The 72,089-nt window shown below is 40.3% G+C and overlaps 1 protein-coding gene and 1 long non-coding RNA gene across 5 annotated transcripts; both read right to left on the reverse strand.

The window, feature by feature from the left end:
- Positions 1–14,742: 14,742 nt before the first annotated feature.
- Positions 14,743–37,709, reverse strand: LOC122556925 (uncharacterized). 4 transcript variants are annotated; one of them, XR_015759781.1, is made up of 4 exons: positions 31,165–37,709; positions 26,202–26,427; positions 15,460–15,764; positions 14,743–14,907 (listed from the first exon to the last, which is right to left on the reverse strand). It is a non-coding gene; the product is annotated as an uncharacterized LOC122556925 (long non-coding RNA). The 4 variants fall into 4 exon arrangements; XR_015759782.1 differs by lacking the exon at positions 31,165–37,709 and adding an exon at positions 21,277–21,427 and having other exon boundaries at positions 26,202–28,731; XR_015759780.1 differs by lacking the exon at positions 31,165–37,709 and having other exon boundaries at positions 26,202–28,731.
- Positions 37,710–54,024: 16,315 nt separating this feature from the next.
- LOC122556927 (trypsin inhibitor ClTI-1-like) lies at positions 54,025–56,334 on the reverse strand. Its single transcript, XM_043704172.2, has 4 exons — positions 56,223–56,334; positions 55,541–55,581; positions 55,342–55,451; positions 54,025–54,161 (listed from the first exon to the last, which is right to left on the reverse strand). Exons 1-4 carry the CDS (start codon positions 56,275–56,277, stop codon positions 54,110–54,112), a joined length of 258 nt encoding a protein of 85 aa, XP_043560107.1. The 5' UTR covers positions 56,278–56,334; the 3' UTR covers positions 54,025–54,109.
- Between the last annotated feature and the right edge of the window lie 15,755 nt (positions 56,335–72,089).

Raw genomic sequence — 72,089 nt, forward strand, 5'->3', positions numbered from 1 at the left:
AAAGATGTTGCCAGAGTTAGAGGATTTCAGCTCCTTGTCAGTTCTTCTCCAAGCCAGCCCTGATCCTGACTTTAAAAAAATCACCATTCCTTCAGTGTCTCTGCACCAAGGTTCTTGAACTCCCTCCCTCATGGCATTGTGGGTCTACCTCCAGCATATGGACTACATTGGTTCAGGAACGTGGCTCAACACAACCTTCTCAAGGGCAATTAAGGATGGGAAATAAAATGCTGGCTCAGCCAGCGATGCTCACATCCCAAGAGTGAATAAATAAAAGCCACCTTTTGATATCAGTTTGGTTCTTGGACAACCTTAACTCCTGGATTTGTTTGCACCTGACGAACTAGCTGTCCACACAAAACCTGCAGAAATTGACTGCTAGACAGATTCAGACAGTTCAAAATTGTACGACCAAATGCCATCTACTGTATCACTGTAAGTCACAGAGTGGAGGAAGGGCATGTGAGACTATTCCCTCATTAGGGTTAAGGCTACGGTTTGCCCATATTAATGAATCAGTGGGTTCACATGGCCACTTATAAAGGGCCCAGTGAGTATCAATGTGGATAGCATTAGGACATGATTTGGAGATGCCGGTGGTGGACTGGGGTGTACAAAGTTAAAAATCACTCAACACTAGGTTATAGTCCAACAGGTTATACCTACTAATTAAACCTGTTGGACTATAACCTGGTGTTGTGTGATTTTTAGCATTAGGACAGCTACTTTAACATTACAACAGCCATTCCTGCAAGATACAAGGGAATTTAATGCTTTCCAGAATGTTCATAACTGTAGCTACAAAAAGAATATAATACCTATTGATCAGAAAGAATGTTGAAACTGGATTCCAAAGTTAGCAAACATCAAATTAGCCTTAGCGTCTGGCTAGAAAGCTCTCTTCTCTTAAATGATCTTACATTTCCAGTATTAGCTCATTTGCTAATCTAATAGCTGAATGGAAGGTGCAACAACATCTATATTACCTTTTAAACAGCAATACACATTATAAACAACAGCATAAATCAATAATCACATTTGGCCATTGGAAGAATATTAAAGTTATGCTATCAACTTAATTGTCTAATTTACTATAGTGAATAACTAAATTGAATTCATTAATTTTAGATATTGTCCAACCAATGATCAATCCTCGTGGAAAGTAAATATCAATTATCAGGAATTATTTATTTTTTTCACAAAAATATTTTATCTCACATTCCTCCATTATGTCTGCCAAGCTGCATTAGATAAACTTCTAATTGTATTTACTGTTAATGGAAAATTGAATGCTATTCTGATAACAATATATTTATAATAATTAATGTAAGAGATCCGGGAGAAATTAACTATTACCTTAATTCTTTTACTTTTACTCAACATTAATTATTTATCTTGGAAAATCATTAGCATTGAATTGAAATAAAGAACACTGAAAATACCATTTAAGAATGATAAACAAGCAAATATGTTTTGTTTTCTATAATTGCTTAAAATCAAGTGTTACTGAGTTTTGGAGATGAAATTTTACTTCGGTGGGCACTTTTTTTGTCATTGGATATACATGGGCAATTTGTCACATTATCAGGTAGATGCACTGTTTTAGCTTCTTTGAATAGCTTCACTAACAAAAGGTCAATTCAGGTACAACAATTCTCAGCCCACCAATGTTTCTTATATCAACATAATGGTTTATGATCTGGAAGTATTTTCAATCACATTTCCTTCTCTATTTGTTTCTCAATATACAAGTGTACCTGACTGATGAATTCACTGCATAAACCAACTACAATGACAATATGTTCCTGCGAGGAAGTTTCAGAGTGACAATGGTAAGAGACGACATCACTGTTGCACCCTATTAATTCTGGGCTGAAAGGGGAGGTAGTCAAACTGACATGGAGGTATGTAGTCATGAGTGTGGTTTGCCTTAGTTATGGCAGATTCTGTTGGAGCAATTGGCAGTATACGTCTTGGAAGACCAAATCTCAACTCACCAGTGTCAGCATAGTTTCATGAAGGGCAAGTCATGCTTGACAAATTTGCTGGAGTTCTTTGAGGATGCAACCAGCAAGGTGGATAATAGAGATCTGGTGGATATGATATTTCTAGATTTACAGAAGGCATTTGGCAAGGTGCTACATAAAAGATTGATTCATAAGGTTAGATCCCAAGGGGTTAAGGGTAGACTATTGGATTGGATAGAGGATTGGCTGACTGACAGAACGCAGAGGGTTGTGATAAATGGGTCCTTCTCTGGATGGCGAACTATAGCAGGTGGGGTACCACAGGGCCCAGTTGTCAGCAAGCAGGGACAGAGTCTAATGTAGCAAAATTCAGAGATGAAACTAAATAGGTGGGAAAGTTGGCTGTGATGCGGAGATAAAAAGTTTACAGATGGATATTGATAGGCTTGGAGATCAGCCTGAATCTGGCAGATGGAATTTAATGTGCACAAGTGCGGGGTTGTCCATTTTGACCAGAAAAATAAAAGTGCAAATCATTATTTAAATGGGAAGCAGATTCAAAGTGCAATAGTACAGAGGGATCTGGGTGTCTTTGTGCATGAATCACAGTAAGTAGGTATGCAGATGCAGCATATAATAAGAAAGGCAAATAGAATCTTGGAATTTATTCCAAAAGGTCTGGATTAAAGAAGTAAATAAGTATCATTACAGTTATATAAGGTGTTGGTGAAACCACATCTTGAGTGTTGTGTCCTACGGCAAGGGCTCAAAGGGCTGAATTGCTACTCCCACTCATAATGCCAATGTTCCTATTTGCCTCTCCCTTTAGCCTTAACTGCTATATCTAACCCTTTCTTGAAATCACACAATGTATAGGTCTTGATTACTTTCTGTGGCAGTGAATTCCATAGACTCACCACTCTCTAGGCGAAGAAACCTGTCCTTAACTCAGTCCTAAATTGTTTAACCCTTTCCTTCAACTCAAGCCCAGATTTCTATCAAAAATTGAAATTGCTGGAAAAGCTCAGCAGATCTGGCAGCATCTGTGAAGAGAAATCAGAGTCAATACTTCAGGTTGAATGATGCTTGCTCAGAAAGGTTCTCAGGAAGGGTCACTCGACCCGAAACATTAACTCTAACTTCTCTCCCACAGATGCTGCCGACCTGCTGAACTTTTCCAGCCATTTCTGTTTTTTGTTCTCTGATTTAGAGCATCCATTTAGAGTTCCTTGGCTTCTATCATTTACAGCGTCCCTTTAACAGGGACACACTAATTTTAAAAACAGAAAGTTGGTTATGATATGTCATTTTTTTTTATAGAGTAGAATCTCAACAATGCGGAAACAGGCCCTTCGGCCCAACAAGTCCAGACTGATCCTCTGAAGAGTAACCCACCCAGACCCATTCCCCCTACCCTTTCATCTGATATTTACCCCTGACTAGTACACCTAACCTACACAACCCTGAACATTATGGGCAATTTATCTTGGCCAATTCACCCAACCTGCACATCTTTGGACTCTGGGAGGAAACCGGAGCACCCGGAGGAAACCCACGCAGACACAGGGAGAATGTGCAAACTCTACACAGATAGTCACCCGAGGTTGGAATCAAACCCGGGTCCCTGGCGCTGTAAGGCATTAGCGAATGCTGCACAGCTCCCTCCTGAGTCAAGGGGCAGCCAACATTGAGGCAGAAGTTCGGCCCTTATTTTGACCTCCGAGGACAATATGATGGAAATAAAGACCCTCTATTCCTGAAGCTGTCACAAAGGTGAAAATTTGTTTTACCATCTGAGTTGCCCAATTTTACCTAACTTTCTCATTCAGGTTACAAGGTTATGCATGCCAGCTTTTCATCATGCAAATGAAAATGACTGTTTATTGCAATGAAACAGTTTTAACCAATGGCAAGAAATGAATATGTATTGCTAATATATAGATCTATAACTCTCGCCTTCTTAATAATTCCCATACACATATAGGCAGACACAAAAAGCTGAAACAGAATTCCAATATTATAATGGGAAGGAACAAAAAAAATCACGTAAGCACAGTTTTGGGATTAGTCTGGATTACAGATGTCGATGAGTTGATTTATTTCACTGGTCTACTATTCCTTCTGCTCTTTGAGCAAACATAAAATTGTGCAAACACTGATTTTCAACCTTTTATTCACTGATTGAAGATTCACCCGTTCAGTGTCTCTGCAACCATGTCCCTTGATTAAAAACAGCATCTTTTCCCTTTGTTTTAGCCAAGAGCCAAAAGAGTTTATACCCTACACTGCAATCGTAGAAATGAGGTTACAGCACCACATTACATGTTGCCTACTTCTTTTGGAGTTGGCATGGGTAGGGCACAAAATGAGAACCCAACACCTGAAGAACAGCTCAAGCTAATCCGTGGTCAATGTTTAGGTGCTGATCTTTTATAATACATTTTCTCCTGCTAAGTTTGAGATGCTGAGTAGATTTGGACTAGCCTCAGCTCTTGCTTGGTTGACATGAATTAGTTTAACTCGGGATAAGGATCAAAGGATCTTCCTCATTCCACTTTCTCAATGACAGACAGCAAATGAATCTACTGTTAGACTTGGAAATTGAGACTCATTTCCTTATTGATGTTATGAACGTAATGCAAAGTAATTCCTGAAAGAATTCAAGATATTTATTCCCACTCAAAGTGAAACAGGTATTTATTTGCCTCAAAGCACTTAGCTGCCAATGAAGATTTTTTTTTTCCCTGTGAGTATTCTGTCTAATTCAGTTAATTTTCCAGGCCTTTGATTATAATTCAGAGTCAAGATTAGAGTGGTGCTGGAAAAGCACAGCAGGTCAGGCAGCATCCGAAGAGCAGGAAAATTGACATTTTGGACAAAAGCCCTTCATCAGGAATGAGGCAGGGAGTCTACAGGGTGGAGAGATAAATGGGAGGAGGTTGGGGCTGGGGAGAAGGTAGCTAAGAATACAATAGGTGGATGGAGATGGGGATGAAGGTGACAGGTCGGAGAGGAGGGTGGAGCGGTTAGGTGAGAAGGAAGATTGGCAGGTAGGACAGGTCATGACGATGGTGCTGAGCTGGCAGGTTGGAACTGGGGTAAGGTGGGGGGAGGGGAAATGAGGGGAAATGGACTTCACCAGTTTCCTCATTTCCCCTCCCCACCACCTTACCTCAGTTTCAACCTGCCAGCTCAGCACCATCGTCATGATATGTCCTATCTGCCAATCTTCCTTCCCATCTATCCGCTCCATCCTCCTCTCTGACCTATCATGACCTCTCTGACCGTCAACCCCACCTCCATCCACCTATTGTACTCTTAGCTTCCTTCTCCCCAGTCCCACTCCCCTCCCATTTATCTCTCCACCCTGAAGACTCCCTGCCTCATTCCTGATGAAGGGCTTTTGCCCAAAATGTCAATTTTCCTGCTGGCCTCGGATGCTGCCTGACCGGCTGTGTTTTTCCAGCACCACTCTAACATTGACTCTGATCTCCAGCATCTGCAGTCCTCATTTTCACCTTTGATTCTAATTGTTAAGTTGAAATAAAGCTCCTTTAACTATATGTACCAGCAATGTTGTAAATAAACTACAATTCAGTGTAGTTGTGTCATTATCTAGTAGGAAGTCATACACACACATTTCCTACATACACGATAACTTCAATGAAATTCCTCATACAAAGGATAATTTGGCATATGTATTTTTATTTTTCTACTTTTTGCTGAGGATTGGAGAAACAGATGCAGATGTTAATTCAGCCAAAATGGAATTAAACTAAAAATTCATCAACCAGACTTTTTTTTCTGAATACTAAATATGTTTCAATTTCCTGTTCATACAGGTTTAAAAATGTAGGTAAAACTGTGTACGGAACAAAATAGACAAATGGTAGGTTTTGCAAATGTGGGTTTCAAGATGACCACAATGACAGAAGTGTCGAAGGACCATGTTTTGAGAGGAAGTATATGTGGTGGAGCTTGTTCATTGAATGTCCTTTTACATTAAGCATTGCTAAGTTCTAGGTTTTTTTTGTCAATATTGGATACTGAAAAAAAAGTCAACTGTAAATAAGTTTTGATTGATTGATCATAAAATTACTTATAGAGGTACCTGCCAATAATAGCAATGAGATTAATTTATATTGATCATAAGTACTTTGACTGGAACATTTAAGTGAAAGTAAATCTGGACAACATTTCTGTATAACTGGCCAAGTAGCTCAGGTTTACAATTTGCGGTGACACCGTGTGGTGCAATAGGCTTGATCATATTTCACATGAGGCTTATAAATAGCCAATCCATATCATCAATTATTTTATCCTTCAGTGGAAACTGCAATCTGGTGAAAGAGCGATGAGATAAACTGATTAACCTCTGAGAATGGAACGAGGATTGAGGTTCTCGATTAACCTGTACCTGTCATTCGTAATGCTGACAGCACGCCAATTTCATAAGGCTTGCTCTATTTAATGGCTACAAAATCCAGCTAGTGACTTCCATGCCATTGATTGGTGGATGCATGAGTAGCTAACATTATTTAAAGCTATCCTGCTCTACTTTGAGCTAGCCTATACCTCTTAAATAAAATGTACTGACTGTCATGTGGAAGTGACTGTAACTTGGGAATGATTGAAGATGGGCATAGAATGGAAGAACATAGGCTCCAAGGTACTTAAATGCTTCACTGGATGTTTTGGTCGAGGAGTTGGGAAAAAAAAACAGATATCTGTATCCACCTGGGAGTGGAAATCCATTCAGGCCTATGTTCAGACGGCGGTTGGAGTAGTTCAAGATGAAGGACAATGCCAGGAATCAAGCCTCAGGAATGTGGATGCAATGACGCAAGGAGCTGAATGACCTCATGCAAGTTGTAAAAGTCAATGCATGTATCTAGAACTGTCATGTCCTCCCAACTGCATCATTAGCCTCCAACACTGCTCAAATCAGCACATTCCTACAACTACCTCCATACAATATCTATCAGGATTCAGGGATACAATACTATAATGATTATTTTACCTGACTAGTAATGTAGAGGTTTGAATTATCAATCTGGATACATTAAACCACATTAACTAGGAATTTCTATTCAGTTAGTTAAAAAATTAGAGAATGAAGAGCTATTCTCATTAATAATAGCCATGAAACTACATGTTGTGATTAAAAATCCATTCTGTTCATTAACATCCATCAATGAAGGCAATCCACTGTCCTGACTCAATCTGGCCTATCTGTGATGCCAAATCCATAGCAATGTGGTTGATTTTTCACTACACTCTGAACTAGCCAACAAGCCACCAAGATGTACCATACCACTATGAAAATTAACAGAATAAAATAAGAGAAACCAAACAAGCCACCAAATTTGAACACAACAGCAGCTGAATAGGTCTGTAAAATCCTTCTCACTAACATCTGGGGAGTTCTGCCAAAATTGGGAGACATACCACGTAGGCCAATCAAGCAACAACCCAACACTCAGACTCAAATGATCAGCTAGTGTTTCAGACTCCTTTGACACCATTCCTGGCTATTTCATTGGCAGACCACCACAGGAGGTGGTTGTACAGTGGTAGGGTTCTGGCCCTGAGCATTCACATTGACACTACATATAATATAGTTTTGCAACACCAGTTCAAACATGGGAAAAGCAAATGTTTATCATCTTACCTCCCTGTCAAAACCAAAGAGTAAGTATTCCCCATACATTTAGAATAGAACAGAATATCTTTTACTGTCATGTGTACTCTAGAACAGAAGTATGAGGTACAGTAAAAAGTTTTTACAATGGCTGTCTCTAATGGTGCCATCTTAGGTACAAGCACCTGGGTACAAATCTTGGATACAAAAGAGGAATAAAAGGAAAAGTATTAGCGCTACTTACACTGTCCAAAAATAAGTTAGAAATAAAATAGTTATAACATAGTTAAAGGATTGATATTACAGTCTGGTAAAGAATTTCAAATAGTAGCAGCTCAGCACGTGGTCTTACTACTCGCACCAGACCCCAGTCCAATACCTGTCCAGCTCTGCTCCAAGCCTCCAGTCTGCCCCCACACCAGCCCTCAGCTGCACCAAAGTAGGTTGTGCTGCTCCAGGACTCACTTCCCCTTGCACTGCTCCAGGACTGGTTCCCCTCGCGCTGCACTAGGACTCATTTCCCCTCACAACTGTTTCCCCTCATGCTTTAGAATTAGATTAGATCACAGTGTGGAAACAGGCCCTTTGGCCCAACAAGTCCACACCGACCCGCCGAAGCGAAACCCACCCATACCCCTACATTTACCCCTTACCTAACACTACAGGCAATTTAGTATGGCCAATTCACCTGACCCTGCACATCTTTGGATGGTGGGAGGAAACCGGAGCACCCGGAGGAAACCCACGGAGACACGGGGAGAACGTGCAAACTCCACACAGTCAGTCGCCTGAGGCGGGAATTGAACCCGGGTCTCTGGCGCTGTGAGGCAGCAGTGCTAACCACTGTGCCACCGTGCCGCCCACAACTGTTCCATGCTGTTCCAGATCTCGTTACCTTTGTGCTGCTTCAGGACTTGCGCCTCTCGTACTGCTCAGGGATTGCTTTCTTGCTCGCTGCTCCAGGACTGCTAGAAAGAAAGAAAAGAAAGAAAATGAACAGGTGGAGCAGAGGAGCTCCGGGTTGAGCATCCAAGAGTGGCTTGGTAGTGTCTTTACTTTGTAAGTTTACTAACTTCTGAAGAGTATATCTGCCAAAATGATCTGTTGGTGGGTGAGTGGAGAATCAGAAAGAGGGTAAAGCCTACTTGACCTTACCTTAACTAATCTATGTATACATCCGTGACAGTATTGATGCTGGACAAAAATTCATTACTGGAGCACCTCACAATTCTTACGGAGACAAGGTTTCATCCTCACAATGAGGGCACCACCCCATCATATTGTATGGCCCATGCAACATGCCTAAAGGAGTAGATAAACAAAACTGCAGCTCAAAACTGGGTATACATGCTTATCAATGGAAGTAGCAAGCAACAAACAGAACTAAGTGATCCCAACACCACAAAAAACAGTTCAGATCATACCTCTGCAGTGTTGCCAGAGGCAGACATGATTGGTGATGGACAATTAAATGGAAGCTGTAGGCTCCTCAAACATCCCTGCTTTCAGTCATGATGGAATACAATTAATGAATGCAAAATACAAAGCTAAAGTATTTGCAACATCTGAAGCCTGAAGTATGGAGTGTGTCATCCATTTTGGTTACCAGATGAGGTTCTCAGCATCATAGATGGCAGTCTTCATCATTTCCATGAACTCTACAGAGTATACATTTGATTTTAATGCAGCCGTAGCAAATAAGGACAGTGCTCCCAATCTAGTTGAATCTTTACCTCAGCTACCCCAGCATAGCCACAAGCGCTACAATAATATCACCCAACACTGTGGAAAATTGCCCAGGTGTAGTTATTTCAGCCACGTTATTGGCACACTCTATGGCAGGTGGGATTATTATTGTGCCACAAGTGCAGATACAGCATATCTTGTCCACTAAAGGCAGAACAAATCTAATCCGGCCAATTGCTCCAATTTGGCCAATTGCTCTAATGACTCCAATTGTAGTTAACTAATGGAAGGAGTCATTGACAGTACCCATCACGTAGCACTTAATCAACAATAACCTGCTTACTACTGCAAAGTTTGGGTTCTACCAACAGTAAACAGCTCTTAACCTCATATAGCCTTCCGCCAAATATGGGTAAAAGAGATGAATGCCAGTGGTGAGGTGAGAATTGTGCCCTTAATAACAAAATGATATTTGATTGTGTGGCATCAAAGAGCCCTAATAAAATTGAAGTGAATGGGCACATGAAGCACAATTATTGTGTTTGGATATAAATCATTTCGGCACCAGGGTATAATTGCAAGAGTTCCTCACAATGTCCTAGACCTTACCTTCAACTGCTTCATCAATGATTTTCTCACAACATAAAGTCAGAAGTGGGGATGAACACAGATATTTGGCATTTTCAGGTCAATTTGCAACTTCTCAGATAATGCAGCAGTATGTAACAATATGCAGCAATATTCGGTCAAAATTTAGTCTTGACTTGATAAGTGACAAATAGCATTAATTTCAGACAAATGTCAAGTAGCTTTCACCTCAAATAAAAGAGAATCTGATCATCTCCCTTTGACATTCAAGATTTCTATCACTGAATCCTGGGCCTGAGTACAGCAAGTCATCGCAATTCAGCAGGAACTTGCTCCCATATTGGATTACCCTGACTGCAAGTGACTGGACACATTATAAGTTTTCTTCAACGGCACCTCACAAATTCTTACCTGAAAGGACAGAACACTTCCAATGCCCTTCCAACTCATACAATGTTTGATTTGGAAATATATTACCCTAGTTTCATTATCACTGGCTCAAAATCCTTTACCCTTCCAAACATTATGGATGTACCTTCAAATTTGGACTGCTATGCATCAGGAAGCCAATTCACTGAAATATTTTCAAGGATAATTAGGGGAGCAAAATGAATGCTTGCCTTGTCAGAAATGTCCACATCCTGTAAATAAATTAAACCTCAATCCAGATATTCATATTTTCCCCTGTGTCCTCACATACTCATATTACTACAAGCCTCCTGCACACACACATACCTGAAAACTTTCACACAATGCCAGCTGTTTAATGATTACAGGAACACCATTCACACAAATTCTAAAGTCCTCACAGATGTATTTCCTTGGGAAGCAAGGATTAGTCAGAGAATGTGAACCGACCTGCGTCTTCTAAGACCTGTGGAACCAATGGTGTTATCAATGATAGCCATTGCTCTTAATATGACCTAGAAAGAGCTAAAACCATCAAGGACAGCAGTAAGCCACTACCTCACCTTTGTTCTCACATCACACTTCAATTCATTTTCTGGTTACGCATTACATGCAAGCAAAGACTGCTCTCAAGCAAAAATCCCCTCTCCAAAGTACGACCTTATCTTTGGCCTTCCTCCTTTCAAATATAAAACCAGAAGACCATAAGACATAGGAGTGGAAGCAAGACCATTCAGCCCATTGAGTCCACTCTGCCATTTATTCATGGTGTTTTAATTCCACTTACCCGGACTCTCCCCGTCGACTTTAATTCCTTGCGAGATCAAGAATTTATCAATCTCTGCCTTGAAGACACTCCACTGTGCTCCGTGGCAATGAATTCCACAGGCCCACCACTCTCTGGCTGAAGAAATGTCTCCTCATTTCCATTCTAAATTGACCCTCTCTAATTTTAAAACTGTGTCCACGGGTCTTAGTCACCCCGCCTAACGAAAACAACCTCCCAGCCTCCGCCCTTTCTAAACAATGCATTATCTTGTAAGTTTCTATTAGATCTCCCCTCAACCTTCTAAACTCTAATGAATACAATCCCAGGATCCTCAGCCAGTCATTGTATGTTAGGCCTACTATTCCAGAGATCATCCATGTGAATCCCGGCTGGACACATTCCAGTACCAGTATCTAGTATGTCCTTCCTGAGGTGTGGGGCCCAAAATTGGACACAGTATTCTAAATGGGGCCTAACTGGAGCTTTATAATGTCTCAGAAGCACGTCGCTGCTTTTATTTTCCCATCCTCTTGAGATAAATTACAGCGTTACATTTGCTTTCTTAATCACGGACTCAACCTGCAAATCAACCTTTAGAGAACCCTGGACCAGCACTCCCAGATCCATTTGTACTTTGGCTTTATGAATTTTCTCACCGTTTAAAAAATAGTCCATGCCTGTATTCTTCTTTCCAAAGTGCAAGACATCGAACTTGCTCACCTTGAATTTCATCAGCCATTTCCTGGACCACTCTCCTAAACTTTCTAAATTTTTCTGCAGCCTCCGACCTCCTCAGTACTACCTGCCTGTCCACCTAACTTTGTATCAGCAGCGAACTTTGCCAGAATGCCCCCAGTCTCTTCATCCAGATCATTGATATATAAAATGGACAGCTGCAGCCCCAACACTGAACCCTGCAGTTCACCGCTTGTCACCATTTGCCTTTCCAAAAAAGAATCTTTTATCCCAACTCTCTGCCTTCTGTCAGACAGCCAATCCCCAAACCATGCCAGTGTCTCACCTCGAACACCATGGCCCTCACCTTACTCAGCAGCCTCCTGTGAAGCACCTTATCAAAGGCCCTTTGGAAGTCTAGATAGATAACATCCACTGGGTTTCCCTGGTTTAACCTACTTGTTACATTTTCAAAGAATTCTAACAGGTTTCTCAGGCATGGCCTATCCTTACTACATACATGCTGACTTGTTCTAATCTGACCCTGCACTTCTTAGAATTTAGAAATCTCATCCTTAATGATGGATTCTAGAATTTTACTTACAACTGAGGTTAGGCTATAATTTTCCATCTTTTGTCTTGACCTTTTCTTGAACAAGGGGGTTACCACAGCGATTTTCCAATCATCTGGGACTTTCCCTGACTCCAGTGATTTTTGAAAGATCACAGTCAGCGCCTCCACTATTTCCTCAGCCACCTCTCTCAGAACTTGAGGATGTAGCCCATCAGGGCCAGGAGATTTATCAATCTTCAGACCTTTTAGCTTTTCTAGCACTTTCTCTTTTGTAATGGCTACCATACTCAACTCTGCCCCCTGACTCTCCTTAATATTTGGGATATTACTCATGTCTTCCACTATGAAGACTGACACAAAGTACTTATTAAGTTCTTCAGCTATTTCCTTATTCCCCAGCACTAGCCTTCCAGCACCAATTTGGAGCAGCCCAATGTCTACTTTTGCCTCTCGTTTGTTTCTTATGTATTGAAAGAAACTTTTACTATCATTTCTAATATTACTGGCTGCCTTACCTTCATATTTGATCCTCTCCTTCTTTATCTCTCTCTTTGTTATCCTCTGTTTGTTTTGTAGTCTTCCCAATCTTCTGATTTCCCAGTGCTCTTGGCCACTTTATAGGTTCTCTCTTTTTCTTTGATGCATTTCCTGACTTTCTTTGTCAGCTATGGCTGTCTAACCCCTCCCCGGATAATCTTTCTTTTCTTTGGGATGAACCACTGTACTGTATCCTCAATTACACCCAGAAACTCCTGCCATTGTTGCTCTACTGTCTTCCCCACTAGGTTCTGCTATCTGATTTTGCCTTTTCTCTTTCAAACTGCAGACTGAACTCTACCATATTATGATCGCTGCCTCCTAGATGTTCCCTTACTTAAAGATCTTTTATAAAGTCTGGCTCACTACATAGAATTAAGTCCAAAATAGCCTGCTCCCTTGTGGGCTGTTCCAAAAAGCCATTCCAAATATCAAAGTTTAACTTGGCGGGGTCGTACAGGAACAGCAAGAAGACAATGATAATGACTCACAATTGTACCTGACACTGCATGTAACTTAGATGAGAACACAAAAGTAGGATTTATTGGAATATTGGATTATTTACAGCCTGCAGACCAAGCAGGAGGCCGAAATTGCAGAGATGCCAGCTCTCTGGCACTAGGATCCTACTGCAGAGGACTCAGATGGGCACGTTGATGAGGCTGCATGTGGAAAAACTCTATGACACATGCCAAAAAGTTTGATTGATTGCAAGTTGTGTCAGAACGCCTGTGGACAATGTAAAGTGACATGGAGACGTTTAGCACCAACTTAGCTTTGTACAGACCTTGGAGCCCATTCTTTACAGCATGGAAGTAAGTGGTTGACATCTCCATTTGGACAATTGACCAACCGATTATGATGCAGTATCTGATGACTGATATCTCATCTACCATTGCAGCACAAGCAACTGCCATCCAATGCCTGTATATTCCAGTAGAAATACAGAACTTTGCCCTCATGGCTGTGGATTGCAATCATCCGAGAGCTTTGTAGGGTATCCCAGCAACCCATCAATTTATTCTTCAATATGCATTAGGATTGTTGAGGTGTCACCCTGGAACATTGCGTCTTGCCTTCAGTGGATAGCCCTTGTCACTCAGCAGCCACCCTTAGTTTGCAATGAAGATTCAAATGAAGTGAACTGACACAGAATAAAGCCATCATAACTATTATTAGGACATTGGGCATTTACCTGCATGATTATTTGCATTTGGTTGCACACCATTAGGATGTTGAGAGAGTGAAAGCCTTTTGGTTCCAGCATAAGTCAGAGTTGATGTGCAACCCTCACACAGTGATGATGTACCTGCTGTCAATGACATGCTGTGCCAATGGGAAGCCTGAATTCACAATGTACATTCTCATTCTGTTTGCTTTTCTTTGGCATTAGATGATGAAATGTAATTAGAATATAGGGCCTCAACAAATCTCTAGCACAACAGTTGATAACAAATCGGAAGGTGTTGCAAATGCTTCCGTTTGAGGTTGGATAAGAGGTAGATACATAAAGGTTCATGTCACATTCACCTTCATAATCACTGATAATCCAGTGCTCACTCTGTTCTGAAGTTGTGGCTGCACCATGATTTCAGTGAGAAATTCCTCATGAAGCACTGACATCTCAAATATTAAAACTTGCTGAAATTCAGATGAAAGAATTACATCCTGAACTCCCAAGGTAGTTATGACTTCCTTTTAATGTACTACAAGTGGAAAGCCTCCTGGCGCACCTATGACCAAGAACTACTGATTTTGGCAAAAGCTTTGAAATTATTGACAACTCTGTCAGCATCTATCACATCATTCCCTGTTGACTTTTACCACTTTAAACAACGCCAGTTCTTGTAGAATTGAAACAACAGCAAGAGGAAATCAACCAGCAACTGATCTGTAAGTAGTTGATGATGCTTAAAAATGGTGAAGCTCCTTTTGGTGTTTTCTCAGATGACTACTCACGGCACATTATGGTATTTGTCACCAATCCTCCTTTGTTTTTGTCTTTATTTTGCCTTGGACACATCTGGTGAATTGTGGAAGAGGATATACAACAACAAGGTCTCTGAAGAAGAGACACAGTTCTCAGAAAGGTTTATAGCATGAAAAAAGTAACTGCAATTATGTTTGGTTAAGCATAATTACTAGGGAACTGATATAAAAATGTAAGCTCTTTCTGAAATCTCAAGCAGAACTCTTTTTCTCTCACAGGTTATGCGGTGATATCAGTAAAACAAGCTCTGCCAATGTAACATGAACATGAACTCCTTCAGAGCCATTGCTTTCTGTGACAGAGAATTTCATGTGCTTTCTGGCAAAGACATTTCTCCTCATCTCTGTCCTAAAAAAATGACCCCTAATTTTTAAACAGTGCTCTCTCTTTCTGGACACACTCACAGGAGGAAATGTCATTTCCACATCCACCCTGATGAGACCTTTCAGGATCTGAAACACTTCAATCAAGTTTATCTCTCACTCTTCTCAACTGCAGTGAAAACAAGCCTAATCCAGCCAACCTTTTCTCATAAGATTATCCATTATACATTGTAGAATATCTGATCCAAGCATTTTTCTACATAGCTAACCTATTACACATTCTAATTATAATTACATTTACCACTATCCATCTTCTCCCAGTCTCTGACTCCACGAATGCAGGAAGACTGGAGTTTTCACACTTTTGTTAGAATGCATCTTCTTAGGACTCAGAAGAATGATAGCTCCCTTGCTTGAGGACTGTTGATCTGGTTCTGATTTGTGGATCACTTCACCACTAGAGAATCTTCCAGATATCCTGCATGGAAGGATTCATTCTTGGTAGTGTTATTGTTGATCCATTACCTTATCTAATGTGTGACCCAAACAGCTGAAACCATGTGGCATTTTCCCAGATAACCACTCCACCTTTGAGGTCTTCTCACACTGCATGTTGAGAAAATGGTGGCAAACAATCAACTTTTTTTTTACACAATTTCTCTCAATGTTGAATACAGAGTTTGCCAAGGTGAAAAGCACTAACATTTTTCAAACCATGATAACTCTATTAATAAAAGTTCTATTTTTACTGATATATAAGATTGAGCAATAAACAGAAAAGACATAATAAACTACGCATTTTCAACTGTGCATTGATTTATTGATACAAGTTTCAAGTTTGATGGAAAAAAATTTCATCGTAGGATTCATTGGGTTATTAAAGTAATGCTGACTGTATTCTTGTGAAAACCTGCGTGCCGCAGCCTTTCAGAAAATGTCAACTTTAGATTCCTTTTATTGTTCAATAGTTATAAACAAAGTATACTGCCTGCTTAAAATTACATTCTGAACTGTTTACAGCTGATATGAAAAATGAAGCTTTCATTTGAAACATTTCTGAATGAACTAAATTTACTTACTAGATCTGCAAAGTGACAGATGGGAAGTTTGTCAAAACATAGATATTGATGTGTTTTAACTATGGTTCATGTTATGAGTAAAATTAGGTCTGAAACAACACATGAAATCAATGTTTATTTAAGGGTAAAGGAATACCTGCCAAGCTGCAATTATCTATCTTTTATATGTATCTTGAGACAGACATTTTAACTGGGTCAGAAAAGATTTACAAGAATGTTGCCAAGTCTAGAGGGTTTCAGTTATGGGGAGAGGCTGATTAGGCTGAGGTGTTTTTTTCATTGGCGTGCCAGAGGCTGAGGGGTCAACTTATAGAAGTTCATAAAATCATGAGGGGCATGGACAGGGTGAATAGCCAAGGTATTTTTTCTAGGATGGGGAGATCCAAAATTAGAGGGCATACGTTTGAGGTGAAAGGAGAAAGATTTAAAAAAGGGCCCGAGGGGTAATGTTTTCACAAGGATGGTGGTGTGTATATGGAGCGAGCTGCCAGAGGAAGCAATGGAGGCTGGTACAATTACAACATTTAAAAGACATCTGGATCAGCATATGAATAGGAGGGGTTTAGAGAGATATGGGCCAAATGCTGGCAAAGAGGACTAGGTCAGATTGGGATGTCTGCTTAGTGTAGATGAAGGGTCAATTTTTCATGCCATATGTTTCTGTATAACTGTCTGTCATGAGATGGCATGGTGGCTCAGTGGTTAGCACTGCTGCCTCACAGTGCCCCCAGGGACCTGGGTTCAATTCCTGTCTCGGGCAACTGTCTGTGTGGAGTTTGTACATTCTGCCCGTGTCTGTGTGGGTTTCCTTTGGATGTTCCAGTTTCCTCCCACAGTCCAAAGATGTGCAGGTTAAGTGAATTGGCCATGCTAAATTGCCTGTAGTGTTTGGTGCATTAGTCAGGGTGGGTTGCTTGTTGGGCTGAAGGGCCTGTTTCCACACTGTAGGTAATCAAAAGTGTCACATTACATTAGCAGTATTTTAATTTCCTTCAAATGCACATGACACTCATATTCTTTTAAATATTGTATATCCCATTCAGGGATGATTTATGACAATATTGATGCAAGCTTCCATTCAGTATGTATTCTGTTTAAACAAAACGTCAGCTGTAGTTTTTATACAGAAGCACATACTGACATAATTTAATGTTATTCAACCTACTTTAGGCAAATATAACAGTGTAGTTATATGAAAAATATTTAGATGATAGGGTTATCCTGTAATGCGATATGAGGTAGTCTTGATTTGTTATTGAAATTTCAGTTGCAGTCTTGGCCTTTCAGAGTATGTCTTTTTTTTGAATAGGAACACAGAGAATATGAGCAGGAGTAGGCCATTTAAGCCTTCGAAAACTTGCTCCTCCATTCAATGGTTGATTATCCAATTCAGCATCCTTTTCCCACTTTCTCCCCATATCTTTTGATTCCTTTAGCTTGAAGAACTGTATTTAATTTCTTCTTCAAAACATTCAGTGTTTTGGTCTCAATTGCTTTCTGTGACAGAGAATTTCATAGGCTCAACACTTTCTGGGTCAGAAAATTTCTCCTCATCTCTATCCTAAAAAAAATTCTTAATTTTTAAACAATGTTCCTTACTTCTGGATGCACTCATTGGAAGAAACATCATTTCCATATCAACTTTGATAAGACTGATCAGCATCTTATACGCTTCAATCAAGTCATCTCTCACTCTTCTCAACTCCAATCAAAACAAGCCCAATCTAGCCAACCTTCTCGCATCAAATTATTCAATCATTGTAGGTATCAACCTCGTAAATCTGCTCAGAGCTGCTTCCAATGCATTCACATCATCCATTAAACTGTAAACACTATTCAAGCTTTGGTCTCACCATTCACCCTGTATAACTGAAGCATAATGTCCTTACTGATATGTTCAATTACTCTTATAATAACAGATAACATTCCATTATCCTTCGTAATTATTTATTGGACCTGCATACTAACTTTTTGTGATGCTTGCATTAGAATCCCTTTGCACTTCAGAAGTCTGTAGTCATTCTCCATTTAGTTAATACTCTACTTTTTCATTCTCCTGCCAAAGTAAACAATTTCACACTTGCCTACATTATACTCGATCTGCCATATTTTTGCCCACTCAGTCAATCTACTTATATTGGTCTGGGATCCTCTTAGGTCATTTTCATAATATTCTTTCCTGCCTACCTTTGTGCTGTCTGCAGCCATGCCTCCACTCCATTTGTCAACGTTACTGATACATATTGCAAAATGTTGAGAACCCTGTTGAGACCACTGCAGGGTCCCACTCATCACATCGTGCCAATTTGAAAGAGTCACATTTATGCATGCTCTCTGTTTTTTCCCAGCCAGCCAGAAAATCTACTATTGATGCTCGTATGTTGCCCCTGCATCACATGTTTATAATGGTTACAATAATTTTAATGTGGCACCTTGTCAAGTGCCTTCTTGAAATCCAAGTTCAGTCCATCAATAAGCTCCCCCTACATCCACAGTGCATGGTACTTCTTCAATGAATTTGACTTAGTTGGTTAAACATTATTTTGGTTTTCACAAAACTAGGTTGTCTCCTGCTGGTTACTTTGGGTTTTTTGAAGTGCCCAGCCACAAATTCCATAACGATCACCTTCCCCATGGCAGAGGTCAGGCTAAGTGGCCTATAGTTCTTGCCTTCCTCCCTTCTTGAATCTGTTACATTTCAGTGTGTTTGGAATTTTCCAGAATCTAGCAAACTTTGGAAAATGTACTTATTCATGGAATGTGTGCATTGTCGGCTGGCTATCATTTATTTTTCATCACTAATTGCCCAGAGGGTAGTTAAAATCAACCAGAAAGCTGTGGGTCTGGAAGCGCAGGTAGGCTTGATCAGGTAAGAATAATAGTTTTCCTTTCCTAAGCAACATTAGTAAACCAAATGGGTATTTATGACACTCAACAGTAGTCAAGATTAGACTGCGTCTTTATTTCAATTTTCAAACCAGCTTTTTGATAATTTATTATCATACACTTGTCATGGACATTTAAAACATGCTGTCTCATGCACAGGCTAAAATTAAAACTCAATGAAGGAAAAATAATATTAGATTTTGATATTATTTCAGTTTTTTTTGTACCAGACATTTGGTTTCTGAGATGAATTGATGCTTTAGCTGAAGTACAAATCCTCTGAGCAGGGATTCTCAGAAAATGCAAGGATTTCCACAATTCAATTGCCGGTGTATCTGCTCTCAAATAAACTTGAATTTGAAACAAGTTGAGGGGGAACTCCTTCTCCCATTTTCAATATTTAGCTGTCTATTATCTTGGATGTGTAATGGTTTTGCAAATGGTTAGGTGGCATATATAATCTCTTTGACTCCAAATGGCTTCTGCTGTTATTCTTTTATGAGTAGGTAGTAGACATGGTTGCTTTACACTGGGACTTCTTACAAGTCCGAAGTTTCCAATAAGGTAATCACTTAGGCCAAGGTAATCACTTTTCATGCTCTGAAATTTAAAAGTGGCCAGAGTCTTTATGTTTGAGACAAGGAACCTTCACAATTTAATGAAAGTTTAGTGAGATCCATTTTGCATTTGTCTCACACATATTGAGCGTTGATGACTTTATTATCCATGTTGAAATAGAAAACCAAGTCACATGGCATGTTATAGTCCTTTTTGTTAATTATTCATCCTTAATAACTGTGGATTTGACAATTGGTTATTATTGCTCATAGTTGTTTAGACATTTGCTTGAGTTTTAGCTTGAGCTGATGGTATCAGAAGTTACATTAAATGCTGTAGCCGTTTTAAACAACTTCTTGAAACATAAATTTGCAATTTGTAGATTCTTCATGCTTGTGCTAATTGTGATATTATTTATAAAAGTATAAATTAGGATTGTCTTAATTTTGGCTTTAGAAATTCACTCACCAATCATCTTTACATGATTGTTAAAGATCAGATTTTTGAGGTTATTATAAATTTCAACAATTGCATAACATGCTCAATATTGCACAAGCTCCACATTATGCAGTCTGGCTGATTGGGACCAATGGAGAAAGTATGTGGATAGCTATCCCATGTTACATCATTGCTCAAAGTTAAAATGATCTCTGTTTCCTTTTTCACTCAAGTACACCATTAAGAACTTCAATACTATGCACAATATGAGTTCAGTCTTGTTTTAGCACAGCTTATAGGCAGTTTCAATGGCTGATTGATTATCCTATAAGCCTGGGAAAGAGCATCTCTTGAAAACAACTCAGATGTATGTCCCATTGCCAACTTACTTCATGACCTTGATGATTGAGCCAAAATGAAGTATCATAGAGTCAAAATTTACTTAGTGACATCAGGGAATAAATCTAAAAATGCCAAACTTCTTTCACATAAACATTTTAGACTGCAGCATCAACAAATCTGTCAAATCTGATGTGTCCGTTTATTCATGCTTATACCTCTATAATGGCCAGGTGATATGAAGAGAAATTGTAATTTTTTTGTGTAAAAATATATCCTCTCCTGTCACAATGAGCTGAATGATCTCCTTCTCTGATGTAACACTCCTGTGATTCTATCTTTCTTATGTTTAAATTCTTTGTTTAAGGATTTGCTTGCTGATACCAAGGACCATGTGCATTATCAATGATATCTCTTTAAATACAGTTATAAATATCAGTTCATGATAATATGTTAATGAAACACTATATCAAGTCATATAAATAAATATAAAACAAAACAGAACCTTTAATTAAATTGTAAAACAAACTTCTTCATATTATTGTACACATGTATGCATGCATGTACAGTTGGTAACAATCGGTAGTGTTTTAGTTAAAATAGATTGATGAGACTTTAGTGAAAGTATTATTTTACATTTGTTACAAATAATGTGTAAAACAAAATAGAACTGTTCTTTTAATAATCAATAATTATTTTAATATTGTGCATATGCACACAGGGCATTGGTATCATCAAAAAGATCACTAAAAACAAATGATCAACAAAATGGTCAGCCTCTTAAGATGGCTGCTGTAATCATTGGAAATAAATGTTACCTTCCAGATCTTTCCACAAGTCAAACTTTCTGCTTGAACAAAAGAATAGTTCAAACACTACTTTCAATGGGTTTTAGTGAGTAGCTATTTAAAAGTACAGAAATTCCTTCCTTGGTCTTTTGATATGAAACAGTCCTTTACCCATTTCACTCTACAACCAAAAATACAGAAAAAGAAAATGATACAGCCTATATAACATAAACTAACACCAATATCTTTGATATCTTAAGAAATTCATGAGTTTCACCATCTTTCCCTTTCTCTTTCTCTTGGCATTATATATCTTTGCATGTGAATGAAGTGCCACAGCAATTATCCTGTGTTTTGACTCTTATGTTAAATAAACCCTATCTCTAATTTCATTTTCAGGGATTTTGTTGTGAGTTTATATATAAGATTGAAATTTCAAAAATAAACAGGGTTTGGTCATACAATTTGCCCTACCTCAAAAGAAATGATAAAAACCAAAAATATTACATCAACAATACCTTGCTGTCTTGGCCTTGAGAGGATAAAATCAATTGTCATTTAATTCCCCCAATACCCCTGTTGTCTGGGAAACCTCAAAGTATAAACAGTAAAGACAAAATTTCCATGAACTCCACCATTCTTAATAATTCTGATCCCTTACCTCCGATCAGAATTTGTACATTTAACCCTTACTTGGGCAAGTTATTCAGAAAAGACAGAGGCAAGGCCAGAGTTTTCAAACATGGTGATCTGCCCTGTCCCCAAATCTATGGGGACACAACCTATCATATGCCAAAGTAATCTTGAAGAAGTTAGCCTCAATGGATGGAGAAGAGGAAGAATTTGCAAAATGACCAGCCTGCACTCCTGAAAATACAGGGTACTCTTTACAAAGGGCCCAACATATTTGATTTCTAAAGATAGATCGGCACCCTATCCAATGTAGCAAACCATGCTCAATGGTACGTACATTGTTACAGTTGCCATCCTTTTTGTTGGAATCCGAATATGTCCCCAGGGGCCAATGGCCCACTTTTTGCTTTGGTTCTACCACCTGATTCTTTGTATTTTTTTATGTCATTGGCACAATGATACCTCCATGGACATGTCTGCTTACTTATTTCAACCCAATTTTTTTTTAATTCACTCACGGGATGCGAGCATCACTGGCTGGCCAGCACATTTATTGCCTGTCACTTGTTGCCCTTGAGAAGCTAATTCATTGTGACACTGAGTCTTTTTATTTTCACTTAACACCTACCTTCAGTATTTTTATTAATAACAGAAGCACAATACTTTGAAAATTAAGTGGATAAATTTCAGCAACTCTCAAAAATCATATTTTACAAATAATATCAAGCTAGCTTAATTTTTCAAAGGAAACTGTCCACAATTTATGTCAGCACATATTCGGATGTCACAAATGATATGAAAGATTGTGAATTTGCAACGAGTGATTAGCAGACTTCAGGAGGACATATGTTGTTTGGACTAGCAGTATCACCCCAGCTTCTGCTTGACGCTGCTGCTCTTCTATATGCATCTAAACAATGTCCCTAATGGCCAAGACCGCAGGGCTATCTCCTGCTGGACAGTCAGCTGGAGCCTGGTATCCAGTAGAACCCCAGCTGCAAGGTGTGTTTCTCCCTTGCCCGCATGCAGAAAGGTGGGTGTGTGTAATTCAGTGGACGACCTGACAGTACAGCTTATAGTAAGATGGAGCAAAAATAGGGAGTGATTCTTGCTACGCGGATTATAATAGCAATCAAGTTAAAAATCACACAACACCACGTTATCGTCCAACAAGTTTCTTTAGAAGCACTAGCTTTCAGAGCGCTGCTCTGTCATTAGATGGTTGTAGTAATACTCCCAGTCTGACACCGGCATCGCCAAATCATAACAGCAATTAAAGCAGTGAGTTTGGTAAAATACACGCGAAAACCTATTTGGTCTCATGGCAGGATTTACTTTTCGAAATCTGAAGAATTCACTCAATGGGATAATCATAAATGTCCAGGACTTGTAATATTGGGTTTGAATAGTGAATATTTGTTTTACATTGACTGGATATGCTTGAAGAACAATAATAATCACTTTAAAATGTTTTCCAATGTTTTGACAGGAATAAAAACATGAATAGAAGAGTAATTGGAATTTGAACTCAGATAATTTTATTGGCAAACACAACATGGCATTCTGCATAGCTTTTAAAGCTGTCATGTGAAGACTATTGTTTCTCATTATGTTTTGCTGAAGAGAATTCTTCTGTTCTTCTGCATAGTTGACGCTGGGTATAGTACCAGCTTGTCTTAAAAAGTAAATGTTTCTACCAAATTCCCATTGAAAAACAAAAATATTTTTCTAGGAACTAGTACCCTCTGGTATTTTTTGCTTTTTACCAGAAATCACATTAAAATTATTTTAAATCAACCTGTTATGACACACCTCTGGAACAATTTGGACTTGAACTCATTTTTTGGGGGGCCAAATGTAGGGATACGACTCTTGTATCACAAGAGTGCCTTTTCAAAAATTTCTTAACATAGAACATAGAAAATTACAGCGCAGTATAAGCCCTTTGGCCCTCGATGTTGCGTTGACCTGTGAAACCAATCTGAAGGCCATCTAACCTACACTATTCCAGTCTCGTTTCCTGATGAAGGGCTTTTGCCCAAAACGTCGATTTCGTTGCTTTTTGGATGCTGCCTGAACTGCTGTGCTCTTCCAGCACCACTAATCCAGAATCGTCCATATGCCTATCCAATGGCCATTTAAATGTCCTTAAAGTTGGCGAGTCTACTACTGTTGCAGGCAGGCCGTTCCACGCCCCTACTACTCTCTGAGTAAAGAAACTACCGCTGACATCTGTCCTATATCTATCACCCCTCAATTTAAACCCCTCATGCTAGCCATCGCCATCCGAGGAAAAAGGCTCTCACTGTCCAACCTGTCTAACCCTCTGATTATCTTATATGTCTCAACTGAGTCACGTCTCAACCTTCTTCTCTCGAAGGAAAACAGCCTCAAGTCCCTCAGCTTTTCCTTGTAAGACCTTCCCTCCATATCAGGCAACATCCTAGTAAATCTCCTCTTAATTCTTTCCAAAACTTTCACATCCTTCATTTAATACGGTGACCAGAACTATATGCAATACTTCAAGTATGGCCGCACCAGAGTTGTGCACAGTTGTAGCATGATCTTATGGTTCTGAAACTCAATCCCTCTAACAATAAAAGCGAACACACTGTATGCCTTCTTAACAACCCTATCAACCTGGGTGGCAACTTTCAAGGATCTATGTCCCTGGACATTGAAATCTCTCTAGTCATTTACACTATCAAGAATCTTACCATTAGCCCAATACTCTGCATTCCTGTTACTCCTTCCAAAGTGAATCACCTCACACTTTTCCGCATTAAACTCCATTTGCCATCTCTCAGCCCAATGCTGCAGTTTACCTATGTCTCTTTGTAATCTACAATATCCTTCATCACTATCCACAACTCTGCCGACCTGAGTGTCATCCTCAAATTTACTAACCCACCCTTCCATGCCCTCATCCATTATAAATGACCTGGATGAGGGCATGGAAGGATGGGTTAGTAAATTTGTAAATTAGTATAGTGGACCCAAAGCACATCGTAGTAACTGAACGCCAGGACGAATATTTCCCATCAACTACCACCCTCTGTCTTCTTTCACCTAGACAATTTCTGATCCAAACTTCTAAATCACCCTTAGTCCCATGCCTCCATATTTTGTGCAATGGCCTATCATGAGGACCTTATCAAATGCCTTACTGAAATCTATATACACCACATCAACTGCTTTTCCCTCATCCACCTGTTTGGTCGCCTTCTCAAAGAACTCAGTAACATTTCTCAAAGTTCTCAAAGAACTCAGTAACCCTTCATAAAACCATGTTGACTATTACTAATTAACTTCATCCAATTGAGATGATTATCAATCCTATCTCTTATAACCCTTTCCAACACTTTACCCACAATCAAAGTAAGGCTCACAGTTTTATAACTTCCAGGGTTGTCTCTACTCTGCATCTTCAACAAGGGAACAATATTTGCTATCCTCCAGTCTTCTGGCACTATTCCTGCAGACAATGATGACGTAAAGATCAAAGCCAATGGCTCAGTAATCTCCTCCCTGGCTTGCCAGAGAATCCTAGGATAAATTCCATCTGACCCAGGCGACTTATCTATTTTTACGCTTCCAGAATTGCTAACACCTCCTCCTTATGCATCTCAATCCCATTTTAAACCTTATGAGTAATTATGGATGATCTTTTTGTTCAGATTGTCAAATAGTGGTTTTTTTTATTTTGTTCGCTCTCAGTTTTTTGGTACAAAATATTTTCTAATCACCCTGTTCAGGCTTGTTATGACATATCTCTGGAACAAGTGGACTTGAACACATTCTCCTAACTCAGAGACAAGGACACTACCACAGAATCACAAGGACTCTTAATTTGGTGACACCATACTAAATGTCAATTTATTCAATAACCATCCAATTGATCTCAATAATACCTGACTATATTTCTCAAAAATATAATTTCATTGATCTACAAGCAATTGGATTGCTTGGTCTTGAAAAATAAACCAACTTTCTAAATAATCTAAATAATGTTGTTGGACTTTTGATTCTGAAATTAGTATTAATTTAATTGTATGATATTGTATAATAAAGTTGGATCAACTAGATTTAATCACATATCATTGGACCTTAATAACAGATGTCAGTTTTGTCAGCAATAAATAGATTGCTTGATAAATCCCCAAATGATAACAACAAAATTTGGCAGAATTCAATTCCAATTTTAACATAGATTTGCATCAGTAATTATTTGCAACATTTTCCCAGACTTTAATAAGAAACAATTGCTATCAGGTGGCTGTGACCAATGAACGTGAAGGTACAACTTGAATATTGATACTTACTTTCCTCCCCTCTTTGGGGATTTAAAGTCTACTTTGGATTTCTTGGCTATGAATCCATACCACAAAATTGATTTTGATTTTCACTTTGTTTCTTAACTTCATTTGTGTTCTCAGATGGAAACCATCAGCTCTTGGAGACATGGCTATTTTAATTCTGGTAGTTTATCCCTTTGACATTTCTCTTCCTTACATTAAATCCACTTTGTTATCCTTGGCTCCTTTAAGTCTGCAATAGAATATATCATTAACAGTTTGCAGTTTATGCTAGAAATAAGCAAATGATTGATAGGATGTGTGAAGAAGGAAACAGTTTTTATGATGTGCCACATGCAGAACCAGAAAAAGTAGGAATTGACACAGATTGCAGAATTTCTCCAAGTCCAAAGTGCCACCAACTGCTACATGTAGCATCCAAGCTCCTTTAGATGATCACTTTGATGAATTGCAAGGACTTCCAATTCACTAACGGCAACCATGTGATCCCAGACAAAGGTCTGTATATACCTCCCTGACAGTTGTAATAACATTTCAATCTTGCATCAATCAACCATTTTGCTAATTCTTTGCTCCTGCTTTAAATTGAAGGGTGATAGATAGAGGACAGATGTCAGAGGTAGGTACTTTACTCAGAGAGTAGTAGAGGTGTGGAATGCCCTGCCTGCAACAGTAGTAGACTCACCAACTTTAAGGGCATTTAAATGATTATTGGATAAACACATGGATGATAATGGAAAGTGTAGGTTAGATGGACTTCAGATGGGTTTCACAGGTCAGCACACATCGAAGGCCAAAGGGCCTGTACTGTAATTCAACTAAGAAACATCTGACCTTCATGTGGATTCACTTATGTTAATAGACAATTTGTCACAGCTCCTGCTCTTCCAATTCATACTTGTGAACTGTAAACCAAATTAACCACATTTATCTTACAACCTCCAAATTTAAAAAAAAACCAACAAGATTTGTGCGATTTCTGTTTAGCATGAATTAGAAAACATGCAAATTTAACAACAGTTAACAGGCAAGTAAAAAGGTGAATTGCATTTTAAATAGCCAATAGATCAGAGATATCTTACACAACCAAAGCCACCTGCATCAATCCTGCAGACAACATGTGCAATTCCAAAATTCTCTAACTTAGCTGTTCCCACTTTCCAACACAAGTAAGTGGGCCTTCAAATTAAGTTCACTGACAACCAAATGCTATCTAAGTGCGCCCAGCCTCAAAGTTACGATCACCTACACAGTACATGGCTGCAGACCTTCTTAATTAGGTTTCTGACAGTCTTGATATCATAGATTCCTCAGACTCCTTTATCTTACCACTTCAATAAACCCCTTAAATGGCTTGGTTGGTTCAGGCAGAACTAAAGCGACAGCAATAAAGTTTTTCAATTCATTCTATCTGCTCCAAACTTATCTTCAACTTTCTGCCTCTTTCAACTCTTATACTTGCAGCTGATGTAATGTAACTTCTCCTGTTGTAGCATCTTTGTCTCTGACCACACCGTTTATTTCTTAACTTCCTAACTGACTGCAAAGAACATACAAAAATATGAATTAAGAGAAAGTGTGGGCCTTTGGTTCCTGAAGTCAGATCCCCTATCTAATATTGCTTCCAGATCAATTTCCAATAGAATAATGTTCTCTTTCAAAGTGTTGTCGCTAAAGCCTGCAGCTCTGTAACATTCGACAGGACTACAACCCAAATATGCTTAATAGTATGCCTTTGACTTGACCTTTCTTTCTGCTGGCACTTTGTGCTGTGTGCATTACCTTGTGGTACTTTTAATCCAAATATCACTCAGATGTGCATCTTTGTGCTAGGTTTGGGGGAGCAATGACTGGGTGATGATAAATCTGCGAAATGGTCATCTCTCCATATTTAATACCCAAAATGCCCCCAAAAACCTAGAAAAAGTGCTCTCTAGTTACCTTGGTGGGTGTCAATGCTACAATACCAGTTGGAGGGCACTTATGTGTTCAATACTTCAGGCAGAATGCACGTTATGGTCATTGGGAGTATAGAGACAAGGTCTGCCAATTTGGCATCATGAAATTTGAGTTCCCTGAATGGAACTATTAATCTGGTCCAATTTGCAAGCCCTGGCTGATATGTACTAAAGTGAAGGACTGTTCATGTTTTCCTGATAGGCCTCAGTCGAGTTATTTCAGAGGCTTCTTAGTACAAGGCCAGGTCAGTACCTGAAAGTAGTGTTGAATCCATTGCACATACAAACTGAGTCCTAATGCATGTATCAGGCCATTTTGTCAATTTTAACTATCAATAAGTGCAGGGTCACAGTCAGCATCCAGCAACTGAAACAGCATTCCTTAAACAGACAGCACACAAAAGGCACTTGCTTACTTTATTTTTGAGCGTGGAGGAATTTTAAAGTCAGAGTATCTATTTAAATTAACAGTTACCAGACAAATTGGGACTCAACTAGGAGAAAGTGAGGACTGCAGATGCTGGAGATCAGAGCTGAAAAATGTGTTGCTGGAAAAGCGCAGCAGGTCAGGCTCAAAGGAGCAGGAGAATCGACGTTTCGGCCATAAGCCCTTCTTCAGGAATGAGAAGTGTGTGCCAAGCAGGCTAAGATAAAAGGTAAGGAGGGACTTGGGGGAGGGGCGTTGGGAATACAAAGGGTGGAAGGAGGTTAAGGTGAGGGTCATAGGTCGGTGAGGGGTGGGGGTGGAGAGGTCGGGAAGAAGATTGCAGGTCAAGAAGGCGGTGCTGGGTCTGAGGGTTGGGACTGAGACAGGGTGGGTGGGAGGGGAAATGAGGAAGCTGGAGAAATCGGCATTCATCCCTTGTGGTTGGAGAGTTCCTAGGCGGAAGATGAGGCGCTCTTCCTCCAGGCGTCGTGTTGCCACATTCTGGTGATGGAGGAGGCCAAGGACCTGCATGTCCTTGGCAGAGTGGGAGGGGGAGTTCAAGTGTTCAGCCACGGGGCGGTTGGGTTGGTTGGTGCGGGTGTCCGAAAGGTGTTCTCTGAAACGTTCCACAAGTAGGCGCCTGTCTACTCAATGTATAGGAGGCCACATCAGGTGCAGCGGATGCAGTAAATGATGTGTGTGGAGGTGCAGATGAATTTGTGATGGATATAGAATGATCCCTTGAGGCCTTGGAGGGAAGTGAAGGGGGAGGTGTGGGCGCAAGTTTTGCATTTCTTGCGGTTGCAGGGGAAGGTGCCGGGAGTGGAGGTTGGGATGGTGGGAGGCGTGGACCTGACAAGGGAGTCGCGGAGGGAGTGGTCTTTCCGGAACACTGATAGGGGAGGGGAGGGAAATATACCCTTAGTGGTGGGGTCTGTTTGGAGGTGGCGGAAATGACGAAGGATGATACGATGTATATGGAGGTTGGTGGGGTGGTAGGTGAACACCGGTGGGGTTATGTCCTGGTGGTGATTGGAGGGGCGGGGTTCAAAGGCGGAGGAGCGGGAAGTGGAGGAGATGCGGTGGAGAACATCGTCAACCACATCTGAGGGGAAATTGCGATCTTTGAAGAAGGAGGCCATCTGGGTTGTTCGGTATTGGAATTGGTCCTCCTGGGAGCAGATGCGGCGGAGGCGAAGGAATTGGGAATATGGGATGGCATTTTTACAGGGGGCAGGGTGAGAGGAGGTGTAATCTAGGTAGCTAATGTCCGTGTTGAGTCGGTCGTCCGAGATAGAAATGGAGAGGTCTAGGAAGGGGAGGGAGGAGTCTGAGACGGTCCAGGTAAATTTGAGGTCGGGGTGGAAGGTGTTAGTAAAGTGGATGAACTGTTCAACTTCCTCGTGGGAGCACGAGGTAGCACCGATACAGTCATCGATGTAGCGGAGGAATAGGTGGGGGGTGGTGCCAGTGTAGCTGCGGAAGATGGACTGTTCCACATATCCGACGAAGAGGCCGGCATAGCTGGGGCCCATGCGGGTGCCTTCTTGACCTGCAATCTTCTTCCCGACCTCTCCGGCCTATCACCCTCACCTTAACCTCCTTCTACCTATCACATTCGCAACGCCCCTCCCCCAAGTCCCTCTTCCCTACCTTTTATCTTAGCCTACTTGGCACACCCTCCTCATTCCTGAAGAAGGGCTTATGCCCGAAACGTCAATTCTCCTGCTCCTTTGATGCTGCCTGACCTGCTGCGCTTTTCCAGCAACACATTTTTCAAATTAAGACTCAATGCCTCTGAACCAGAGGGAGGCAAAGTGGGTACCAGAGTGGCTTTCCTTATATGAGGAAGTGTGAAATGTGATATCTTGTCCATGGTACTTTTTTTTTCACCTTTTTTTCACTGGGACACACTGCTCAGGTTACTTGATAATATCTGAACATTTTAGACCCTCATGATACTACACCTGTTTTGGGTAATGAATTCCCTGAGCAGCTGCAAAAATCAGCTGGGCGGCACGGTGGCACAGTGGTTAGCACTGCTGCCTCACAGCGCCAGAGACCCGGGTTCAATTCCCACCTCAGGCGACTGACTGTGTGGAGTTTGCACGTTCTCCCCGTGTCTGCGTGGGTTTCCTCCGGGTGCTCCGGTTTCCTCCCACAGTCCAAAGATGTGCAGGTCAGGTGAATTGGCCATGCTAAATTGCCCGTAGTGTTAGGTAAGGGGTAAATGTAGGAGTATGGGTGGGTTGCGCTTCGGCGGGTCGGTGTGGACTTGTTGGGCCGAAGGGCCTGTTTCCACACTGTAAGTAATCTAATCTAATCATTATGCCAGTATATCCAATCCCAGGTACAAAGCATTTGAGGTGAGATCACTTGGCTTTTATGTTTAAATATTCATGAATTACAGAACTATTTGGACTTACAACAAAAGAAGCAGTTCCTAAGTGTTACATGCTTTGCTCTTTGAATGATATATTAAGATTAAAAGGTGTGAATTTTCCTCAACTGTTCCATTCACCAACTAGAAACAGCCACGAAACTGAGTAGTAAGCCTATAACCATCAGTCTACTGTGACTTTACCTTTCCATTCTCCAATGCATGAAAAGCTACCAGCAGAACTTTTAGCACCCACACTGAAAAATGCCAACAGCCCCTGGTTCGTAACCATATATCCTTGTTGCGGCCTCTGATCCAGTTACTGTCTGATAATAATGGTAGTCTCTGGAATAGTAGTGGCATGTCCCTCGGTGTCATAGAGCAGCCTCTTCTTGCTTCCTAAAATCCTCCAGAACGTAGCTGTTAACATAGAACGTAGAACATTACAGCGCAATACAGGCCCTTCAGCCCTCAATGTTGCGCTGCCCTATCATACTAATCTGAAGCCCATCCCACCTACACTATTCCATGTACGTCCATTTGCCTGTCCATTGACGACTTGAATGTACTTAAAGTTGGTGAATCTACTACCGTTGCAGGCAAAGCATTCCATACCCTTACTACTCTGAGTAAAGAAACTACCTCTGACATCTGTCTTATACATATTTCCCCTCACTTTAAAGTTGTGTCCCCTCGTGTTTGCTGTTCCCATACTTGGAAAAAGGCTCTCCCTGTCCACCCTATCTAACCCTCTGATTATCTTGTATGTCTCTATTAAGTCACCTCTCAACCTTCTTCTCTCTAATGAGAACAGCCTCAAGGCCCTCAGCCTTTCCTCGTAAGACATGCCTACCATAAAAGGCAACATCCTAGTAAATCTCCTCTGCATCCTTTCCAAAGCTTCCACATCCTTCTTATAATGTATTGACCAGAACTGTACACAATACTCCAAGTGTGGCTGTACCAGAGCTTTGTACAGCTGCAGCATAATCTCCTGGTTCCGGAACTCAATCCTCTCTATTAATAAAGGCCAAAACACTGTCTGCCTTCTTAACAACCCTGTCAATCTGGGTGGCAACTTTCAGGGATCTGTGTACGTGGACACCGAGATCTCTCTGCTCATCTGCACTCCCAATTAATCCAGTACTTTGCATTCTGATTACTCTGTCCAAAGTGTATCACCTCACATTTGTCCACATTAAACTCCATTTGCTACCTCTCAGCCCAGCTCTGCATCCTATCTATGTCTCTCTGCAACCTACTACATGCTTCGTCACTATCCACAACTCCACCGACCTTAGTGTCGTCCACAAATTTACTAACCCACCCTTCTAAGCCCTCATCCAGGTCATTTGTAAAAATGACGAACAGCAGTGGACCCAACAGCGACCCTTGCAGTACGCCGCTAGTAACTGGACACCAAGATGAACATGTTCCATCAACTACAACCCTCTGTTTTCTTTCAGCAAGCCAATTACTGATCCAAACTGCTATGTCTCCCACAATCCCATTCCTCCGCATTTTGTATAATAGCCTACTGTGGGGAACCTTATCGAACGCCTTGCTGAAATCCATATACACCACATCAACCGGTTTACTATCATCTACCTGTTTGGTCACTTTGTCAAAAAACTCAATAAGATTCGTTAGGCATGACCTAACCTTCACAAAACTGTGCTGACTGTCCCTGATCAGATTATTCTTTTCTAGATGGTTATAAATCCTATCTCTTATAACCTTTTCCAACACTTTACCAACAACTGAAGTGAGACTCACTGGTCTGTAATTACCAGGGTTGTCGCTACTACCCTTTTGGAACAAGGGAACCACATTTGTCTGGTCGGCACGGTGGCACAGTGGTTAGCACTGCTGCCTCACAGTGCCAGAGATCTGGGTTCAATTCCCACCTCAGGCGACTGACTGTGTGGAGTTTGCACGTTCTCCCCATGTCTGCGTGGGTTTCCTCCGGGTGCACCGGTTTCCTCCCACAGTCCAAAGATGTGCACGTTAGGTGAATTGGCCATGCTAAAATTGCCCGTAGTGTTAGGTAAAGGGGTAAATGTATGGGAATGGGTGGGTTACGCTTCGGCGGGTCGGTGTGGACTTGTTGGGCCGAAGGGCCTGTTTCCACACTATATGTAATCTAATCTAATTTGCTATCCTCCAGTCCTCAGGCACTATTCCTGTAGACAATGATGATTTGAAGATCAATGCCAAAGGCTCAGCAATCTCTTCCCTTGCTTCTCAGAGGATCCTAGGATGGATAGATCCATCTGGCCCAGGAGACTTGTCTATTTTCACACTCTGCAGTATTTATATTACCTCTTCCTTGTGAACCTCAATCTCTTCTAGTCTAAATGCAAGTATCTCTGTGTCTTCCTCGCCAACATTTTCATTTTCTATAGTGAACACTGTCGAAAAATATTTATTTAGTGCTACCCCTATCTCCTCTGACTCCGCACACAACTCCCACTATTATCCTTGACTGGCCCTAATTTAACTCTCATTCTTTTATTCCTGACATACCTATGGAAAGCCTTAGGGTTAACCCTGATCCTATCTGCCAACAACTTCTCATGTATCCTCCTGGCTCTTCTGAGCTCTCTTTTTAGGTCTTTCCTGACTTCCTTGTAACCCTCAAGCGCCCTAACTGAGTTTTCACATTTTGTCCTAACATAAGCCTTCTTCTTCTTCTTGACCAGAGATTCCACTTCCTTAGTAAACCATGGCTCACGCGTACTATATCTTCCTCCCTGCCTGACAGGTACATACTTATCTAGGACACATAGGAGCTTTTCCATGAATAAGCTCCACATTTTTAATGTGCTCATCCCCTGCTGTTTCCTTCCCCATTCTACACTTCCTAAATCTTTCCTAATTGCATCGTAATTTCCCTCCCCCCAGCTGTAACTCTTGCTCTGTGGAGTACACCTATCCCTTTCCATCACTAAAGTAAACCTGACAGAATTGTGATCGCTTTCTCCAAGGTGCTCACCTACTTCCAAATCTAACACCTGGCCAGGCTCGTTACCCAGTACTAAATCTAAAGTGGCTTCGCCCCTTGTAGGCCTGTCGACATACTGTGTCAGGAAGCCCTCCTGCACACACTGGACAAAAACTAACCAATCTATAGTACTCGTACTGTAGTGATCCCAGTTAATATTTGGATAGTTGAAGTCCCCCATGACAACTACCCTGCCTCTCTCACTCCTATCGAGAATCATCTTTGCTATCCTTTCCTCTACATCTCTGGGACTATTCGGAGGCTGATAGAAAACTCCCAGCATGGTGACTTCTCCTTTCCTGTTTCTAACCTCAGTCCATACTACCTCAGTTAACGGGTCTCCAAACATCCTTTCTACAACTGTAATATTGTCCCTGATCAACAATGCCACACCTCCCCCTCTTTTACCATCTTCTCTGTTCTTACTGAAACATCTGAATCCCGGAGCCTGCAAAAGCCATTCCTGTCCCTGCTCTATCCATGTCTCCGTAATGGCCACAACATCGAAGTCCCAGGTACCAACCCATGCTGCCAGTTCACCCACTTTATTTTGGATGCTCCTCGCGTTGAAGCACACACACTTCAATCCAGGTTCTCGCTTGCTAGTGTCAGATACTTGATTTTGGAACTCTCTACTCTCATCCTCTTCTGTACCTGTCCTACAATTTTGGTTCCCATTCCCCCTGCTGTATTAGTTTAAATCCACCTTAATAGCTTTAGCGAATTTCCCACCTAGGTATTGGTACCCCTCTGGTTTAGATGAAGACCATTCTACTTGTAGAGGTCCCACCTACCCCAGAAAGAGCTCCAATTATCCAAAAACCCAAAACCCTCCCTCCTGCACCATCCCTGTAGCCACGTGTTCAACTCCTTTCCTCCCTATTCCTCACCTCACTAGCACGTGGCACGGGCAACAAACCAGATAAAACACCTCTGTTTGTCCTAGCTCTAAGCTTCCATCCTAGCTCCCTGAATTTCTGCCTCAAGTCCCCATCTCTCTTCTGACCTATGTCGTTAGTGCCAATGTGGACCACGACGTGGGGCTGCTCTCCCTCCCCCCCGAAGGATCCCAAAAACACAATCAGAAACATCACGGACCCTGGCACCTGGGAGGCAACACACCAACCGTGAGTCTCTCTTGTCCCCACAGAACCTCCTATCTGTCCCCCTAACTATCGAGTCCCCAATGACTACTGCTCTGCTCCTCTTCCCCCTTCCCTTCCGAGCAGCAGATTTCTGCTGGTAAGTCATCCCCCCCAAAAGTATCCAAAACGGTATACTTATTGTTGAGGGGAATGGCCACAGGGAATCCCTGCACTGCCTGCCGGTTCCCTTTCTGTCCCCTAACTGTCACCCATCTATCTTTTTCTTTTATCTGGGGAGTGACTACCTTTCTGTAAGTCCTGTTAATAATCTCCTCTCCCTCCCGAATGATCCGAAGTTCATCCAACTCCAGCTCCAGTTCCCTTACGCGGTTTTCGAGGAGCTGGTGTTGGGTGTACTTCCCACAGATGTAGTCAGCAGGGACTATTCAGCCTGAGGCCTTCAGTAAAAACATTGCTACAGTTGTCAGAGCATTTTTGACTCCTTCAGATTTTTTCTGTGACTTCTGACCTGCACTGGATATTCTGCTTTAGCGCTTTTATGGTCCACAGTGTTAGGGTGCCCTCTTGCTTACAGGCATACAATAGAATCCCATCCTGCATAACTAATGAACTTTAGTTCAAGATTTGAGCCCCTAGCAAATGAACAGAAATCCCTCTCCAGCCATCCTCCAGCAAGAAAAAGGGAATTCCAGGCCAAAATGTTTTGCATTTGAGTCATAAGAGGATTTGGATTTAATTTTGATGGACACTAGGAGGCTCAGAGGAAGAGAGGAATCTTGCCTTTATATAGATTAAAAGAACAGAGCATTGACATTGTTGCTGCACAAAAGTTTGGTAAGACTACAGCTGGAGCACTGGGTGCAGTTCTGGTCACCTCACTACAGGAAGGATGTGATCACACTGGAGGGGGTGCAGAGTAAACGCACCTGGATCTTGCCTGGAATGGAGCGGTTTAACTCTGAAGAGAGGCTGGATAAGCTCTGCAGAACACCTGAAAGGGGACCTGACTGAGATGTATAGGACATTAAGGGGAGTGGACAGGGTGAATAGGAAGCAGCTGTCTCATTTAGTTGAAGGGTCAGTATCAAGGGGCATAATCTTAAGGTGAAGACTTCAGTGATTGTAATGAGGTCAATCAGTTAGACAGCATAGAATATGAGTCCCCTGACTGGGGCTGTTAATTTCGTGCAACCAGGGACCCCTGGTTGACAGATAAAAAGTGGAGTATTGATAACCTGAGAGCTGTCTCTGTGGGAGCTGTACCAGAACCAAGGACTTTTCACGTGTAAATAACAGGTGACCAGGTGACAGGATATCGGCCCCTCTGAAGTTATTTCAAAGACCAGGAGATTTAGAGGGGATTTGATGAAAAACATTTTCACCCTGAGGGGTAGACAACCTCAGGAGTACAAGAGGGAGGGGACCTCAGAACCTTAAAAGGTGTGTGGATGAGCACTTGAAATATCATAGCATTCAAGGCAATCAGCTAAGTGCTGGAAAGTGGGATTAGTGTAGTTAGGTTGGTATATACTTAATGGACCGAAGGAACTCTTCTGTGCTGCTTGCCTCTGTGACTATGTGATATCCTAAGAAATAGTCCCTGTGACTGCAGATATACTATCGTCTCTGCGGTCATGTAACATTGCTAAGTACATTTAATTTTGACATGTGTAGTCTCGATATTTTTCTTGTTCCTGTTGGAACTTCCAATTGTATAGCATATAACCCAGAAAATATGTTTCAATTCACTAGTTCTCCTTGCAAAGCCACCCACATCTATCTGTTTTTATATAGCTCCACTCAAATTACATGTACGTGATATTACATGTATAATTTTTATTATTTAAAATATTTTACATGAATGCTCACAATTACTAAACATGGTAATGAAAATGGGAGTAATTTTTTTAAAAGAACAGTATGCTTAATGGCAAGAGTTTAGCATTTTTCATTCATCTTTGAGATTTGCAAACTAATTTGACTGCTGCCTTTGTGCCATATATGTTAAAAGTAACAGTGAAAGTATTTGAAATTATTTTGAATTTATTTGAAACGCGGCTCTGTGTAAACCAGAAGAGTCCTAAGAATGAATATTTTGCCTCCAAGAGATCTGGGAATCACTCACAGAACAGAGAAGCAGATGTTTGTTTGCTCATACATTCATGCGTACTTTCATGCGTAACATTCCTTAATAACAGCAGTTTCAATTGACCCCCATATCTATTACAATTTTGTCCAATTGGAGCTAAAGTACAGAAAATCACATGAGGCCCTAAAATTTTACATCATTTATATAATAAGTTCAGATATATACATGCTTATCAAACAAACTTTGTAGTCTTCTAATTCACAAGCTTAGGCCTAAGTTTAACATAGAATTTTAAGATCTGCCTCTGACTCTGTCCTCCCTACTCCCCAGATGAAATCTGTCTGTTCTACTGGTTTGTAATGAGAAATCCAGGAAGATTTGAATTTCAGCATAATGTCAATTATAGAGATGCTAGATTTTATAGATCAGACATAGCTATGTGTAAATATCAGTTGTTGTTTATGTGCTTCTTGAGTATCCCCAGGAATGGAAAAGCAGAGAACCCCCCTGGTCCTCACCTTCCACCCTACCAACTTCTGCATAAACTGCATCATCTGCCAACACTTCCACCACCTCCAAATGGGCCTCACCACCAGGGATATATTTCCCTCTCCACCCCTTTCCACTTTTCGCGAAGACCGTTCCCTCCGTGACTACCTGGTCAGGTCCACGCCCCCCAACAATCCACCCTCCCCTCTTGGCACCTTCCCCTGCCATTGCAGGAATTGCAAAACCCGCACCCACACCTCCTCCCTCACCTCCATCCAAGGCCCCAAAGGAGCCTTCCACATCCATCAAAGTTTCACCTGCATATCCACCAATGTCATTTATGTATCCATTGCTCCCAATGCAGTCTCCTTTACACTGGGGAGACCGACGCCTTCTCACAGACCGCTTTAGGGAACATCGCCAGGACACCCACACCAATCAACCCCACCGCCCACTCTGCCGAGGACATGCAGGTCCTGGGCCTCCTCTGCTGCCGCTCCCTCACCACCCGCCGCCTTGAGGAAGAAAGCCTCATCTATCGCCTCAGAACACTTCAACCCCAGGGCATCAATGTGGACTTCACCAGTTTCCTCGTTTCCCCTCCCCCCACCTTACCCCAATTCCAACCTTCCAGCTCAGCACCATCCTCATGACCGGTCCTACCTGCCAATCTCCTTTCCCACCTATCTGCTCCACCCTCCTCTCTGACCTATCACCTTCATCCCCACCTCCATCCACCTATTGTACTCTTGGCTACCTTCTCCCCAGCCCCAACCCCCTTCCATTTATCTCTCCACCCAAGAGGCTCCCAGCCTCATTCCTGATGAAGGGATTTTGCCCGAAATGTCGATTTTCCTGCTCCTCGGATGCTGCCTGACCTGCTACGCTTTCCCAGGACCACTGTAATCTGGCCGATTAAAAGAAAATAAATCACTTCGATCTTTTCAGAAAATGCAACAGAAGTATAACCTCTGTTGTCCTAGTTAGGAATTGCACACTGCCAAACATGATAAATGGAAAGCTTGACAAAATAACAGCAGCATCATTTGTGCAGCCATGTTCAGAATGAGTCAGCATCTTTAGAAGCAGGAGCTGAAAAGAAAAATATTAATTGAAAGATTCAAGGCAAAAGAAGGCTTTGAAATTTTACTTATCTTAGTATTTGATGTGATAAAGATAAATATCTGCACGTGCAAGATTGTCCATGCTCAATCAGCTTCAGCTGCTTCATCAGTAAGGTCAGAAATGGGATATTTGCTGATGGTTGCACAATGTTCAGCAACACTCATCTCTCCTCAGTCCATGTCCTGACAATCTCCAAGGTTGGGCTGAAAAATAGTAAATAATGTTTGGACCATATAAGTGCCAGGCGATTACCTTCTCCAACATCAGAGAATCTGACCATCACCTTTTGACATTCAATTATGCTATAATTACTGAATCCCCTACCGCTATCAACATCCTGGGGGTTACCATTGATCAGATACTGAACCGGACTAACTTTATAAATACTGCAGCTTCAAGAGGAGGGTGGGAATCCAGCAACAGGTAACTCACCTCCTGATTCCCCAAATCCTTCCATCAACTACAAGGCACAAGTCAGGATGTTCCCCACTTTCCTGGATGAATGAAGCTACAACAACACTTGACATGATCCAGGACAAAGCAGCTCACGATATTGGCACCACATCCCCAGCATTTGCTCCTTCCACGACTGACTCACAATTGCAGCACTGTGTACCATCTACAAGGTACACTTTAGAAATTCATCAAGGTTCCTTAGATGGCACCTTCCCAACTAACAATCAGTATCATCGAGAAGAACAAGGGCTGCAGAGACATGGGAATAGCACCAGTTGCAAGCTGCTCACTGTCCTAACTTGGAAAAATATCATTGTTTCCTCAGTATCAAGATCCTGCAACTCCAGCCCTGACAGCATTGTGGATATACCTACAACAAATTGTCTACAAGTGGTTGAAGAAGGCAGTTTACCACAATCTTCTCAAGGGTAATTGGGGATTAGCAATAAAAGGCAATAAAAGATAGCCCAGTCAGTGATACCCACTTTCCATGATTTTTTTAAAAATCACTATATTATCTGATATGGTTGACAATTTCTTTAGTGAGTTAGATGGTGACATCAGATGTACCTACATTTGGTGTGACCTACATTTTTAACTGCTTTAGTCAGCTAACTATAAATCACATATCTATGTTTTGTTTAGCTAACGTTGCCATTAACCAATCAAATTCTTTCATTTAAGATTATAAAAAGGCAACATATGACATGATTCATCAACTAACTCATCAAAGTTTCCTATACATCATCATACATCACAATACATTATGATACCAAAGTGTCCTGTCTATCAAGGTACATTATTATATCAAAAACACGTCAACAGCTTTTGATATCAACAGTAAAGCAAAATTAAAATAAACCTCCTAGAAATGTCACTATAACAAAGTAGGCACTGCTGAGGATAATGTGAAGCCTAAGTTTCTGCCATTTAAGTTCATTGTGAAAGCCACAATATATCAACAATCAATTTACAACATAAAAGGAGCCAGAAGTGCAATTTTCACAGCTATTTGATGTCAACAATGGGACAACTGAATTCACCATTAACTCATAAATATGCAAACATGTAAATTAAAGCTGTTAAAACCATGTTTGAGTGTAAAGCTTCTTTCCGGATAACATGTTAAAGGTAGGACCATAGTAAAATAAGACTTATGGAGGTTGACAGTATAGAGACTTACAGTTGAAATGTTCCTGTTGATTTTTCTAATTGCAGTCGAGAGTGTGGTGCTGGAAAAGCTCATCTGAGGAGCAGGAAAATCGATGTTTTGAGCAAGAATGATGAAGGGCTATTGCCCGAAACGTCAAGTCTCCTGTTCCTCAGATGCTGCCTGACCTGCTGTGCTTTTCTAGCACCACATTCTCGACTCTAAGCTCCAGCATCTGCAGCCCTCACTTTCGCCTTTTTTCTAATTGCAGCCCTGGGAAGCAGTAGAACAGGCTGAAAACAAAATTACTTTTCCGTGCTTCTATTTATATGTATCCACCAATGTTAATGGGAAATTTAAAGAATCCTGCAGAATTTCTCCCTCATTTCATTTTAAGATTTAGTGTCTCAATGCAGATGTTGGAAACTTCTCTCACTGAGTTCTTTATTAATTTTCAAATGTTTTTAGTATTTAGCTATTAGATTCCCTACAGTGCGGAAACAGGCCCTTCGGCCCAACCAGTCCACACCAACCCTCCGAAGAGTAACCCACCCAGGCCCATTTCCGTCTGACTAATGCACCCAAAACTATGGGCAATTTAGCATGGCCAATCCAACTAACCCGCACATCTTTGGACTGTGGGAGGAAACCCACATAGACACAGGGAGAATGTGCAAAATCCACACAGTCAGTCACCCAAGGCTGGAATCAAACCTGGGACCCTAGTGCTATGAGGCAGCAGTGCTGACCACTGAGCCACTGTGAGATCTCCATCAAATAAGTCTATTAAAAAAAAAGTAATCCCCAGCAACACATTGATCAATTATAGTGATCCAAACAACATCAGGAAATGGCAGGTTTCAATACCTGGTCTTTACTGAGCTGGTACGATCTCAAATAGGTCAGCAACAGAAGATTCACATTTGACATCAACTGACCCTGAGCTAATAAATTGGTATAGAGGACTAAATCAACCCAAGAAATCTAATAAATTTGGCTTTGACCGTGTAAGTAGAATCATAGAATCCCTACAATGTTGAAGCAGGCCATTCAGCCCATCGAGTCCACACCAACCCTCTGAAGAGCATCCCACCCACACTCACGCCCATTCCCTTTCCTTGTAACACTGCATTTCCCATGGTTAGTCCACCTAGTCTACACATCCCTAGACACTATGGGCAATTTAGCATGTCTAATTCACGTGTATGTCAATATTAATAGAAAAATAATTTCTCAATAGTCATATTCTCATAGATACTTGTGGTTTAGGCTCACATGCGAAAAGCCATCATTTGAGCAAGACATAAGATTGCAAAAGCAAGAACTATAACTGAAATTGCATTACATCGTTTTGACTATATGAGATTTTAATCAATAATGTGAATGGAGCATTTATTTTTAATTGGCTTAATTGAATCTTCTTTTGTTAACTGAATGATAAAACACTTTCATTTGTATAAGCTACATGTGTTTTGGAATACTAATGTGTAATTTGTAAGTTTATGTTTGACTATTTTCCTGTCCTTAACTGGTTTAACAGAAAATTTGAGACAAGTGGAAGTTTAAACATCAGAGCCAAGTTCTTTCTTCCAAATCTAACTCTTGCATCAACAAACTTTTACATACGCGTAAATAATTTAATGCTGAGTTATCAGTTCTGTTGGGTTTTTTTGAAGAGACGAAGCAGTTTCTGATTAACTCATCACCTGATATTGTGGGCAGAAGAGAGCAGGCTTAATGATATAAAATTCTAATTATGTTTGGAGCTTTTCAGTGTAAGCTTTTCCCAGTTCTTCAGATGATTCTATATCTCTGAAGTCCTGTTTGCTCAATTATCATTGCTGATATCAGCAACATTGTAGCTGCAGGCAGAAAGGAGCAAGAACTGCCCAGGTAGGGTTCTCAGTTTAGATTTTTCCATTTCTCTCAAGACAGGCACCATCTCCTTTCTGATTTTCCTTTTCTCATGAGGAATCAACAAAACACTCAGTAACAAATTTAACAGCTCCATAAAGGTATGTGTAGGAGCGTAACCCCCTGACTGGGGACAAAGACTCAGGAGACAGGCAGGATTCAAGCAAGTCGAAGACCTTTATTCAAGCAACAACTAATTAATACAGGGACAGGGTCAAAGACTTTCCCCGAATCTGGCCTCAATGTGAGAACCCAATTGTTCTCTTAATTTACAGCTCAGATTGGAAGCAAGATCGATGACACACTCCAATTTTTACAGTGGAATAGAGCATTTTTGTACATTTTTGTTACAATAATCACATACAGCGTGGTCACTGTGATCTTCCCCCTTATTCCATATACCCAATCTTGTGAAACACCTAATCAGGATGGGCATTCCTATGGAAAGCCCCAGGTTATCATGATCCCGTCGTGTTTAACAGACATTGCATTTTCCAGAGTTGATAAAATGGGGAGCTGGAAAATCAGCAGGTCAAGCAGCATTAGAACAGCAGGAAAGTTGATGTTTCAGGCAGGACCTTTCATCAGGACTGCAGTCCTCACTATCTCCAAGTTGCTAAAAACATTAATGCAAAGCCTTTACCAAGGATGCCCACCTTGAAGAAATTGTAATCTCCAGGCCTGGGGATCTTCCTATACATTCTATTAATTTGCATTCCAAAGTTATTGATTATATTATGTCCGAGACTTGCTTATCTCTTAAGACCACTTGAATTCTGTTTTTCATTATAGTCTATATGCTATCTCTATCGAATTCTCTTATTCCTCTTATATTTTCAGCTGTCCCAATTATTCATATATAAAAAATACAAAAGTCAGTTGATTTTAACTAACTGCTATAAGATTCATAATATTAATTTCTGTTGTAAAGTATTAGTTAGAAAGCATAAAGATATACCACTGCTTCTACTGTGAGCACTTTGCAACTAATAAGTTGTGAACTATCTATTTCATTCAGGGTGTATTGGGCATCATTTTAGAGATAAGGAAAATGCTTCTTGAGATTGATTAATTTTCACATCTTGGTTTAAATGTTTTTCCACTAATGCTTCTATTATACTTTGGTTATACATATATTTATACTTATGTTGAAACTGATCTCTATGATTACCTGAAGAATCTTCATCTAAACCTATTTCTTAATATTGTGAATAACTTCAAACAAATAACTAATTACTACAAATTAACTTTAGCTGTTGTTTTAACATCTACTTAATGAGTTAGGCTAGCTGGTTCATGGTCTGAGATTTACACCCCTTGTTCTAACTGATGCTATTTACTTAATGGAATAAGTGAATTAATGAGGCAGGGATCAATCGCTTGTCTATCCTTAGGTATCCTCTTATCAAACTGTCTTGGATGGTTGCTTGTAGGGCCTTCTGTTCACCTTGGGGTAGACCTGTTCAACTGTAGCATTATATATCACTTAAATGCTGGAGGAGGCTGTTTAATTCTACTTATCTCTTGACAGCCATTTCGTGTCTTAATGCTGAAGCAGGCTGTTTTATTCTGTTTAACCCTTGTTGGCCACATTGTGTCTTTCAAACATGGGCCGCCCTTATAATATGTTTATTTGTTCTGTGAAACTGAGGGAAAATATAGTTCTTTACTATGTATTTTGGCAGTTACTAGTGATTTATAATCTTAAAGAAGAGCTGTTTTGTATAGTGTTATTTTAGCATTTACCAGAAATGAGTTTGAAAGACCAGAGTTTCAATTTATCAACAGAAAGATTTGAATCTGAATTCTTCTTGGTAGATAAGATTGCATTTGCATCATCTCTTGTTCAAGGCGATTACATTTTCCTTCTTATCTATGTTGGATGTACTTCACAGTTATGATTGTGATGAAACCACATTGTTTTCTAATTTGGGGTTGGCTGGTTTTGTCACTGTCAAATTTAAGACTGCCAGCAAGGGAATAGATGAAGAAGTTAACCTGTTACACATTATTGATTGTTTTGACCTTCCATTATATTTGTCCATTTTTGATCCAATTGCTTTTAACTGGAGAGTTTAGGAGCACTGCTACAGTTATTTAAAGATTTATACTAACCAAGTCACAAGTTTTCTTTTAAGTTCTATAAATAGTTAGAATTAAAAGGGAATTTAAAATTAGAACTGACTCTGTATAAATTTTTTAACGACGGTCAGAATCTTATACAGGCCTGAATGACACAGGAAATAGTGAAAAATGTCAGAAATTTGTATGAGAAGTCCAGTGAGGCCCATTTTGATGTCAGGGACAACTTGTTGCATCATCTAGCTAAATTCAGAGTGTTGAGGTGAGATTATTACTTGACAGTGGCCAAGTTGCCAATTAAGGAGAATTATTGGTTGTTAACTGCACATTTCAGATCAAAACATGTAGAATTATGTCTAAGCATCCGCCTCGAGCAAACTGGATGCTGAGAATTCCTGACATGGATGTCAGAGAGAGTCAGATGACTTCAATAACTTGTAGTTTTTGCAGCAATGGACCTCAATGTTAGACATTAAGCATTAACACCTCAGGGTTTGCTTCACTGACACTAGCCACATGTACTCACATCCATGGACATTGACATCCAACTTGTGCCAGCTTCTATGAAACTTTATGAAGCATCTCTGATCTCCTTACAGTATGCTTCTGCACTTGAATGCTGCACCTCAGACGAAATGGAAACGGTCATTGTGAGGCTGCAGCGAGGACATTTTGTGCTCAGGGACAACAATGGACCATGCCAAGCTGCATCTCCAGGCTGCTTGCTTGTTGTCCTAGTGCTCACTTGCTTTGAGCCTACGGGATGCTTAATTAATCACTGCCTTGCATTGCCTTTCCTTGTCTTTTTGCACCTTACACCTCAGCAGGATACCAGGCTCAATACCAGTCCTGCTGTATGGCCTTGCTGTTTAGCAAGGACACAAAGCCAGGAGGTTTGTCATGATTGTCAGTAGGGCTCAGTTAAGTCAAAGGAGATAGGCTTTGTCCAGATGCTCCCAGCACATAAGTCAAGGGCAGATTCTGATACTAGTCCAGGGGCTTGGACAGGGTTAGTCAGCCACTTGGAGTGGTTCAAGTCAGGATACATTCCACAAATGGGATGAGCAGTTGAATTTTGGACAGCCTATCTCCTGTCTTGACTCTTTCTGCCCAATCTTGGGCTATTTCCATCCTGAATTGAGAGAGAGGAGATATCAAAGGAGTTGTAAGTGTGTGGCACAGTTGCTATTTTTGGACAGTTGTGGTAAGACATGCTGAGAGATCTCACTAAGCCCATTGGAGAGAAACCCTCAATGAAAGCTAATAAATCAGCATAAAATTAAGCCCAATATGAAAATTGTACCACAAAATTCAGGATTGAAAACAAAGTGAAATCATGAGCATTCCTTTGAATGAGTATTCAGCATCTTCCGATTGCTTGAAATTTTATTTTGTTCATTTCGTAAAAGATAGCAGATTCCTTGTTCTTAATTGTGCTAGCCAGGTAAGTTATACTGAGACTGAAAATGGGGAGAATGATGGGTCTGCAGGGGCAAGTCAAACACCATTTCAACCCTTCACTTCACTTTGGAGTGCAGGGACACTTTTCACTTGCCTGTTTCTGCCAGATCAGTTTCTATGCAGGCACGCTCACATACCCACATGCCATCCATTTACTTAGGATGCAACTTTTGATTGTTTGCTTACTCTGTTAGCACTCAGTCATTTTGCATTCAGAACCTACCTGTGTCTTTGGTTTGCATTGCTTTTCAGCTGATAGCGAGAGGTGTCAGCTTGTCACAGCTCAGAACACGGAATAGTCAAGGGTGTGGACATTTTGCTGTGTAACTCTGTGCTACAGTATCTACAGTACTGATGAGGAGGTGCTGGCATTGGACTGGGATGGACAAGTTAAAAATCATACAACACTAGGATGTTATTTAACTATAATCTGGTATTGGGTCATTTTTAACTCTACCTACAGTACGTGACCGCAGTGTATGTGGCAAACGCACTTCATGCATTTTAACCAAACAGGCTATTTTGAATGCAGAACAGGAACTGTCTTTGGTGGAGTCAAAGGAGAGTGTGGTCAGTCGGAGGGTATCACTACAGTCAGCCAAAGGGCTCATGTGATTTCAATCATGGCCATGCTCGGGACACAAGTTCACTGACATCAAATACAGGGATTACAGACACATTAGTTAGAATGCTGCACATCAGTCCATGTGGATGGACTAATGTTTCATGCAAGCAGACAAAAGCAATAAATGCAAGAGTAGTTAGTAGTGACACACGAGCAAAAGAGGCATTGAGGTGATCCAGTGATTGAGTAGCAAATGCAGAAGATTAATAATTTGGAAGGATTAGAGCATTTTAAGTGTTCATGATACATGCAATTGTAAAAGTTATAGGCCATAATATTGGGAAAGGTCTGTGCAGTAGCATGTTGCCCTGTGCATCTAAGAGAGGATGGTATCACTTCCCCTTGCAATTTGCAGAGGATCATTAACATCCTTCCTGCACTGTTACACATTGTGTTTCACTGGAACACCACCCTCTCACTATTAGTTCAGTCCAGGTTAGCACTGACCTTCCCAACATCACATCATTCATCAGCACCTTCAGATCCCTATCCGAAAATCAAGGGCCCAACTGCCTGTTTGGACCATTTCTTTGAGGATAATAATGTAGGACCACATTGTAAACAACAGCTCCAAGTTTGCATTAAGTCCAATGGATCTGGAGTTTAAATATGGCAACAGCAGCATAAACATGACAGAATCTCAGCAACAATGAGCATTTTCACTTCTTCTCATACGCAATTCCACAAAATGGGATCCCAAGAGCCCAGCAACATAATTAATGCGATGAAGAGCTCAACGTTCCTTTAGAAAACATGTTGATCACAGAGGTCTGGTTGCCATGAATCTCAATTGACAAAACACTGCCAGAAAAATGGGAGAATTCAGCCCTTCATTTCTTTTTATCAAATAGGGAAGAATTCAATGAGGCACTGCTTATTCTAAAACCACTTTTAACCTATGTATAATGGCATTCTTGAGGTATTACTAATAGTCTGCAAAGTGGAATCATTTGAAACTGAGGATGAGTTGAGAGGAAATTTCTTGTCGGAAATTCATAAAGCACCTAAATATCCAGGTACACAGTTTTTAAATTTGTTAATGAGACATAGATGTAATTGGCAAGGTCAGCGTTTATACGCCATCTTTATATGTCTTTAAAATGTAATGAAATGCTGACTTTTCGACCTGCTGCAGACAACCTGTGGAGTGAGTTGGAGGAAATTGACACAGCAATGATAAATCAATTGTGATATTTTTCTACATTGGGAACGTGTGAGTTGGAGAGAAATTTAGAGGTAGTGGTGTCCCATTGTATCCCCAGCTTCTACTCCTTTAGGAGGCAGAGAGTTTTGGTTTGGGAAGTGCTGTCAAAGAAATGTAGATCAGCTCCTACGGTGCATTTTATAGCTATGCACCAGACTAGACCTCCCTCAGATATATAAAGGACTTAGCCTGGATGTTAATTTTTATCTTATTTAAAGCCAAGTGTAAGGTCTGTGTTCCAGATGTAGTTCGATTGGTTAAGCAAAACATGCTTTATTCTTACCCTATAGTTAAAATACAAACAAAAGAAATAAGAATTGGTACAACTTTAACTCTATTGGAAAATTTACAGAATAATAGATTATTTAACTACTAAACAGCAATTGTTCCAATATAGTGACATCCCATAAACACACCCTTGGCAAAGGCAAATTCGGTAAAATAGATTGTCTCACATGCAATGGTTCTCCAGTCCAGGAAGAAAGGACATCAAGAGAAATTCTGGCAGAGAGAGAGAGAGAAAATGCAAGCATTTTGCTATAGCAGGGAGAAATGTATGGCAGCTTCAAAACCCCTACAACCATGAAAAGCTAAACTAAAACTCTGGTTCTGCAAGAGCCTGACTCCACTCAGTCATACTGCTTCTATAGTTCAAACTTTAAAAAAAACCCCAAGGTTTTGGGCAGCATGGTGGCACAGTGGTTAGCACTGCTGCCTCACAGCGCCAGAGAACCGGGTTCAATTCCTGACTCAGGCGACTGTGTGGAGTTTGCACATTCTCCCCGTGTCTGTGTGGGTTTCCTCTGGGTGCTCCGGTTTCCTCCCACAGTCCAAAGATGTGCAGGTCAGGTGATTTGGCCATGCTAAATTGCCTGTAGTGTTAGGTAAATGTAGGGGAATGGGTGGGTTGCGCTTCGGTGTGGACTTGTTGGGCCAAAGGGCCTGTTTCCACACTGTAATGTAATCTAATCTAAGTCTCACAAACTGTTGACATTATTGACTTGGAGCAGACTGCTCAGCACCTCTGTCTCAACCTTGCTTCATTAAAAAAAACAGGACAAAATAGACCTCTTAAAGCCATAACACACTGTGGCCACAGTATACTGATAGTGGATAGTATACCAATCAAGTAGTTGCTTTCTCTTGAATGGTGTGTGTGTCACAGACAGAATTTCCATGTCTCCTTTACTGCCTATGATCAGGATGATTGCTGATCCACACTCTGTCTCAGCTGCACACAGATCCAATATTCAGAGGCCAATAGTGGCATTGACTTCCAGTTCCAGAAGTCATTGCCTTGCACAGACCATAGAGGTGCACACAACCAGAAAGATAATTAGAGGGAATGCATTTTGTGATGTAGGGGTGTGTTTTTCATACTTAGAAATGTGGACCACAAAATAATGAATGCAGTCAGAAGTTACAAAATGCCAGGTTATGGTCCAATAGGTTTATTTGAAATTACAAGCTTTTGGAGCATTGCTCCTTTGGTAGGTGAACCTTCATTAGATTTCAAATAAACCTGTTGGACTATAACCTGGTGTCATGTGACTTCTGACTTTGTCCAACCCAGTCCGAAACCAGCACCTCCACATCATAAATGATTCAGCAGCAACATTTTGGTGAGTTTAAAATGAGAAGTGTTCAGTTATTCTCACACCAAATTAAATGCACTTTGTCACCCATATATTCCCACACTCACCTTCACACACAAAAGGATTGGATACAGATGAAGGTAATGTAAAAATCAGTTTGAAGCTCAGAATAGTACATGAAAATACTGGACACGACAGTGTCAAACTTCTTGAATGTTCATGCAGCTCCACTCATCCAGGGAAGTAGAGAATATTCCATCATTCTTCTGGCTTATGCCTTGTAGATGGTGGAACTGCTTGGTGGAGTCAGTAGGTGAGTACTAATTACAGAATACTTAACATGCAGCTTGTTCTTGAAACAAGTTTTTATCCTACTAGTCCAGTTAAATTTCTCATCAATGGTGATCCCCCAGGACGTTAGTGGTAGCAATAATTCACACTAGTACTGCTGTTGAATATCAAGAGAAAATAGTTGACTATCTCTAGTTAGAGATGGTCATTGCTCAGCATTTGTTCCCCATAAAATGTTATTTGCTACACATTAGTTCAAACCTGGTCTTACTGCATGCAATTAATAACTTGGACAACTATGATAACAATAAAACACAGTACAAAATGTCATAGAACATCTCAATTTCTTCTTATGCATTATGAAGGCCAGGTTATAGATGGACGAAGCAGCTGAAGATGGCTAGGCCTGGGACACTGCTTGTGAACTCCAACATTGATGATCCAGGGTTGAGATAATTGGACTTCAGCAAGAAAAGTCATCATCCCTTATTCTAGACAGTGGAGAGTTTTCCCTTTGATTTCCATACATGTTAATATGGTGAAGCTGGTGGTTTGCCCTTGCCAACCTATGTGGATGAATGATTGAGGTGGTTAGTGGCCATGGAGCATGCAGTGTCATTGGTTTGAAGAAGCAATGGCAGGATATGTATTTGGTGAGCTGCAACCACCACGTACCTACTGTGAGTTACACGTCTAGAATTTTAACCATCTAGCTCTCAGTGAAGGAGAAGAAAATTGGAAGAGGTGAGTGAATATGGTGAGTTCATGTTTAATGAGATGTGAATACATGGAAATTCTATGGTTGCCCCTCAGTAGTAAAATCCTAATGCGCCGTTTACTTGAGGAGAAAACTGAGAAAAATAATCACAGAATGAAACAAGATAGAAGAGACATTCAACATCATCAACAACACCCTCACAGGCATAAAGTTCACCAAGGAGGAAGAAACCGACAACAAACTCGCATTCCTGAACGTCACAGTCGAAAGAAAGGACAACAGAGAACTACAAACCTGCATATACAGAAAACCGACAAACACTGACCAAATACTGAACTACACCAGCAACCATCCCAACACACACAAACGAAGCTGTATCAGAACACTATTCCAATGAGCCACCTCACACTGCAGCACAGACGAACTTCGGAAAACAGAGGAGACCCACCTATACAACGTGTTCAAGAAGAACGGATACTCAAAAAGTACAGTCCGCAGATTCCTCAAGAACAAACCACAACAAGCAGACCAAACACAGCCAGAAACCCTAACCACCTTACCATACATCAACAAGTTTCAGAAATGACAGTCAGACTACTAAGACCTCTCGGAATCCTAGTAGCACACAAACCCACAAACACTCTCAAACAAAAACTAACAAACTTAAAAGACCCAGTACAACCCATGGACAAAACCAACGTCATCTACAAAATTCCATGCAAGGACTGCCACAAACACTACGTAGGACAAACAGGAAGAAAGTTAGCCACCAGGATACACGAACACCAGCTAGCCACAAAAAGACATGACCCTCTCTCCCTCGTAGCCCTACACACGGATGAAAAAACCCATCATTTCGACTGGGACAACACATCTATCCTGGGACAGGCTAAGCAAAGACATGCCAGAGAATTCCTAGAGGCCTGGAGCTCCAAACACAACGCCATAAACAAACACATAGATCTAGATACCATCTATCAACCCCTCAGAAAACAAACAGGAAATGACATCACCACAAACCCCAGGAACCCCATCCAGGACAAATATATACATAGAAAGCAGGAGAAGCAGCTTCGCTTCACTTGGAGGTCGCCACTGATGATGTTACCTAGCCAGGTAATGAAACGTCTGGATATCAAACCTACAGCTCAGCGAGTAAACCTACACCCTAAACCTCAACCTGAGCTACAAACCTTCACAAACCTTGCAACTACAGATGTCGTTATTAGAATTTTTTCATTTTCAACATACATTCCTACCTTTCTTACCATCACTCACACCACACCAGGGAACCCTGCCCATAGTCTCAATTCTGTAAAAGTAGCACAGGATGTGATGAAACAGGAAGCAGACAAGAAATTTAAAAATCACAATTTTGCTAGTGGAGATAAAGTATTAATGTTACTCTGAGTGGTAGGTGAACCTTTAAAGGCAAAGTTTAGTGGGCCTTATCAAATCAAACCAAAATTGAGTGAGGTGAATTATTTGGTAGGAATGCCAGATAGAAGGAAATCTCACAGAGTATACCATGTGAATATGCTCTAAAGGTACCTTAATAGGGAAGGAAAGTAAAAGCTACTGGTGGCAACACAGATTGAAGAACCAAGTTCACATGATTCTGAATTAGATTATTCTCAGGTCAAATTGGACACTGAGGAAGTTTTCAAAAATTGGGATAAATTATTGAATTACCTTCTAGTAGAGATCAAAGTGACCTGAAAGAGATATTGTAACCACATGGGGAGATATGTGGGAATAGGATGGGAAGTACTAATCTGATTATGCATAATGCAGATATAAGAAATGGTGTTTCAATTAAGTAACATCCTTATAAACTTAACCTTCTAACGTTAGCACAGGTCAGAAAGGTACACAGGCATTGAACAGATATTTTGTGTCAGTCTTCACAGTGAAATAAATGAATAATGTGCCAGTAACTGACAGAGACGAAGGTAGACGAGGACCTGGAAGCAATCATTATCATGAAAGAAGAAGTGTTGACCAAGCTAATGGAGCTAAATAGAGACAAGTCTCCTGGCCCTGATGGAATGCATCCCAGGTTTCTAAAAGAGATGGTGGGAGAGATAACAAATCCACTCTTGGTAATTTTTGAAAATTCACTGAACTCTGGATCAGTTCCAGCAGATTAGAAAACAGCAAATGTGATGTCACTGTTTAAAAACAGCAAATGTGATGTCACTGTGTAGACAAAAGATGGGGAATTATAAACCGGTTAACTTAGCTTCTGTAGTGGGGAAAATGCTTGCGTCTATTATCAACAAAGAAATAGCAAGGCATCGAGATAGAAATTGTCCTGTTGGGCAGATTATATTCATTGGAATTTAGAAGGATGAGGAGGATCTGAGAAATATATAAAATTATGAAGGGAAAAAATAAGATAGAAGCAGAGAAGATGGTTCCACTGGAGGGTGAAACTAGGACAAGAGGGCATAGCCTCAAAATTAGGGGGAGTTGATTTCGGACTGAATTGAGAAGGAATTTCTTCACCCAGAGGTTGTGAATCTATGGAATTCTCTGTCCAGTGAAGTAGTTGAGGCTTTTTCAGTAAATGTTTTTAAAGTGAAGATAGATAATTGTTTGAACAGTAAAGGAATTAAGGCTTATGGTGGGAGAATGGCTAAGTGGAGCTGAGGCCATGAAAAAATCAGCCATGGTCTTATTGAATGGCGGAGAAGGCTCAAAGCGCCAGGTGACCTACTCCTACTTCTAGTTCTTATGTTCTTTTGAAAGAGATTGAACACATGCTCAAAGACAACATAATCAAATTGGGTTGCAGTGAATGGAGCACACATGGTTTGGACTATTTAAAGTCATGCCATTTGCTATGAAATATATGCCAGCCACATTTCAAGAACTAACCAATAAAGTCATTTCAGGATTACCCAATTGTGTGGTGTACAATGGTAATCTGGTGTTTTTCAAACATGCCTAGAAGAAACATTTGGAATAACTATTGGAATTGTTTGATCTGAATTTTAACAGTGTGGTTGCTCCACTGATTGACATGTTAAAGAAGTGCAGAATATGTCAGTGGATGGTGAAGTGTGAGAAGGCCTTTGACAACCTGAAAGCTGTGCTGACCACTGCCCAGTGTTAGCCACACCTAATTACGCAAAGTTATTCAAGGTGGCTACTGATGCGAGTCATGTGGATGTTGATGTTGTATGCTTACAAGAAGACAATGAGAAGGTAGAAAGGTGGTTTGGTTACTTTTTCAGAAAATTGAATAATCATCAACAGAAATGTTCCACAACTGAGTAGGAGACTTTGAGTTCGGTGTTGACATTGTAATATTTCAACATTTATATTGCCAGTAATGTGTCTGAGACAATTGTTTATATTGGTCATAGCCCCTTAAAGTTTATGGTACTTGGCATAAATAGTGAGTCAATGGCTTCAGTATAAAGCCCAATCTTTCGTTCTCCACTTGCCGGTTAATACCAGCACAACTGTTTCTGCCAAGTTCAATACCTACCTTGAATAGTGATGGATTGTCATATTCATAGCTCATAAGCCCTGCTGAACTAATCACCTGCTTTTATGTGGTATTTATTGTTCATACTTTGTTAATTAAATTGTTGGTCTTAGAACCAATTTAACTACCTGCACTGTGGTAAGTAGATTTTATCAAGAACATGCCTTGTTAAAAAGCAGGTAAGTGTTCTCACGATATTATTTTAACAAGGATCTCATACTGACCTATCAAGGAAAGGAAAAAAAAATGCAATATTAAGTTCTGTTCATATTCTGTTTATTTTGTTCACAATTACTCATTCATTGCTTTTACAAAATACGCTCTATCATCTGGTATTGAAATGTCTAACGGTTGCATTCTGCATGTTTCGTTATACGGATGTTGGCTTTCCTTTGTCTGAAAAACAATGCAATATATTCAGTTTGAGTTCTGCTACAGTTCCCCTTATTGCCTTTCATTACTGACAAATTAGACAACTGAGCACAGATGCTATGCATATGGGAGCAAGAACTTTGGTGAATTTTTAAACTAACAGATGAAAAACAGAGTTTAAGGTGATATTGGCAGATGTACAGGAAATACATTTGTGTCATCTCACTATATTCCCACACATAAACTCAACACAAAGCCACTACTCATTACCGTAGCCTTGAAATATTTTTGACCATCTGCTTATTTTCCCCAGATCCAGCTACACCATAAATCAATATATAATAGTCAATATATAATAGTGTTATAGTCACAACCTTACTGTTTGTAATAATAAGTCTTGCACTTTCTTATTTTATTGGTTATTATTCAATTGGATATGATCACAATTAGTCTTCCTCTTCAGAGGTCACTTGTGCAAATAATCAAATTATTATTTCTAAATTTCCTCAGGCTTTCTGTCACCTTGTTTGCCCATGTATATTGTGTTTTGCATCACTTCAAGCATGTAAATTACAGCATTTCAACACCAGAGAACAACAGACTGCCATTCGGCCCTTTGAACATGCAATCTTTTTCAATTAGGTCATAAGTGATCTGTACCTCAATTCCATTCAGCTGTCTCATCGCCAAATCCTATCACCCTTGCCTAACAAAAATCTATCCATTTTATGAGATTTCAATTATCTCAGCTGTAAATTTCAGATTTTTACTGGCCATTGTTAAAAATATCAAAAGGTTTGAGAATATACAGATGCAATGCTTTGTTAATGATCTTTTTTCTCTGTTAATTAACATTACTGGACTCTAGATTTAGGCTTAACATTCCCCTGCATGCATCTATTTGTGAAGAAAACAACTGGCTTCCATCTGAGACGGAAATGTTTATTGTAATTTGATTGTTATGATTTTTTGCTTTATTTGATACTACATTCAATTAAAACATCCAGGAGCTTTATCGAATAACTTATTGTGAGACCTTTATTAAAATTTGTAACCAAACAACAAATGCTTGCTATTTCGGATGCACACATTTAACTCAATGTTTGTGTAATCAGTTTGTTTACACTATACAATATATGATAGAGACTTCTGTACAAATAGGTACTTTTCATTTCCTATTAAGTAAAAGAACTAATTCACTCACTTGATCTCAAGACACATCAAGCATTCATTTGAGTACGTGTTGCCATCTGTACCGCAGACAGGAGCATAATTCCTCGCGCATGCTGGTAATATGTATTTATCACAGGCAGGCTACAAGAGACGGAGAGTTGCACAACTTAATACTAGGATTCAAATACTGTAAATTCCTTTTTTAAGTATCAGACAACAAATCATCTTACCTGTTCAGTTTCTTCATTAATATTAATACCTTTGGACATGTCTGAAATATAAATAAAAAAAATCATATAAAATGCAACTTAATGCATTCTGTACTTTGTGGAAAAGCAAAACCAACTATACAGAAATAAAACTGAATGTAAATGAACTAACCAAAACATATTTCTAATGCACTAAAATGTGTCGAAGATAGAAATTTTAATTTGTCTGATCTTTTCAAATGCAAGATTAACAGAAACCTATATCAAACAACATGCATCATTTAAATAGTTGAAACAGGGAATAAGCTTAATAGAACATGAGATAAATGAACAAGAGTTATTAGTTGCAAATAAAACTATGCACAATAAATAATGGACTGTTGACTATATCTGCATATAAAGTATAATTTTAAATACAATACCAGAGTACGGTAAAGGAATTTCCAATTGACTAAATTCTGTTACAAATTTAAAAACTAAACTTTGATTTTTTTTTAAGAAAATTGCTTTTAGGTGTTGTATTCGCATCCTTATTTTTGCAACAAGGTTTCTTTTTACATTTCTTCTATTTATAGTCATTCATGACAAAATAATTAGGAATGTTATTAACATTGGATATAATGACCTATTCATCATAATATTTCAAAGCTTTTTACTCATTTTAAAGATGACGGTGAAACATACAGGTAGAAACTTTACTTACTAGTAAAAATAAAAGCCACAACGGCAGCAATGAGGAAAGACTTTGTTACCTTCATGCTTAGTTTCCGGGGTAACTTTGAACCACTTGGTTTCAAGCAGTATTTATATCTTTATATGATCCTAGTCAGCACGTTTGTGACATCATTAGCATATGATAAAAGATCAGCTGTTGCACAACCTGATACCTGCAACAGTTGTATCATAGCTAAGATCGGAAAAAAAACACTTTCAATGCTACTTGCTAAATGTTATACTTTCAATGCATTTGATTAAGAAATGGACATTAATTGAATCATTCATAATACAACTCTATGAATCAAGAATATTTTAACTTAAAGTACTGATTCCTTACATAGCATTAATGAAACTATTTGTCAAGAATTACAGTTATCAGCAAATATTTACTTAAACAACATATTATGACTATACGTGAATACTAAGAAATAATTTCTCCATTCTCTTAAAGATTTACAATGGTTGCCTAAATCCATATTTCCTTCAGTTAGACAATAACCACAAATATGGATTTCAATAGATGACAAAAGAGGCTTTATTTATAAAGTTTGGAAATAAGTTATAATTTAAACATCTATGGAAAGCACCCTGTAGCAATATGCATAAAATATGTACCCACAACACACAGAATACATTCTTATTGGTTAAGCAAAGGCTAAGTATTTGGGGACAAAAGGCAAGGAAGCAATGACAACCAAACCCTAGCTTCTAGGATTCTCAAAGAGTAGTTAATCAAAGACTGCTTCACTTAAATCAGCCCTCATGTTTTATTCTCTGATTCCCAAAAGTTTGATATAGTCATGCCTAAAGACCCAAAATACTGGAGCTTTCTTTCAATGATCACACTATGTGCTGCAGGTTCGTTCCTTGGAGCTCAGGACACACACACACTATAGTACAGTAATGAGAGATTTGGCATCCTGGACATTTAAGTATACATGCACATAACAATATCATTCCTATCTTTTTACTAATAACGTTACAATATGACATCCTCTATCTTTAAAGTCACCATAATATATCAGAGCAACTGCTTCAATCATTAACTTTAAATAAAATAGATGTAGAAACTAAAAAAGATTAAGAATTTACTTTTACACTTAAACTGATGACTTTAAGTGTCTTTTACATCTTGTTTTCTTTTGTTAACAACTTGAATCATGGTTGTGGATTTGGAATTCATTATGCAAACTATCAGCAATAGAGTCACCATCATTGCTGTATAAGTGTACGGTAGGAGTGGTGATAAGGAAACTGATGGAGAGCATTCCCATTGTTGCTGAAGGCCTTGTGGGAATCTGTTTAAATATGTATAAACATTGCCTAAGTTCGATGAGAAGGATATAGAAACCTTTTTAATTTCATTTAAGAACGTGGCTGAACAAATGAAAAGGAAACTAAGGAAAAGAGAAATGCTCAGGTGGTAAGGGAAAAGGAGATAGCAGACAGAGGAGGTGGTGGAGGGTTGTTTTTCAGAGTGGAGGCCTGCAACCAATGGTGTGCAGCAAGGATCAGTGCTGGACCCAGTTCCAGCTTCCACCACTTCCTCTAGCAGCTCATTCAATACACTTCCCTCTGTATGAAAAAGTTGGTCCTTGGGTCCTTTTTATATCTTTCCCCTCTCACCTTAAACCTCTGCCCTCTAGCTTTGGATTCCCCTACCCTGGGAAAATAAACCTTGTCTATTTGCCCTATCCAAGACCCTCATGATTTTATAAACCTCTACAAGGTCACCCCTTAGCCTCTGATCCTCCAGGGAGAATAGCACCCGCATATTCAATTTCACCCTAATGCTCAAAACCTCCAATAATTTTGTCCTCTAAATATAAATGATTTCAATGTGAAAAATAGGAGGAATGGTTAGTAAGTTTGCAGATAATACCAAAATTGGTGGTGCAGTCTACAATTAGTAAGGTTATCTTGGAGTATACCGGGACCTTGATCAGATGGGCCAATGGGCTGAGGGTTGTCAGATGGAGATTAACTTAGATAATTGTAAGGTGCTGCATTTTGGTAAGGCAAATCAGAGCAGGAATTATGCATTTTATGGTAAGGTCTTGAGGAGTGTTACCAAATAAAGACACCTTGGGGTGCAGTTTCATAGTTTCTTGAAGATGGAGTCACAGGTAGACAGGCTAATAAAAAAAGACATTTGGAACACTTGCCTTTATTGGTCAGTTCATTGAGAATGTAAGTTGGGATGTCATGTTGCAGCTAGGTAGGACATTAGGTAAGCCACTTTTGGAATATTGCATTTGATTCTGGTTTCCCTGCTCTTGGAAAAATGTTGCTAAATTTGAAAGGGTTGTAGAAGAGAATTAAAAGGATGTTGCTGGGATTGGAGGGTTTGAGTGATAGGGAGGGTTTGAATGATAGGGAGAGGCTGAATAGGCTGGGGCTATTTTTCCTGGAGAATTGGATGTTGAGGGGTGACTTATAGACATTTATAAAATCATGAGGGGCATGGATATGGTGAATAGCCATGGTCTTTTTACCAGGGTAGGGGAATCCAAAACTAGAGACCATGGTTTTAAGGCGAGAGAGGAAAATATAAATGGGACTCAAGAACCAATGTTTTCACACAGAGGGTGGTGAGCTGCCGGAAAAAGTGGTGGAAGCTGGTACAATTACATTTAAAAGGCACTTGGATAAATAGAGAGGGTTTAGAGGGATATGGGGTACTTTTTTAAAATCCAAAATGGAGGTGCAGCAGCAGCCCACAGCAGCCTCTCCGGACTATGAACTTCCAGGAGAAACAGGAAACCTGGAGTTTGCAGACACTGTTATAGTCTGCACACACTGCTACAGTACAGGAACCAGCTCAAAACGTATCTGGATGAAGAGCTGCGGCAGGAGCTACACGATCCTGGCTTGCTCCAGAGACCAGGCCTCACCTGATGCCGGTGGCCGAGTCATGAGATGTCAGAAGCGGTGTATGAGGAGGAAGAATTGCAGTAAGCATGCTGGAGTTCTCGGCTTGCAGCAGAGACCAGGCTCCAGTACTCGGCCTCGCCTGATGCCAGTAGCCAGGTATTGAGTCATCGGAAGCAGTGTACAAGGGTGCAGAAGCACGGTAAGCGTGCAGGAGTTTGTATTAGGCTGGAAACAAACCCTAGCTGGCCAGCTCTTCCATCCATTCTGCTCTCCAATGTCTGCTTTCTGAACAACAAACTGGACTGTGACAGGCGTCTGTGAGTTCAGAGACTGCTGTGTCCTTGTTTTCATGAAAACATGGCTCAGGTACAGAGTTCCAGACACCGCCATCCAACTAGACAGGCTCGCCTTGTTTCGTGCCAACAGAAAGGCAGCTCTGTGTGGTAAGGCTCAGGGTGGGGGTCTGTATGTCTATATCAACACAAAATAGTGCAAAGACTCTGTGCTAGTCTCCAGTTACTGCTCATCACTGGTGGAGTTTGTGACTGTTAGATGCAGACCATTTTATTTGCCACAGGAATTCGCCGCTGTCCTTATAGTTGGGGTGTTTCTTCCTCCCAGTGCTACTGCTTGTGAAGCACTCTGTGAACTATATGGGGCTATTAATGAACTGACTGTGGCTGGAGATTTCAACCATGTAAATCTCAAGACTGGGCTCATTCAATTTCATCATCTTGTGGACTTTGTGATGAGAGAGGAGAACACAACAGATTTGGGTTACACAAACATTCCCAACCCATACAGGGCAAAGCTCCACCCCTACTGCAGCTCCTCAGGCCACATCTCTGTTATACTAATCCCAGCATACAGATCGCTCATCAGCCATGTCAAACCGGTTCTGGACCAGGTGAAAACCTGGCTGGCAGAAGCCATTTCTGCTCTTCAAGATTGTTTTGAGCGCACTGACTGGTGTGTGGCAACCAATGGCGATTCCATCCATGTAGAGGAGTACATGGTGTCAGTGATTTGCTACATTAGCAAGTGTATTGATGACATCGCTGTGTCCAGGACCATCACTTCTCGCCCCAACTAGAAGCCGTGGATGACCATAAAGGTGTGTACGCTGCTGAGGACCCGTGATTCCACCTTCAGAGCAGATGACAATGAGGCCCTAACAACAGCGAGGGCCAACCTGACCCGGGCTATCAAAGAGGCAAAGCGGGCACACTCACAGAGAATACACAGCCACTTTCAGGACAGCGGCAATACGCGGAGTATGTGGAAGGGCATCCAGGCCATTACTAACCACAGAACAGCAACGCCTACTTGAGCTAGTGATGCCTCCCTCCTGGATGAATTGAACAGCCTTTATGCTTGGGTTTGAGGTATAAAACGACGTGGCAGTGAGGAAAACCATCCTCTTCCCAATGGCCAGGTGCTGTGTCTTATCACAGTTGACGTGAGGAAAGCCGTATGCAGAGTCAATCCACGTAAGGCTGCTGGACCAGATAACATCCCCAGCAGAGTCCTCAGAGGACGCTCCAATGTACTGGTGGATGTTCTCACAGACATCTTCAACATCTCCCTGAACTGCTCCATAGTTTCAACATGCTTCAAGGCTGCTACCATCGTCCCTGTGCCAAAGACGTCTCCAGCATCCTTTTTCAATTATTACTGCCCTGTTGCACTAATGCCCGTCATGATGAAGTGCTTTGCGGGGCTCATGGTGAGGCATATTAAGAGCCTGCTGCCCCTTCACTGGACACCTTGCAGTTCATGTATCAACTCAACTGCTCAACAGATGATGCCATTTCCACCACCTTCCATCTGGCCCCTACCCACCTGGAGAAGAAGGACACCTACATCAGATTACTGTTCATAGACTTCAGTTCTGCCTTTAACACCATCATTCCTCAGCACCTGATTGGAAAGCTGAGTCTACTCGGCCAAAATACCTCCCTTTGTAACTGGATCCTGGACTTCCTGACTGGGTGACCTCAGTCAGGAACAGCATCTCCAACACCATCAAACTGAGCATGGGCGCCCCCCCACCCCACCACCACCACTCCACCACCCCTGCCCCCCACCCCCTCCCCAGGACTGTGTGCTCAGTCCACTGTTGTTCATAAACAATAAGTCAGCATACAGAGAGAAGGTGCAGCGGCTAGCGGACTGGTGCAGAGCCAACACCCTGTCTCTGAATGTGGACAAGATGAAAGAGATGGTTATTGACTTCAGCACGGCACAGAGCCACTATTCTCCACAGGACATCGACGATTCCCCTGTGGAGATCATGAAGAGCACCAAATTTCTTTGCGTACACCCGGCAGAGAATCTCACCTGGACCCTCAACACCAACTCCATAGCCAAGAAAGCCCAACAGTGTCTCTACTTTCTCTGCAGGCTCCTTAACACAATATGATCAGACTCTTTCCCATCTGAAATTCTTTGCACAACTCGAATTGCTGCTCGAAACATGTCTATTATTTACCATTTTTCTACCACATTGCAACTTACGTGTTTTGCACTTCTTATGCACTTTATGCTGTGTATGATTGTGTAGATTTAGATTAGATTAGATTACAGTGTGGAAACAGGCCCTTCGGCCCAACAAGTCCACACCGACCCGCCGAAGCGAAACCCACCCCTACCCCTACCCCTACCCCTACCCCTACCCTTACAGGCAATTTAGTATGGCCAATTCACCTGACCCTGCACATTTTTGGATGGTGGGAGGAAACCGGAGCACCCGGAGGAAACCCACGCAGACACGGGGAGAACGTGCAAACTCCACACAGTCAGTCGCCTGAGGCGGGAATTGAACCTGGGTCTCTGGCGCTGTGAGGCAGCAGTGCTAACCACTGTGCCACTGTGCCGCCCACCGTGTAGTTTGTGCTGTCCATGTAGCACCCATGGTCCTGGAGAAAAGCTGTCTCATTTTCACTGTATCAGTTGTATATGGGAGAAATGACAAATAAAAAGAAAGCTACTCTGGCAAATGCGATTAGATTAATTTTGGATATCTGGTCAGCATGGACCAAAGGGTTTATTTCCATACTGGACAACTCTATGACTATGACTCTATCTCCTCGAAGATAGTAAAGGTAGTTCTTTTAATATTTAGTATAAAGGTAAAAGGAAAGCCATGTTGGGGAATAAGAAGTGCAATAGCTCACATGTTTTCACTGTAATAAAGCAAGCCACATAAAGTTGCAGTGTTGGTGTTTTAGAAAAACCACTGGGAAGACAAATGTGGGAATACAGGATAATCAAGTAAGTTGCTCTGACATGATAAGGGAAAGCACAATGGAAGCTAAAAAGCTGCATAAGAATGTACAGCCTGGTCATGGGTTGGTTGAGAATAAGTTGCCAGATCTCTTTAAAGACGTTACTTGTGTGGATAAGGTTTATTCATTTATGCCAGGAAGATAGGGTGGAGAAATTAAAATTTTGAGAGATATGTGAGTAAGTCAATCTTTGATGGTGAGAAATAAGGAGATACGTAATTCAGAAGGAATATTTCAGAAAAAAAGTGGTAATATGTGGAATTCATGGTGAGAAGAGCTGTGTTCCATTATGTAAAGTGCAGTTGGAGAGTTTAGTCAAAGGTGGTGAAGTGATGGTTGGAGTAATAGAGAAATTCTCAGTTCCAGAAATAGAGTTTATTCTTGGCAATGATATAAGTGGATCACAGGTGGGAGTGATGCCTACTGTGGTTGAAAAGTCAGTGGAAAATCAAGTAACTGAGGTGTTACAGGAAGGATGTCCTGGGATATTTCTTGACTGTGTGGTAACAAGGTCACCAGGTCATAGGTTTGAAGCAGGAGGAGAAGTCAAAGACTAATGATAAGGAAGTTGAAGTACAATTATCAGAGACTATAGTTGATCAAATGGTTGAGAAAAAAAAGGTGGAGAACAAAGTCGATATTTTTAGCAGAGAAATTAGCTGAATTACAACAGGAGGAGGAAAACATAAGGCAGTTGTATCAAAAAGTAAAATAGAAGAAGAATCTGAATGTATCCCAGAATGTTACTATCTTAAAATTTACGTCTTGATGAGGAAATGGAGACCATAACTTTCCAGGCGGTAATGGGCAGAAGTTTACCGGTAGATTATCAAAAGAAAGTGTTGCAAGTAGCACATGAATTCCCAGTAGGAGGACATTTAGGGGTAAGGAAAGCTCAACCTAAATATAAAAACATTTTTACCGCCCTGGACTGCATAAGGATATGGTTGAATTTTGCCAGGCATGTCATTTGTGTCGGGTATTAGGAAAACCTCAGGCAATCATAAAACCAGCACTATTACTAACCATTCCCACATTTGAGCAATCTTTTATAAGAGTCTTAATTGATTAAGTAACACCCCTACCTAAAACAAAAAGTGGGATTCAGTATTTGTTGATCATAATCGAAGTGCCTGCTAGATTTCCAGAGGCAATTCCATTCTGTAGAATTATAGCTAAGAAGATTGTAGAAGAGTTACTCAAAATCTGTACTATATGGACTAGTAACAGAAAAAAAACAATCATATCCAGGGTCAAACTTTACATCAAAATTATTAAAGGAAGGTATGGATAGCTTAGGAATAAAATAATTCAAGTCCACTGTGTATCATCCAGAATCGAGGGAACATTCAAATGGTTGTATCAAACTTTAAAGACCATGGTGAAAGTTTACAGTCAAGACTATCCAAAGGATTGGATAAAGGAATTCCATTTGCACTTTTTTTTTTCAATTAGGGATGCACCTATTGAATCAACCAAATCAGTTCATTTGAATTAGTTTTTGGGAATGAGGTGAAAGGATGACTCAAATTAATTCAGGAGAAATTGGTGAGTCAGAGTTCAGAGACCACATATTTAGACTATGTGTCAAATTTTCGGTAAAGATTTGAAAGCATTTGACAGAATTTGAAAGCAATTGAAAGTAGCATAGCAGATGATGAAACAGGAAGTGGACAAGAAATCAAAAATCCCTAATTTTGCAAGTGGAGATAACGTGTTAGTGTTACTCCCAGTGATGGGTGAACCTTTAAAGCCAAGGTTTAGTGGGCCTAAGCAAATTGAATGAAAGAAAATTGAGTGAGGTGAATTATTTGATAATAATACCAGATAAAAGGAAATCTCATAGAGTATGTCATGTGAATATACTGAAAAGGTATTTTGATAAGGAAGGAAAGCAAAAGGAGAATGTTTTGTAACCAGTAATACAGAGTGAAGAACAAGATCAGATGATTCTGAATTGGATATTACTCAAATCAAGTTAAGCAATGAGGAAATTCTCAAAAACTGTGATGAATTATTGAGTTACCTTTCAGAGGAAAGATCTGAAAGACTTATTACAATTCCATGGGGAGATATGCAGAAATAAGTTGGGAAGCACTAATCTGATCATGTATGATGTAGATATAGAAAATAATGTTCCAATTAAGCAGCATTCTTATAGATTTAACCCTCTAAAGTTGGCACAGGTTCAAAAAGAGATTGAATGCATGATCAAAGACAATATAATCAAAGTGAGTTGCAGTGACTGGAGCTCACCTATAGTAATGGTACCAAAACCAGATGGTACCCAACGATTATCTGTGGACTATTGCAAGTCAATGCAGTTACAATATCATTTCCTCTTCCATATTTGGAAGACTGTTTTAAGAAGGTGGGACAAACAATTTATATTTCTAAGTTGGAATTACTCAGAGGATGCTTGCAGGTATCTTTATCCAAAAGAGCGAAGGAAATTTAGGCTCTCAGAAATGCTAAATAGATTTCACCAGTTTAAAGCTTAAACCATTTGGTATGAAAAGTGCACCAGCCACATTTTAAGGACTAACCAATAAAGTCATTTTGAGATTACCCAATTGCATAGTTTACATTGATGACCTGGTGATTTTTTGTCTCGCATGGAAGGAACATTTGGAGCAGCTATTGACATTGTTCAATTGACTTCAGTAGGCTGGTTTGATGATAAATCAGGTTAACAGTGAGATTGCAAAAGCCCAAGTCATTGAATATTGACAAATGGTCCCATGGGATATGAAAACAAAGGTTATTGGGGAGTTTTCCATACCATTGACTAAGAGGGAAGTACTATAATTCCTGGGAATGAGTGGTTTTGTCAGAAGTTCACACTGAACTTTGGAAGTGTGATTCCTCCACTGATTAACTTGTTGAAGAAGTACAGAAAATTGTAGTGGATGGTGGAGTGTTAGAAGGCATTTGACAGCCTGAAAACTGTGTTAACGACTGCCCTAGTGTTAGCCACACCTAATTACACAAAGCCATTCAAGGTGGCTATCAATGTGAGTGATGTGGGTGTCAAAGCTGCACTCTTGTAAGAAGACAATGAAAAGATAAAAAGACCAATTGGGTGTTTTTTTCCAAAAAATTGAATAATCATCAACAGAAATGTTCCTTAATTGAGAAAGAGACCTTGAGTTTGGTGTTGGCCTTGCAACATTTCAACATTTATATTGCCAGTAATGTGTCTGAGACAACTGTATATACTGATCATAACCCTTTAATGTTTTTGCAAAACATTTAAAGATAAAAATCCCAGACTGTTTAGATGTAGCTTAGTATTGCAGCCATTTAATTTTAAAATTATACATATGGCCGGATGAGAGACCATAATTGCAGACACTTGTCGTGACTTCATTGAAGGAAGATGGAGGTGTTCGGGGAAAAAATGGACTGAAGTTGACTGTAGTAGTGAATGTTTGCATGCTTAGAGTGAATATAATGGATATGTATTATAGTGTAGCAAAAGTGTAAGACTAAAGGTTGTTAGAAATGAAGCCAGCATTGAATATTTATTTTTTTTAAGGAGGGGGTAGTCCGATAATACGGTGATTTAAGAGGTCTATTTTGTTCTTTCTTTATGAGAAAGGTTGAGACAGAAAGGGAGGAGCAGTCTATGCAAAGCCAATAGAATAAACAGTTTGTGAGGCCTTGGGTTTTTTTTCCAAGTTGAAACAACAGAAGCAGCCTGAATGGGTTGGTTCAAGCTCCCACAGAACCAGGATATTTAGTTATGGCTTTCTAAATTTCTGGGGTTTTGAAGCTGGATATAGAGGCTTTTTCTTCCTTTCTTTGTTCCTTTCTCTAGGGTTCTCTTCTTGCAAAGAATTGCATGTGAAACAATCTGTTTTATAGAATTTGTCTTTGCCAACAGTGTTTTTCTGGGTTGATATTATATTGGAACAGTTATTTAGTAGTAGTTGATATATCTAACACGTTGTTAAGCTTTTTGATAGAGTTACGATAAAATGAATTATTTCCTTTTTATTTTGGCATATTTTAACTTTAGTGTAAAAATATGTGTTTTGCTTAAAGACCAATCAAATTGCTTCTGGAATGCAATGCCTTACACTTACCTTCAAAATAAGAAAAGTTAGGATCCAGCCTATCATCTTAGGGTTTGGTCTGGTCCTTTAACAAAAACAATTTCTTTATTCTGACACATTATCCATATGTTCTCACACTCACTTTCACAGACAAAAGGTTTGGATACAGATGAAGGTAATGTAAAAATTAATTTGAAGTTCCGAATAGTGCATGAAAATACTGGACATGACAATATCAAACTTCATGAATGTTGATGTAGCTACACACTTCCAGGCAAGTAGAGAATACGCCTTGTCGGTGGTGGAAAGGCTTAGTGAAGTTCAATAGGTGAGTACTCACTATAGAATACCTAACATGTAGCTTGATCTTGAAACTAGTTTTTATCTGGCTAGTCCAGTTAAATTTCTCATCAATGGTGATCCCCAGGATGTTGATGGTAGGAATAACTGACAATAGTACTGCTGTTGAATATCAAGGGAAAATGGTTAGATTATCTCTAGATAGAGATCGTCATTGCTTGGCATTTGTGTAGTGTAAAATGTTATTTGCTACACATTAGTTCAAGCTTGGTCTTGGTGCATGCAGTTAACTATCTAAGCAGCTATAATTAGAGTAGAACACTGTACAAACATCATAGAACATCTCCACTACTCATCTGCATTATGAAGGTTATGTTATAAATGAAGCAGCTGAAGATGGCTAAGCCTAGGACACTGTTTATGGACTCCAACATTGAAGACCCAGGGATGAGATAATGGACTTCAGCAAGAAAAATCATCATCATTTACTCTAGACATGATCCCAACCAGTGGAGATCTTTCCCTTTGATTTCCATGCATGTTGATATGGTAAAGCTGGTAGTTTGCCCATGTGTGTCAAATGATTGAGATTAGTGGCCATGAAGCATGCAAGGTAATAGTTCTGAAGAAGCAATTGCAGGATGGCCAGGATAGGTATAAGTCTCTCATCACTAATTTTATCTCTGTACCTGGGTCTATCACTGAACAAGCCTTCACTACCATGGCGTTATGTGTAACATCCAGGTGGACTTTCCACCACTTATTAGCACCATCACTAAGATCACCTATTTCTATCTTCATAACATCACAAGACTGTAATTAATTCTATGACCTAATGACCATTTACCCAACTACTATTAAAAGGCCTACTCCTGCTCTTATTTTGTATTTCCAGTGTCTCTTTGATCTTAACATCGTCATCCTTTTATCAAATGGCTCCATACCTTATGTCATCTTAGTTCTGTAACCTCCTTTGTGCTTGAGTCCCCTACATCTCCACACAGCATGCATTCTGGCCCATTCAGCATGTTCAATTTTAGTTACTCCACTTTTGGTAGCTATCCCTTTAGCTGCCTAGGCTTTGGAAAATTCTCGCAATATCTCTCTTCACTCAGGCTCACTTTCCTCACTTAGATTGGTCCTTAAAACCTTCTTCAGTGACTAAGCTTTTTATCATCTGGCTTAATATTTCTTAATGTGATTTGGTGTCACATTTTATCTTATAGTTTTCATGTGGAGTATGAATTTGGATGCTGAATTAATTTAAAGGTGGCATTTTATTATTGTTACTGATCCTGTGATGTTCTCTTTAAAATTGCCAGGTTCAATGCTGAGTGAGATTGTGACTCAAGTGTGGGAAAGAAGGATTGCCTCATAATGCCCTCATTAACATGAAATATAAATGTCAACAAAAATACTTCTGCATCTTGCTCGTGGAAATCAAAAGTGAGTCAATGACTTCAGTAAAGGACCAATTGCCAGTTAATATCAGTACAACTATTTCTGCCAAATTCAGCACCTATTTTAAATAGTGATAGATTGCCATATTCATAGTTTATAAACTCTGCTGAATGAATCCCTTCTTTGTATGTGGTATTTATCTTTCATATTTTTTTTAATCAAATTGTTAGTCTTAGAATTAATGTAACTACCTGCACTGTGGTAAGTAGACTTTATCAAGAACATGCTTTGTTAGAAAGCAGGTAAGTGCTCTCACAATATTAAACAAATAAAAATCTTATAATTACCTATCAAGGAAAGGAAATAAAACATGCGGTATTAAATTCTGTTTATATTCTGTTTATTTTGTTCACAATTACTCATTCATTGCTTTTACAAAATACACTCTGTCATCAGGTGTCGGAATGTCTAACTTTTTAATTTTGCATTGTTTCATTATACGGAGGTTGACCCTGAAAAAGCATATGGAGTATTCAATGTAGGGTGCTGCTGTAGCTCATTATTTCCTTTCATTACTGACAAATTAGACAACTGAGCACAGATACTATTGATATTGGAGCAAGAACTTTGGTGAATTTCAAAACTAAAGGATGAAAAACAGAGCTTAAGGTGATACTGGCAGATGTTCAGGAAATACATTTGTATGATCTCATTATGTTCCCACACATAAACTCAACACAAAGCCATTACTCAATATCATGGCCTTGAAATGTTTTTGACCATCTGCTTATTTTCCGCGGTGTAGTCACACTTTAATTTTAGTCATTATATAATAGTGTTATACTTTAACAATGATATAGACCAGACTAGAGCCTAACCTTTTCTTATTTTAAAGGTAGATGTGAAATGGGTGTTCCATATGTGATGTGACTGGTCAAACTACCGGGGTGTTAAGCAAAACACAATTTATTTAAATACTGTAGTTAAAGTACAAAAGACAAAAGAAAGAGGAATTTACATAACTATTGGTAACCTTAACTGAATAATAGATATAGTACCTACTAATTAACCATTCCAATATAGTAACATCTCATAAACACACCCCTTGGCAGAAAGGCAAATTCAGACACAGTTTCTTACATGCAGTTCTCCATTCCAGGAGGAAAAAGACGTTAAGAGAGATTTCACAATAAATAGTGGCTAGGAATCATTCACTGAAGCTTCCAACTCTCCTGAGACCCCAAACAGCTTCTACCTACTAAAGCTAAAAAACACTACAAAATCTGGTCTGTGAGAGCTGGCTACATTCATTCAAGCTGCTTGCATTGTTCCAATGTTTTAAAAAACCTAAAGGCCTCACACAGATCCTTGACTGGCACTACATCCATAAGCCTCCACTCCTTCCAACAGCGACACTCAGCAGCAGTGCATATTGTCAACAAGATCATGGCAGAAATTCATCAAAGGTCCTCAGACAGCACCTTCCAAACACACAACCATTTCCATCTAGAAGGACAAGGGCAGTAGATATATGGGAACACCACCATCTTCAAGTTCCCCTCCAAGCCACTCACCATCCTGATTTGGAAATATATTGCCATTCCTTCACTGTCACTGGGTCAAAATCCTGGAATTCCCTCCCTAATGGCATTTTAGGTCAACCCAAGGCAGGTGAACTGCAACAGTTCAAAAAGGCAGCTCACCACCACCTTCTCAAAGATGGGCAATAAATGCTGACCAGCCAGCAATGCCCACATCCCACAAATGAATGAAAAAAAACGTTGTTTACTTAAACAGTTCTCAATAATTGGTTTGGCACCTCTGCCTCGTAAACTCTCTTAAATAAAAACCAGGACAAAATAATCTTTTAAAGTGACAACGTCATCACAACAACCTCACTGATCATTGTATGTCCTACACGTTCTATTTTTACTCTTATTATTTAATTGGATGTGATGACAATTAGGCTTCATCTTCAGAAGTTGCCTGTACAAATCACGGTTCTAAATTTCCTCAGATGTTCTGGCACATCTAATCTATAACATTATTTTCCCATGTACATTTCCCCCACATGCCAAAGACATTAATCTGAATGTTCCCCAACCGGAAACCGGATAAACCAGGTGATTTATTGCCTACTGAACTCCACGTGTACAGCATTCAGGTCAGCCCACCCTGACATTTACAGGAAATGCAGATAAAGCCTCCGTAAGGCTATGAGAGACACCAAGAGGCAATACCAGGCTAAGTTAGAGACCCAAACTAACCACACGGATATCTGCTGTTTGTGGCAAGGTCGACATGAATAATAGCAGATAAAAATACATCCCTCTCTGATGCGCTCAATGCAGTTTATACGCGTTTCAAATGGAAGGTCTGTGAAACATTGTCACCTGCCCCGACAGTCTCGGATGCACCTGTTCCCTCATTCACCTTTGCAGAAGTCAGATCGACCTTTTTGAGAGTGAACCTATGGAAAGCCCAGATGGAGTGTCCACAAATGGCCTCAGATTCTGCATGGACCAGCTGGCAGGAGTGTTTACTGACACCTTTACCCTTTCCCCACCTGCTTCAGGAAGACCACCAATGCCAAAGAAACCTCATGCAGTGAAACTCAATGACTACCGCCCAGAGGCTCTGACCTCAATACTTATGAAGTGCTTGGAGAGGTTAATCATAGCTCATGTTGACCCTTGCCTCCCAGCCTGCCTTGATCCCATGTAATTTGCCTACTGTCATAACAGGCCCATGTCAGATGCCATCTCCTTGGTCCCGCACTCATCCCTGGAACATCTGGATAACAAGAATACCTATGTCAGGCTTTTACTTATTGTCTACAGCTTTGCCTTCAACACTATAACTCCAACCAAACCAAACTCCAAATTCTGAGACCTAGATGTTTCTCTGCTCTCTGCAACTGGATCCTCAACTTCCTGACCCACAGTCTGCAATCAGTGAGAATTGGCAACAACACCATCTCCATGATAATCCTCAACACCGAAGCCCCACAAGGCTGCGTACTCAGCCCTTTTACTATAGTCCCTATGGCCTCATGACTGTGTGACCTAATTTTATCCTAACTCCATCTGCAAGTCACTGACAACACTACCGTTCCAGGCCAGATCTCAAAAAATGAGAAAACAGAATACCGGAAAGAGATAGAATGCTTGACCAGCAAAATGAAAGAGCTGGTCATTGACTTCAGGAAGCAAGATGCTGAGGTGGACATAATCAAAAGTGTCAAGTTCTTAGGAGTGATCATCACCAACAATCTGTCCTGCTTAATCCATATTGATGTAATGGTCAAGAAAGGACATCAAAGTTTCTAATTCCTCAGCAAATTAAGGAAATTCAGCATTTCTGTTACCAATTGCATGGCTCTTACCAATTTTTACAGATGCACCGTAGAAAGCATTCTATCCAGATGCATCACAGCTTAGTATGGCAACTGCTCTGCCCAGGACCCATAAGAAACTGTGGAGAGTTGTGAACACAGTCCAGTCCATCACACAAGTCTACCTTCCATCCATTGACATCTATAATTCTTGCTGTCTTGAGATGGCAGCCAACATTAATCAAAGATCCTTCCCACCACAACTATAATCGCTTCCAACGTCTTCCATCGGATAGAAGACCATAAAAGCATAAGACGTAGAAATGGAAGTGAGGCCATTTGGCCCATCGAGTCCACTCCGCCATTTATTCATGGCTGATGGGCATTTCAGCTACACTTACCTGCACTCTCCCCGCAGCCCTTAATTCCTTGCGAGATCAAGAATTTATCAATCTCTGCCTTGAAGACATTTAACTTCCGGCCCCTACTGCACCCCATGACAATGAATTCCACAGGCCCACCACTCTCTGGCTGAAGAAATGTCTCCTCATTTCTGTTCTAAATTGACCCTCTCTAATTCTAAGGCTGTGCCCACAGGT

The sequence above is a fragment of the Chiloscyllium plagiosum genome, unplaced genomic scaffold, assembly GCF_037043375.1.
Source record: "Chiloscyllium plagiosum isolate Xiang-an unplaced genomic scaffold, Cpla_swu_hap1 HiC_scaffold_16, whole genome shotgun sequence".
Classification (NCBI taxonomy): domain Eukaryota; kingdom Metazoa; phylum Chordata; class Chondrichthyes; order Orectolobiformes; family Hemiscylliidae; genus Chiloscyllium; species Chiloscyllium plagiosum.

Excerpts from the sequence above, each read along its gene's own strand:
- LOC122556927 (XM_043704172.2), bottom strand. The coding sequence starts at position 56,277 with ATGAAGGTAACAAAGTCTTTCCTCATTGCTGCCGTTGTGGCTTTTATT. Across the intron at positions 55,582-56,222 it reads TGTGGCTTTTATTTTTACTA|ACATGTCCAAAGGTATTAAT; the intron begins GTAAGTAAAGTT and ends TTTATATTTCAG. Across the intron at positions 55,452-55,540 it reads TTAATGAAGAAACTGAACAG|CCTGCCTGTGATAAATACAT; the intron begins GTAAGATGATTT and ends CGTCTCTTGTAG.